General features: G+C 41.3%; 1 protein-coding gene and 1 long non-coding RNA gene across 3 annotated transcripts; both read right to left on the reverse strand.

Annotated features, from left to right (window-relative positions):
- Nucleotides 1-17,501: 17,501 nt before the first annotated feature.
- LOC101163383 (uncharacterized) lies at nucleotides 17,502-30,613 on the reverse strand. 2 transcript variants are annotated; one of them, XM_023959491.2, is made up of 14 exons: nucleotides 30,337-30,613; nucleotides 27,953-28,052; nucleotides 27,714-27,817; nucleotides 27,369-27,644; nucleotides 27,173-27,266; nucleotides 27,026-27,093; nucleotides 26,703-26,921; nucleotides 26,449-26,514; nucleotides 26,248-26,370; nucleotides 26,092-26,157; nucleotides 25,895-25,975; nucleotides 25,733-25,798; nucleotides 25,482-25,533; nucleotides 17,502-19,607 (listed from the first exon to the last, which is right to left on the reverse strand). In XM_023959491.2, the coding sequence occupies exons 2-14, from the start codon at nucleotides 28,050-28,052 to the stop codon at nucleotides 17,626-17,628; spliced, it is 3,297 nt and encodes a 1,098-aa protein (XP_023815259.2). In that variant the 5' UTR covers nucleotides 30,337-30,613; the 3' UTR covers nucleotides 17,502-17,625. The 2 variants fall into 2 exon arrangements, with proteins under 2 accessions (XP_023815259.2, XP_078794684.1); XM_078938558.1 differs by lacking the exon at nucleotides 26,449-26,514.
- Nucleotides 30,614-31,560: 947 nt separating this feature from the next.
- On the reverse strand, nucleotides 31,561-36,925 carry LOC144988292 (uncharacterized). The gene is made up of 10 exons (XR_013652148.1): nucleotides 36,787-36,925; nucleotides 35,874-36,064; nucleotides 35,695-35,798; nucleotides 35,434-35,519; nucleotides 34,942-35,041; nucleotides 34,512-34,635; nucleotides 33,597-33,760; nucleotides 33,338-33,509; nucleotides 31,912-32,126; nucleotides 31,561-31,830 (listed from the first exon to the last, which is right to left on the reverse strand). It is a non-coding gene; the product is annotated as an uncharacterized LOC144988292 (long non-coding RNA).
- Nucleotides 36,926-72,089: the final 35,164 nt, after the last annotated feature.

The following is a 72,089-nucleotide window of genomic DNA, read 5'->3' on the forward strand; positions in this document are numbered from 1 at the left end:
CGAAACTGACGTCAATCTGTTCGTCCTCCAGAGGGGACCAAAACATAAAATGGTTGCTATGGAGATAAAATCAACAGAAAAGCTGCCATTTTGGAAAAAGTGGGTTTTTTATCAACTTATGACATGTAGCTCTCGCCAATGGAGGAATGTGTTTTTCTGAGTCAGTTGATGATGCTAATCGCTATGCTAGCACTTTAAGCTATGTTAGCATAACTAGCATAGTTAGCATAATTAGCATTTAAGGTATTGTGTTTTTCTGAGTCAGTTGATGATGCTGATCGCTATGCTAGCAATTTTAGCGACGTTAGCATAGCTAGCATAGTTAGCATAATTAGCATTTTAGGTAATGGGTTTTTCTGAGTTAGTTGATGATGCTGATTGCAATGCTAGCACTTTTAGCCACATTAGCATAGTTAGCATTGTTAGTATAATTAGCAAATCCAGCCTTGACTAGCTTTTAATTTGCGGGATGTGAGGGCGGTGAGGTCAGCGGTGGTGCGTAGAATTGGGCGTGGAAGGCGGGTTGCGTCTGCGGGCCATACAACGCCGCTTGCGGCTTTAATTATGGCCCGCAGCACTCACAGAGTGCAAGGACCATATTGTAACTGGTACGAGGGTCGAACACTCAAAAAGGTCCAAAACGTCAAAAAAACGCGTCAAAACGCCAAAAAATGGGGTCAAAAGTCGCCCAAAGCACAAAACGACACGACAATTGTGTAACGCAACAAAAATACACACACACACGCACAACGCCAACGCAAAAACGACAAAATTGTAGTCGCAAAAATGACGACAAAAACACGAAAAAGCCCCAAAAAGCCCTCAAAAGACAGGTTTAAAGCCAAAAAGACATGCCCAGCCTATAGTAAAAGACAGGCCGCATTGAAATACATAGGAAATCCTAACCGCAAAAACTTCTATATTGTTTTTCGAATGTTTATTATTATTATTATTATTCCCGTTTCTAACGGATCCGTTGAGCTCAAATTTGACCCCCGCCACATACCCGAAAACTCACCAAAATTGGCACACACCTGGGATAAATTGAAAATGAATTTTCGGCAAAGAGAACGTCACCCCCCCGAAATCGATGACATCACAGCGAGCGTTCCCGTAAAAAAAATGAATGGGCCGAAATCTCTTTATGGGGCCAAAAAAAAATATTTCGAAATAGAGCTATGAAACCAAAACACGCGTGTTGGAAATATCCCAAAGAAGTTTTTAAATCATTATGGGATGGCCACACGACCTACGGCTTGGCGGCCATTTTGTGGCGAACTCAGAGAAATGGCGATTTTCGTGTTTTTTGACAATATGGGAAAACGACACTTTTATTTAAGCGATTTTCACGAAATTGCACACATATTCCAAGACCCTGATTCTACTATAACCAAAGAAGTTTCGTTGACCTTTGACCTTGGGAAGGGGCGGCCATCTTGAATTTTCTTAAAAAAGCACCTTTAGTAACGTATATAAACGAAAACTCGTCCTAGGGATTTTTAGCGATCTTTTTGAAACTTCTCGGGCATCAATGGCAAGCTACTGTGGACAAAATGTTGGAATTAGAAGTTGTAGAATTTGAAAGGCGTGCGCGTGGCGAATTCGCAACCGTCGCCATTTTAGCTAGCTCGCACATATTTTATCGGAATAGCCTGAAACTGAAATATGCGATACCCTGGCCCACACTGAACAAAACGATGTCACATACAACAAAATCGAGAAAGGAATGTGGCCGTGGTAAACAAAAAACGATCGCAAAAAAAAGTGCTGACTCGGCAAAAAAAACTTTTTTCGGATTTTATTTTTAAGAATCGGCTAACGAAACCCAGATAACTTTGTCGGGTATATCCAAAGAAAGTTTTGAAATCATTACGTGATGGCGACACGACCTACGGTTTGGCGGCCATTTTGTGCCAAAATCTGCCATTTTGAGTTTTTCGCGTTTTTACACAATATGGAAAAATGAACTTTTTTTCGAGCCATTTTCACGAAATTTGACGCGCATGTCCCTAGCGTTAGTCTACAATCACCTCTGGAGTTTCGTCGACCTTTGACCTCGGGAAAAGGCGGCCATCTTGAATTTTCTATAAAAAACACCTTTACCACTGGATTCAAACGTAAACTTGTCGTTGGAATTTTCATCGATTGTCTCGAAACCTTTTGGGCATCAATGGCAAGCTACTGTGGAAAAAATGTTGCAATTAGAAGTTGTAGATTTTGAACGGCATGCGTGTGGCAAGCCAGCAAAGTGGCGCAGTGTTATAACTCCCATGCATTTCAATACAATAGAGTGAAAATTGAATGCATGCATTCATACCTGAAACAGATTACATTGAAAAACACTGGATATGGACATATAAGGAATGTGGGCGTGGTTAGCATAAAACCACTGTTGCTAAGGACGACAAAAAGTTTACTTTTACCGATTTGTCCGAAACTGACGTCAATCTGTTCGTCCTCCCGAGGGGACCAAAACATAAAATGGTTGCTATGGAGATAAAATCAACAGAAAAGCCGCCATTTTGGAAAAAGTGGGTTTTTTAGCAACTTATGACATATAACTCTCACCAATGGAGGAATGTGTTTTTCTGAGTCAGTTGATGATGCTGATCGCTATGCTAGCACTTTTAGCTATGTTAGCATAACTAGCATAGTTAGCATAATTAGCATTTTAGGTAATGTTTTTCTGAGTCAGTTGATGATGCTGATCGCTATGCTAGCACTTTTAGCCACATTAGCATAGATAGCATAGTTAGCATAACTAGCATTTTAGGAAATGTGTTTTTCTGAGTCAGTTGATGATGCTGATCGCAATGTTAGTAATTTTAGCAATGTTAGGATAGCTAGCATAGTTAGCATAAATTAGCATTTTAGGTAATGTGTTTTTCTGAGTCAGTTGATGATGCTGATCGCTATGCTAGCACTTTTAGCTATGTTAGCATAACTAGCATAGTTAGCATAATTAGCATTTTAGGTAATGTGTTTTTCTGAGTCAGTTGATGATGCTGATTGTAATGCTAGCACTTTTAGCCACATTAGCATAGCTAGCATAGTTAGCATAACTAGCATTTTAGGAAATGTGTTTTTCTGAGTCAGTTGATGATGCTGATCGCAATGTTAGTAATTTTAGCAATGTTAGGATAGCTAGCATAGTTAGCATAAATTAGCATTTTAGGTAATGTGTTTTTCTGAGAGAGTTGATTATGCTAATCGCTATGCTAGGACTTTTAGTCACATTAGCATAGTTAGCATAGTTAGCATTATTAGCAAATCCAGCCTTGACTAGCTTTTAATTTGTGGGCGGTGAGGGCGGTGAGGGCCGCGGTGTTGCGTAGAATTGGGCGTGGAAGGCGGGATGCGTCTGCGGGCCATACAACGCCGCTTGCGGCTTTAATTATGGCCCGCAGCACTCACAGAGTGCAAGGACCATATTGTAACTGGTACGAGGGTCGAACACTCAAAAAGTCCAAAACGTCAAAAAAACGCGTCAAAACGCCAAAAAATGGGGTCAAAAGTCGCCCAAAGCACACAACGAGACGATAATTGTGTAACGCAACAAAAATACACACACACGCACAACACCCCCACACAAACGACAAATTTGTAGTCGCAAAAATGACGACAAAAACACAAAAAAGCCCCACAAAGCCCTCAAAGAACGGGTTTAAAGCCAAAAAGACATGCCCAGCCTATAGTAAAAGATAGGCCTCATTGAAATACATAGGCCACCTGACTGCAAAAACTTCTATATTGTTTCTGCTTTGTTTCATTATTATTATTATTATTATTATTATTACGTTTCTTCTTTCTTACGGATCCGTTGATCGCAAATTTGACCCCCGCCACATACCCGAAAACTCACCAAAATTGCCACACAGCTGGGATAAATTGAAAATGAATTTTCGGCAAAGAGAACGTCACCCCCCCCACGATGATGACATCACGGCGAGCGTCCCCGTAAAAAAAATGAATGGGCCGAAAATCGTTTATGGGGCCAAAAAAAAATATTTTGAAATACAGTTACGAAACCAAAACACATGTGTTGGAGATATCCCAAAGATGTTATGAAATCATTATGTGATGACCACACAACCTTCGGCTTGGCGGCCATTTTGTGGCGAACTCAGAAAAATGGCGATTTTCGTGTTTTTTCACAATATAGGAAAACGACACTTTTGTTCAAGCGATTTTCACGAAATTGCAGACACATGCCACAAACACGATTCTACAACTACCAAAGAAGTTTTGTTGACCTTTGACCTTGGGAAGGGGCGGCCATCTTGAATTTTCATAAAAAAGCACCTTTAGTAAGGTATTCAAACGAAAACTCGTCCTAGGAATTTTCATCGATCTTTTTGAAACTTCTCGGCCATCAATAGCAAGCTAATGTGGACAAAATGTTGGAATTAGAAGTTGTAGAATTTGAAACGCGTGCGCGTGGCGAATTCGCAACCGTCGCCATTTTAGCTAGCTTGCACATATTTTATCGGAATGTCGTGAAAATGAAATATACGATTCCCTGGCCCACACTGAACAAAACGATGTCACATACGACAAAATCGATAAAGGAATGTGGCCGTGGTAAACAAAAAACGATCGCAAAAAAAAGTGCTGACTCGGCTAAAAAAAAAAATTCGGATTTTTTTTTTATGAATCGGCTAGCGAAACCCAGATAACTTTGTCGGGTATATCCAAAGAAAGTTTTGAAATCATTACGTGATGGCGACACGACCTACGGTTTGGCGGCCATTTTGTGCCAAAATCTGCCATTTTGAGTTTTTCGCGTTTTTACACAATATGGAAAAATGAACTTTTTTTTGAGCGATTTTCACGAAATTTGACTCGCATGTCCGCAGCATAAGTCTACAATTACCTCTGGAGTTTCGTCGTCCTTTGACCTCGGGAAAAGGCGGCCATCTTGAATTTTCTATAAAAAACACCTTTGCCACTGGATTCAAACGTAAACTTGTCGTTGGAATTTTTATCGATCGTCTCAACACTTTTTGGGCATCAATGGCAAGCTACTGTGGAAAAAATGTTGGAATTAGAAGTTGTAGATTTTGAACGGCGTGCGCGTGGCGAGCTAGCAAAGTGGCGCACTGTTATAACTCCCATGCATTTCAATACAATACAGTGAAAATTGAATGCATGCATAAATGCCTGAAACTGAATACATTGAAAAACACTGGATATGGACATATAAGGAATGTGGGCGTGGTTAGCATAAAACCCCTGTTGCTAAGGACAACAAAAAGTTTACTTTTACCGATTTGTCCGAAACTGACGTCAATCTGTTCGTCTTCTCAAGGGGAACAAAACATAAAATGGTTGCTATGGAGATAAAATCAACAAAAAAGCCGCCATTTTGGAAAAAGTGGGTTTTTTATCAACTTATGGCATATAGCTCTCACCAATGGAGGAATGTGTTTTTCTGAGTCAGTTGATGATGCCGATCGCTATGCTAGCACTTTTAGCCACTTTAGCATAGCTAGCATAGTTAGCATAATTAGCATTCTAGGCAATGTGTTTTTCTGAGTCAGTTGATGATGCTGATCGCAATGCTAGCACTTTTAGCCACATTAGCATAGCTAGCATAGTTAGCATAATTAGCATTTTTAGTAATGTGTTTTTCTGAGTAAGTTGATGATGCTGATCGCTATGCTAGCACTTTTAGCCACATTAGCATAGCTAGCATAGTTAGCATTATTAGCATTTTAGGTAATGTGTTTTTCTGAGTCAGTTGATGATGCTGATCGCTATGCTAGCACTTTTAGCCACATTAGCATAGCTAGCATAGTTTCATAATTAGCATTTTAGGTAATGTGTTTTTCTGAGTCAGTTGATGATGCTGATCGCTATGCTAACACTTTTAGCCACATTAGCATAGTTAGCATAGTTAGCATAATTAGCATTTTAGGTAATGTGTTTTTCTGAGTCAGTTGATGATTCTGATCGCTATGCTAGCACTTTTAGCCACATTAGCATAGCTAGCATAGTTAGCATAATTAGCATTTTTAATAATCTGTTTTCCTGAGTCAGTTGATTATGCTGATCGCAATGCTAGCACTTTTGGCCAAATCAGCATAGCTAGCATAGTTAGCATAATTAGCAAAAGCCTTTTTGACTAGCCTTTATCAAAAGTGGGCAGTGAGGGAGGCGGTGGTGCGTAGAGTTGGGCGTGGAAGGCGGGTTGCGTCTGCGGGCCATACAACGCCGCTTGCGGCTTTAATTATTATTCTTCTTGCACACTAACGGCGTCTTTGAGCTTAATTTTGACCCCCGCCACATACCCGAAAACTCACCAAAATTGGCACACACCTGGGATAAATTGAAAATGAATTTTCGGCAAAGAGAACGCCACCCCCCCGAAGTCGATGACATCACGGCGAGCGATCCCGTAAAAAAAATGAATGGGCCGAAAATCGCTTATGGGGCCAAAAAAAAATATTTTGAAATACAGTTACGAAACCAAAACACGCGTGTTGGAGATATCCCAAAGAAGTTATGAAATCATTATGGGATGGCCACACGACCTACGGCTTGGCGGCCATTTTGTGGCGAACTCAGAGAAATGGCGATTTTCGTGTTTTTTCACAATATGGGAAAACGACACTTTTGTTCAAGCGATTTTCACGAAATTTCATACACATGCCACAAACACGATTCTACAACTACCAAAGAAGTTTTGTTGACCTATGACCTTGGGAAGGGGCGGCCATCTTGAATTTTCATAAAAAAGCACCTTTATTGACGGATACAAACGAAAACTCGTCCTAGGGATTTTTATCGATCTTTTTGAAACTTCTCGGGCATCAATGCCAAGCTACTGTGGACAAAATGTTGGAATTAGAAGTTGTAGAATTTGAAACGCGTGCGCGTGGCGAATTCGCAACCGTCGCCATTTTACCTAGCTCGCACATATTTTATCGGAATAGCCTGAAACTGAAATATGCGATACCCTGGCCCACACTGAACAAAACGATGTCACGCACGACAAAATCGATAAAGGAATGTGGCCGTGGTAAACAAAAAACCGTCGCAAAAAAAAGTGCTGACTCGGCTAAAAAAAAAAATTTCGGATTTTATTTTTAAGAATCGGCTAACGAAACTCAGATAACTTTGTCGGGTATATCCAAAGAAAGTTTTGAAATCATTACGTGATGGCGACACGACCTACGGTTTGGCGGCCATTTTGTGCCAAAATCTACCATTTTGCGTTTTTCGCGTTTTTACACAATATGGAAAAATGAACTTTTTTTCGAGCGATTTTGACGAAATTTGACTCGCATGTCCCTAGCGTAAGTGTATAATCACCTCTGGAGTTTCGTCGACCTTTGACCTCGGGAAAAGGCGGCCATCTTGAATTTTCTATAAAAAACACCTTTACCACCGGATTCAAACGTAAACTTGTCGTTGGAATTTTCATCGATCGTCTCGAAACTTTTTGGGCATCAACGGCAAGCTCCTGTGGAAAAAATGTTGGAATTAGAAGTTGTAGATTTTAAACGGCGTGCGCGTGGCGAGCTAGCAAAGTGGCGCACTGTTATAACTCCCATGCATTTCAATACAATACAGTGAAAATTGAATGCATGCATTCATGCCTGAAACAGATTACATTGAAAAACACTGGATATGGACATATAAGGAATGTGGGCGTGGTTAGCATAAAACCACTGTTGCTAAGGACGACAAAAAGTTTACTTTTACCGATTTGTCCGAAACTGAAGTCAATCTGTTCGTCCTTCCGAGGGGACCAAAACATAAAATGGTTGCTATGGAGATAAAATCAACAGAAAAGCCGCCATTTTGGAAAAAGTGGGTTTTTTAGCAACTTATGACATATAACTCTTACCAATGGAGGAATGTGTTTTTCTGAGTCAGTTGATGATGCTGATCGCTATGCTAGCACTTTTAGCTATGTTAGCATAACTAGCATAGTTAGCATAATTAGCATTTTAGGTAATGTGTTTTTCTGAGTCAGTTGATGATGCTGATCGCTATGCTAGCACTTTTAGCCACATTAGCATAGCTAGCATAGTTAGCATAATTAGCATTTTAGGTAATGTGTTTTTCTGAGTCAGTTGATGATGTTGATCGCTATGCTAGCACTTTTAGCCACATTAGCATAGTTAGCATTGTTAGCATAATTAGCAAATCCAGCCTTGACTAGCTTTTAATTTGCAGGGCTGTTAGGGCGGTGAGGTCAGCGGTGGTGCGTAGAGTTGGGCGTGGAAGGCGGGTTGCGTCTGCGGGCCATACAACGCCGCTTGCGGCTTTAATTATTATTATTCTTCTTGCACACTAACGGCGTCTTTGAGCTTAATTTTGACCCCCGCCACATACCCGAAAACTCACCAAAATTGGCACACATCTGGGATAAATTGAAAATGAATTTTCGACAAAGAGAACGTCACCCCCCCGAAGTCGATGACATCACAACGAGCGTTCCCGTAAAAAAAATGAATGGGCCGAAAATCGCTTATGGGGCCAAAAAAAAATATTTCGGAATACAGTTACGAAACCAAAACACGCGTGTTGGAGATATCCCAAAGAAGTTATGAAATCATTATGGGATGGCCACACGACCTACGGCTTGGCGGCCATTTTGTGGCGAACTCAGAGAAATAGCGATTTTCGTGTTTTTTGACAATATGGGAAAATGACACTTTTGTTCAAGCGATTTTCACGAAATTTCATACACATGCCACAAACACGATTCTACAACTACCAAAGAATTTTTGTTGACCTTTGACCTTGGGAAGGGGCGGCCATCTTGAATTTTCAAAAAAAAGCACCTTTAGTAACGGATACAAACGAAAACTCGTCCTCGGGATTTTCATCAATCTTCTTGAAACTTCTCGGGCATCAATGGCAAGCTACTGTGGACAAAATGTTGGAATTAGAAGTTGTAGAATTTGAAACGCGTGCCCGTGGCGAATTCGCAACCGTCGCCATTTTAGCTAGCTCGCACATATTTTGTCGGAATAGCCTGAAACTGAAATATGCGATACCCTGTCCCACACTGAACAAAACGATGTCACATACGACAAAATCCATAAAGGAATGTGGCCGTGGTAAACAAAAAACCGTCGCAAAAAAAAGTGCTGACTCGGCAAAAAAAAATTTTTTTGGATTTTATTTTTAAGAATCGGCTAACGAAACTCAGATAACTTTGTCGGGTATATCCAAAGAAAGTTTTGAAATCATTACGTGATGGCGACTTGACCTACGGTTTGGCGGCCATTTTTTGCCAAAATCTGCCATTTTGCGTTTTTCGCGTTTTTACACAATATGGAAAAATGAACTTTTTTTCGAGCGATTTTCACGAAATTTGACTCGCATGTCCCTAGCGTAAGTCTACAATCACCTTTGGAGTTTCGTCGACCTTTGACCTCGGGAAAAGGCGGCCATCTTGAATTTTCTATAAAAAACACCTTAACCACCAGATTCAAACGTAAACTTGTCGTTGGAATTTTCATCGATTGTCTCGAAACTTTTTGGGCATCAATGGCAAGCTACTGTGGAAAAAATGTTGGAAGTAGAAGTTGTAGATTTTGAGCGGCGTGTGTGTGGCAAGCTAGCAAAGTGGCGCACTGTTATAACTCCCATGCATTTCAATACAATACAGTGAAAATTGAATGCATGCATTCATGCCTGAAACAGAATACATTGAAAAAGACTGGACATGGACATATAAGGAATGTGGGCGTGGTTAGCATAAAACCACTGTTGCTAAGGACGACAAAAAGTTTACTTTTACCGATTTATCCGAAATTGACGTCAATCTGTTCGTCTTCTGAAGTGGACCAAAACATAAAATGGTTGCTATGGAGATAAAATAAACAGAAAAGCCGCCATTTTGGAAAAAGTCGTTTTTTTATCAACTTATGACAAATAGCTTTCACCAATGGAGGAATATGTTTTTCTGAGTCAGTAAATGATGCTTATCGCTATGCTAGCAATTTTAGCCACATTAGCATAGCTAGCATAGTTAGCATAATTAGCATTTTAGGTAATGTGTTTTTCTGAGTCAGTTGATGATGCTGATCGCTATGCTAGCACTTTTAGCCACATTAGCATAGCTAGCATAGTTAGCATAATTAGCATTTTAGGTAATGTGTTTTTCTGAGTCAGTTGATGATGCTGATCGCTATGCTAGCACTTTTAGCCACATTAGCATAGCTAGCATAGTTAGCATAATTAGCATTTTAGGTAATGTGTTTTTCTGAGTCAGTTGATGATGCTGATCGCTATGCTAGCACTTTTAGCCACATTATCGTAGCTAGCATAGTTAGCATAATTAGCATTTTAGATAATGTGTTTTTCTGAGTCAGTTGATGATGCTGATCGCAATGCTAGCACTTTTAGCCACATTAGCATAGTTAGCATTGTTAGCATAATTAGCAAATCCAGCCTTGACTAGCTTTTAATTTGCGGGCTGTGAGGGCGGTGAGGTCAGCGGTGGTGCGTAGAGTTGGGCGTGGAGGCGGGTTGCGTCTGCGGGCCATACAACGCCGCTTGCGGCTTTAATTATTCTTCTTCTTTCTTTCTTCCACTTTGAGCCAAAATTTGACCCCCACCACATACCCGAAAACTCACCAAAATTGGCACACACCTAGGATAAATTGAAAATGAATTTTCGGCAAAGAAAACGTCACCCCCCCCACGATGATGACATCACGGCGAGCAATCCCGTCAAAAAAATGAATGGGCCGAAAATCGCTTATGGGGCCAAAAAAAAATATTTCAAAATACAGTTACGAAACCAAAACAGGCGTGTTGGAGATATCCCAAAGAAGTTATGAAATTATTATGGGATGGCCACACGACCTGCGGCTTGGCGGCCATTTTGTGGCGAACTCAGAGAAATGGCGATTTTCGTGTTTTTTGACAATATGGGAAAATTACACTTTTGTTTAAGCGATTGTCACGAAATTGCATACACATGCCAAGACCCTGATTCTACAATAACCAAAGAAGTTTCGTTGACCTTTGACCTTGGGAAGGGGCGGCCATGTTGAATTTTCTTAAAAAAGCACCTTTAGTAACGTATACAAACGAAAACTCGTCCTAGGGATTTTTATCGATCTTTTTGAAACTTCTCGGGCATCAATGGCAAGCTACTGTGGACAAAATGTTGGAATTAGAAGTTGTAGAATTTGAAACGCGTGCGCGTGGCGAATTCGCAACCGTCGCCATTTTAGCTAGCTCGCACATATTTTATCGGAATAGCCTGAAACTGAAATATGCGATACCCTGGCCCACACTGAACAAAACGATGTCACATACGACAAAATCGATAAAGGAATGTGGCCGTGGTAAACAAAAAACCGTCGCAAAAAAAAGTGCTGACTCGGCAAAAAAAATTTTTTTCGGATTTTATTTTTAAGAATCGGCTAACGAAACCCAGATAACTTTGTCGGGTATATCCAAAGAAAGTTTTGGAATCATTACGTGATGGCGACACGACCTACGGTTTGGCGGCCATTTTGTGCCAAAATATGCCATTTTGCGTTTTTCGCGTTTTTACACGATATGGAAAAATGAACTTTTTTTCGAGCGATTTTCACGAAATTTGACGCACATGTCCCTAGCGTAAGTCTACAATCACCTCTGGAGTTTCGTCGACCTTTGACCTCGGGAAAAGGCGGCCATCTTGAATTTTCTATAAAAAACACCTTAACCACCAGATTCAAACGTAAACTTGTCGTTGGAATTTTCTTCGATCGTCTCAAAACTTTTTGGGCATCAATGGCAAGCTACTGTGTAAAAAATGTTGGAATTAGAAGTTGTAGATTTTGAACGGCGTGCGCGTGGCAAGCTAGCAAAGTGGCGCACTGTTATAACTCCCATGCATTTCAATACAATACAGTGAAAATTGAATGCATGCATTAATGCCTGAAACTGAATACATTGAAAAACACTGGATATGGACATATAAGGAATGTGGGCGTGGTTAGCATAAAACCACTGTTGCTAAGGACAACAAAAAGTTTACTTTTACCGATTTGTCCGAAACTGACGTCAATCTGTTCATCATCCCGAGGGGACCAAAACATAAAATGGTTGCTATGGAGATAAAATCAACAGAAAAGCCGCCATTTTGGAAAAAGTGGGTTTTTTATCAACTTATGACACATAGCTCTCACCAATGGAGGAATGTGTTTTTCTGAGTCAGTTGATGATGCAGATCGCTATGCTAGCACTTTTAGCTATGTTAGCATAACTAACATAGTTAGCATAATTAGCATTTTAGCTAATGTGTTTTTCTGAGTCAATTGATGATAATGATTGCTATGCTAGCACTTTTAGCCACATTAGCATAGCTAGCATAGTTAGCATAATTAGCATTTTAGGTAATGTATTTTCTGAGTCAATTGATGATGCTGATCACAATGTTAGCACTTTCAGCCACATTAGCATAGCTAGCATAGTTAGCATAATTAGCATTTTAGATAATGTGTTTTTCTGAGTCAGTTAATGATGCTGATCGCTATGCTAGCACTTTTAGCCACATTAGCATAGCTAGCATAGATAGCATAATTAGCATTTTAGGTGATGTGTTTTTTTGAGTCAGTTAATGTTGCTGATCGCTATGCTAGCACTTTTAGCCACATTAGCATAGCTAGCATAGTTAGCATAATTAGCATTTTAGGTAATGTGTTTTTCTGAGTCAGTTGATGATGCTGATCGCTATGCTAGCACTTTTAGCCACATTAGCATAGCTAGCATAGTTAGCATTATTAGCATTTTATATAATGTTTTTTTCTGAGTCAGTTAAAGATGCTGATCGCTATGCTAGCACTTTTAGCCACATTAGCATAGCTAGCATAGTTAGCATAATTAGCATTTTAGGTAATGTGTTTTTCTGAGTCAGTTGATGATGCTGATCGCTATGCTAGCACTTTTAGCCACATTAGCATAGCTAGCATAGTTAGCATTATTAGCATTTTATATAATGTTTTTTTCTGAGTCAGTTAAAGATGCTGATCGCAATGCTAGCACTTTTAGCCACATTAGCATAGCTAGCATAGTTAGCATAATTAGCATTTTAGGTAATGTGTTTTTCTGAGTCAGTTGATGATGCTGATCGCTATGCTAGCACTTTTAGCCACATTAGCATAGCTAGCATAGCTAGCATAGTTAGCATAATTAGCATATGCAGTTTTGACTAGCCTTCATCAAAAGTGTGCGGTGAGGGCGGTGAGGGCGGTGGAACGTAGAGTTGGGCGTGGAAGGCGGGTTGCGTCTGCGGGCCATACAACGCCGCTTGCGGCTTTAATTATTATTCTTCTTGCACACTAACGGCGTCTTTGAGCTTAATTTTGACCCCCGCCACATACCCGAAAACTCACCAAAATTGGCACACATCTGGGATAAATTGAAAATGAATTTTCGGCAAAGAGAACGTCACCCCCCCGAAGTCGATGACATCACAGCGAGCGTTCCCGTAAAAAAAATGAATAGGCCGAAAATCGCTTATGGGGCCAAAAATTTTTTTTTTGAATTACAGTTACGAAACCAAAACACGTGTGTTGGAGATATCCCAAAGAAGTTTTGAAATCATTATGGGATGGCCACACGACCTACGGCTTGGCGGCCATTTTGTGGCAAACTCAGAGAAATGGCGATTTTCGTGTTTTTTCACAATATGGGAAAACGACACTTTTGTTCAAGCGATTTTCACGAAATTGCATACACATGCCAAAAACACAATTCTACAACTGCCAAAGAAGTTTCGTTGACCTTTGACCTTGGCAAGGGGCGGCCATCTTGGATTTTCAAAAAAAAGCACCTTTAGTAAGGTATTCAAACGAAAACTCGTCTTAGGAATTTTCATCGATCTTTTTGAAACTTCTTGGGCATCAATGGCAATCAATTGTGGACAAAATGTTGGAATTAGAAGTTGTAGATTTTGAAATGCGTGCGCGTGGCGAATTCGCAACCGTCGCCATTTTAGCTAGCTTGCACATATTTTATCGGAATGTCGTGAAAATGAAATATACGATTCCCTGGCCCACACTGAACAAAACGATGTCAGATACGACAAAATCGATAAAGGAATGTGGCCGTGGTAAACAAAAAACGATCGCAAAAAAAAGTGCTGACTCGGCTAAAAAAAAAAAATTCGGATTTTTTTTTTATGAATCGGTTAGCGAAACCCAGATAACTTTGTCGGGTATATCCAAACAAAGTTTTGAAATCATTACATGATGGCGACACGACCTACGGTTTGGCGGCCATTTTGTGCCAAAATCGGCTATTTTGAGTTTTTCGCGTTTTTACACAATATGGAAAAAGGAACTTTTTTTTGAGCGATTTTCACGAAATTTGACTCGCATGTCCGTAGCATAAGTCTACAATTACCTCTGGAGTTTCGTCGACCTTTGACCTCGGGAAAAGGCGGCCATCTTGAATTTTCTATAAAAAACACCTTTGCCACTGGATTCAAACGTAAACTTGTCGTTGGAATTTTTATCGATCGTCTCGAAACTTTTTGGGCATCAATGGCAAGCTACTGTGGAAAAAATGTTGGAATTAGAAGTTGTAGATTTTGAACGGCGTGCGCGTGGCAAGCTAGCAAAGTGGCGCACTGTTATAACTCCCATGCATTTCAATACAATACAGTGAAAATTGAATGCATGCATTCATGCCTGAAACTGAATACATTGAAAAACACTGGATCTGGACATATAAGGAATGTGGGCGTGGTTAGCATAAAACCACTGTTGCTAAGGACGACAAAAAGTTTACTTTTACCGATTTGTCCGAAACTGACGTCAATCTGTTCGTCTTCTCAAGGGGAACAAAACATAAAAAGGTTGCTAAGGAGATAAAATAAACAAAAAAGCCGCCATTTTGGAAAAAGTGGGTTTTTTATCAACTTATGGCATATAGCTCTCACCAATGGAGGAATGTGTTTTTCTGAGTCAGTTGATGATGCCGATCGCTATGCTAGCACTTTTAGCCACATTAGCATAGCTAGCATATTTAGCATAATTAGCATTTTAGGTAATGTGTTTTTCTGAGTCAGTTGATGATGCTGATCGCAATGCTAGCACTTTTAGCCACATTAGCATAGCTAGCATAGTTAGCATAATTAGCATTTTAGGTAATGTGTTTTTCTGAGTCAGTTGATGATGCTGATCGCTATGCTAGCACTTTTAGCCACATTAGCATAGCTAGCATAGTTAGCATAATTAGCATTTTAGGTAATGTGTTTTTCTGAGTCAGTTGATGATGCTGATCGCTATGCTAGCACTTTTAGCCACATTAGCATAGCTAGCATAGTTAGCATAATTAGCATTTTAGGTAATGTGTTTTTCTGAGTCAGTTGATGATGCTGATCGCTATGCTAACACTTTTAGCCACATTAGCATAGTTAGCATAATTAGCATTTTAGGGAATGTGTTTTTCTGAGTCAGTTGATGATTCTGATCGCTATGCTAGCACTTTTAGCCACATTAGCATAGCTAGCATAGTTAGCATAATTAGCATTTTTAATAATCTGTTTTCCTGAGTCAGTTGATGCTGATCGCTATGCTAGCACTTTTAGCCACATAGCATAGCTAGCATAGTTAGCATAATTAGCATTTTAGGTAATATGTTTTTCTGAGTCAGCTGATGATGCTGATTGCTATGCTAGCACTTTTAGTCACATTAGCATAGCCAGCATAGTTAGCATGTTTAACCTTTTGAGCACTGTCTTTGAGTCAGATGATTATGCTGGTCGCAATGCTAGCACCTTTAGACCTAAGCATCGGTAGCATAATTATAATTTTGAGCAATGTGTTTTTGTGAGAAAGTTGATGATGCTGATCACAATACTAGCACTTTTATGACTTGCAACATCATCATCTGACTTAATGAATGATGAATTAAACCGGCCTCTCTGGAAGAAGCGACGTTCACAACATGCCCGATGATTAATTTGTTATGCAGCATCTCTGGTTCTTAAAAAAAGACACTTGGGCTCCTGCTTTTAAGGCACAAAGTGACAGAGAGACACTCCTACTACGGTTCAGTCGATTGATCTGAATAAATAAATAAAACCCTTTATGGCAAGCAATAAAATGTTCTTTACATTTAATACATTTTATGAAATGTTTTAAAAAGCATCAGAAATCTTTCAGAAGACTTTTTGATGAGTAACTATCGGTGACGGGATAGTCTTCAGCCGCGGGGGGCAGGGGATGATTCTCCATACTGGCAGACTCAGCGTATTGGTTGGAGCCTCTGGTCCCAAATCCCAGCGATTACTGGGAACTTGGATGCCGGACATGTGAAGATTGAAATCATAACGTGGCAGAATAACCTCTAGCTCAAAGCCTAACACGCTGCACTAAACTTAAGGGGCCTTGTTGACACATAAGTACTGTGCTGTTTGCACAGTAACTATGAAGGCCGTCAGCCTGTTTGGTTCAACCTACACCTGTGAATCAGTGTTTTCTGACATGAACTTTATCAAAAAACAAACACAGAATGCGCCTCACTAATGCACATCTGCTAGACTCGCTCACAGATGCAGTACAAGTTTAGTTTCGTACAGATTACAATACACTGGTTAACAGCAATGAGATCCCAGAAGTTGTCAGTGAAACATGGCAGTGCCATGGTAAAGTGGAAATAAAATATAGAATAAATGTGTTCAATTTAAAAGTGTAACCATGACATGTAGCACTCCTAATTTAGTTAATAGCGCTGCACATTTGGCCATTACTTCAAAATGTGACAAGATTTAAACATATACAAGTTGATTTTTCTTTATTGCATAATTGATAAACGTGGTGCAACAGACCGAAAACTTGACATCATCAAACTGGTCATTCAAACTTGTATGACTTGACTAAGTAGCTCTCAGTTTCAAAATAGACTGGTGACCCTGGGATGAAGCACAGTTTAACTGGAGCACAATCCTTGCAATTCCAGGAACAGCTACTGCCTCGTCATATCTGAAACTTAGGGAGAGAAAGTGTCATTTTGATACAATCATAATAAAAACCAATGGAGTAGAAAATAAGACATTCACATGATATAAATTTGATATTGCTCTGTTCAAACCCTAAACAATTCTTTATCAACATGTAATAATATTTAAAACTTTAAATTAATCTATTTAGGAAGTATACTTACTCTGTTTCATGTCATAGTCAAAGAATTTTCAAGGACACTGCAGGGAGTTGAACCCCGTCTGGCTGAAGCCAGAGTACCATCTACCAGTGCCTTTTGCTTTTTTGACTGAACATGGAAGCAAAACCTGTATTCCAACCAGCATGAGACTTCAAATGATCAAATACACTAGAAGTGCATGTTAATCTAATTGCTTTAAAAAGCCATTAGAAATTAAGTGTTTTTGTGTCACATGCTTGTTGAAATACAGTAAAAGAAACCGAACATTTCAAAAATGAACATGAACACATGCATTAAAAGAGAACAAAAAAATCAGAACTTACCTTTTAAAATACAAATGCCATTTAATATCAAAGAAAGCTATAAAAACTGTTTACCAGACAATTTACTACAATAGGTTTAGACCCCCCTCCCTCCAAATTTTCCACCAAATCCAACGACAAATCCCCACCCTACAATAAACACCAGGCTGTCTCCAGCAGAAAACTCCCCCCTCTAGGATGCACTAAATGAACAGAGGATCCCCTCGTGGTCACTGAAGTAAATTTGACTGACCACGGCCTTGACAGTGAATTTGGAAGTTTTTACATAGACATGATCTATGATAGTTTCCCCCCTCTCTGTTGTGGGAGAAGTGACATGCTGCCTGAAGCCTCTGTCCGTCATCAGATTAAAAATGGAAGAGGACTTCAGGATGTCTTCATTAAAATCTCCCATCACTACTACTGATTCACTTTGAGTTTCTAACCAAAGTACTAAATCCTGTAGGTGGGATCTAAACAGCACTACAGGATAGGAGGGGGGCCGATACACTACAGCTAACACTAAATTTAGAGCCAGACTCCTGTAGACAACACACTCCAAATTAAGGTCTGGCTTATCCAGAATTTGGTAGTCTCCTTCGTCCGTACAGTAGATCCCAACCCCACCATGTTGCTGGCTCTTCAGGCCAACTAATGCTGGGTTGGTTCCACTGTAGGAAAGCCCTCTCGGACGGCTGTGGAAACTGAAGCCGTCCATTTGGACAGCTTCTAAGGCAGAGCTAGGGGTCAGCCATGTCTCCGTCACAGCAATGCAGTTAGGCTGCAGCTGCTGTGTACAGTGGGCCAGATAGGAGACATGTCTGCACAATCCCTGAACATTCAGCAGAAAAACACTGAAAGAAGACGGGTCACATCTTCTTTCATCACTCAGGAGGGGGGGCATCTTCTCCAGAGCAGCCTTCGCATGTTTATTGCAGTAAATCGCCTTTTCCTTAAAGTCCCTAATTATCAAACCCTCGATGGTCCTGACCCGACTCAAAGCAACATACACCTGTCCAGCAGCAAAGATCTTATTGAAGGAGACCACAGCCTGGTCCACGGTCAGGCCTTGTACCTTGTGGACGGTACAAGCCCATGCCAGCTTGAGTGGGAACTGTCTCCTCATCCCCCCCTTTTGGCTCACCCGCTCTTCCTCGGGCTCTATAGCAGTGGAACCAGGCAAGTCGGCTTTGGCACATGTTCTCCGAGCTATTTTCCCAATTTCCTCATCATCAAATTTCACATAAACATATTTTGGAAACCCCCCCTCTGTGTAGGATTCAATGTGGGTGACTATGCCGCATGCCCCATTTACCAATCCATCTGTGATGTCTAAATTTTTGCATAGCATCACTCGAGCGTTGACTCCCAATAACAGCCTCTCTTCCAAACAGCTGTTCTTCACTTTTTTGTGATGCCCACTCATCAGTTGCAGTTTACCCGTTTCTTTACTCGGGATAAAGTCTTCTGCAACAATTTCACAGAAATCTTCACAAGTAATTTTGAGCTGCTCCAAGTTGTGTTGAAACACTTGGGCATTGGTGGGGAAAATGTGCAGAGCCGTGCTGTCCTCGCCCGTTTCACACTGCTTCAGCATTTGCACGTCACTGGGTAACAATTTGGTGTCTTTTGTACGCGTCCTAAGCCTGTTTAACATCTGTGCAAATGCTTGGTCTTTCTGTCGGACGATCTCTGTCAGTTCAACCACTTTGAAGCACATGGACCACAAATTTAGCTCAGATTTTTCTGCATAAAGTGGTTTCCCTCTAACGGGAGGCAACTGATAGAAATCTCCAACAGCGATAATTGACACTTTTCCAAATGGGGAAAAGTCACCTGTTTGTTTAATTTGTCGCAGTCTGCCGTGGATGTAGATCAATAGTCTGTGGTCCACCATGGAAATCTCATCAATGATCAAAATCTGCAAATCGTGGTACTTAACGCGCATAGAATTAAGTTTCTCCTCGCCCAAAGGAGAGTACGGCAGACGGAATTCTGTACCGATTCCAAATGTAGTGTGAATGGTTGCTGCCTTCAGACTGTAGGCAGCAATCCCTGTGGGGGCGGTCAGCAGAACCGACACGGCGTCCGGCTGGAGACACAGAGGTGACAGCAACCTCGTAGCCTCGTACTGGATCGCTCTGATCAGGTGGCTCTTTCCAGTCCCTGCACCGCCTGTAACAAACATGTGCAGAGGATCTGGATTCTGACCTGAGACCTTCTGTAAACACCACTCTCTGACATGTAGGAAGGTGGAGAGCTGCAGCTCATTCAGAGAGCTGATGAGCAACAGCCCCTCCTCCCTACTGAGACCGGGACTCTTCTCCAGTCGAGCAGCTTCTCCACGGAGAACATCCAGATCTGGAATGTCCTCCTGATGTTCACCCTCTGTCCCTCTCTCTACCAGCTGCTCTCGCTGCTCCATCTCACTCTCCCGCTGCTCTAACTGGGCCCCGGGGACCAAAATGTCCCATGCAGCCTCCAAAAACTCTGCATCCGACAGCTCAGCCTGGGCCAGCTCTAACGCATCAGCCTCAAGCTCGAACTTCTCCCGGTTCCGATCAACAACACTTTCAACAGTGTGTTCACCGCTACGAAGATGCACTGTACCGTTCTTATAATAATCCTGATAGAATTTGAAATCCTGCGGTTTCAGGTCGTCGTCCGTGCGATACGGGAGGAATAATTGGAGAATACTCAAATGAAACCGCTCCGGATTTTTGTGCTCGGAGAAGCGCGCATAACGGACGACTGCAGGTTTGGTGCGTGTGCGTTTCACGACCAGACCACAATTATTTTGGAGCTCTATCGCATTTTTGGAGCTTTCGTTTTTTGACAATAGCCGATATTCGGACGCGAAAGTAGCGATGCACAGGTCGTCAAATTCCTGATCGTGTGGCCTATTTTTGTACCGGTCCACGATGTTTAGCATCCACTGGGACCCGGACTCGTCTTGCTGCTGCAGAACAGCAAGCGGTTTGCTCATCCTAATGATGTTGTCCCCGGTTGGAATGAACACAACTTTTCTGGAGCATTCTTTTAGGTGCATATTAGCCAATCTATACACTGCTTCTTGAGCCGAGACATGCCGATTATGTAAATACACGGTGCCTAATTTCTTCAGCGTCTCTTTTGCACTGGTGTTTCCCTTTTCCGCTTCTTTTTGGGTGTTTCGCAACAACAGGCCAATTTCGCGCTCTTCTTTTGAAATGTACGAGATGATGTACACGACGCAAGCGAACGCATCAACGATGTACTGAATGTCCATGTTTGCATTCCAACATTTTAACAGGGACTTGTTGTAGGGGTTGATCCAGATTTCATTTTTGTTTCTTTTTAGGACGACCTGGCTTCTCCGATGGCAGGCCCTGAACAGTTTCTCGTATATTTCCTGGTCAATTTGGAAATACTCAAAGATCTGCTCCAGGGTTTCGAATTCTGATTTGTCGTCATTAACAACGCGGTTAATTTCGGTCAAAAAGTCAAATGCCTCCGCAGCAATCTGCTTCTTCATGTCAATCTTCCAGCAGATGCATTCTAATTTGGATACTTCGCCGGCTTTGACGTTCGGGTCAGTACATTTGGGGCATTTCACAATCTTTTCATCTTCGATAACAAATGTGCGGCCGGATGCTGTTTTTGGAAAGTTGAAGCGACATTTGGTCCCCCCCTTCTTACATGACTTGGTGTGGTTCCTAGAGTGCTGCTGGACAGCCAGAACAATTTCTTTCAACACCTCATCATCATCAGGAATCTCGCAGGTGACGTATCTATCAATGAACGCTGCGACCTCCTCTTCCGACTCTTTCCCTATCCGTGGAGCCCCCTCAATCCAAAACAAAACGTGCACGTGAGGGGACCCACGCTGCTGGAACTCAATCCTATAAAAGAAATCCACAATTTTCCCTATAGGATTAGCCGGAGACATCAGGACCACCCTCAGGAAACAGTGCCAGCGGAAGTCAAACATGCGTGCCGCTGTGACGCTGTTCCTGCGCAACAGTTCACATCTTTCAGCCCAATCCAACTGGTCAGCTGTCTGGGTTCTCCCCTCCTGTCTTAACACAGTGTCGAGGAGATTTTTCCAACGCATGTCGGCAGCAGAGAACGAACAGAACCACGTTGGAATACCCAGCTGACGAACACAGGCCAACAGGTCCTTCTGTGTTGCCTGCCAGAATGCCGGAGTGCCTCGAATAGGCCGGAGAAAACAAAAGCCCTGATCTGCTTCCAGCAGCTTCTTCAGGGTTTTCTCAGTACGTGCATCGGCACTTACACCTTCAGATGCACTTCCTGATTTTTCTTTTCTGAGAGCCACAGACACACTAGAAACAACCTTCTCCACCTCCGACATGTACTGTGCAAAAAAGATGTACTCGACGTTCTGTGCAAACCTACCGTCAGCATGGAGGATCCTGTTGTTGAAATAACGCGAGAGAGTTAATTTGAACCTTCTGTTTTCATGGTAAACGTTTTTACCATCGGGAAAGATGACAGGAAAACATTTAGCTTCATTTTCGCGATTAGTCAATAATCGGACCGGATTATTTCCTTCCGCCGGGGCCAAATTCAAAATATCCTCAAAATACTGATCCAGGACTTCTTGGCCGATGTCCACTGGGAACAGAGCAGAATCTTGGAACATGCAGTGATTCTGTCTGTCATGGAGAAGCTCATCTTCATCATCGGCCTCATCCTCTTTTTTGTCCGTCTGCTTTTCTGGTTCGTTTCGATTTTCTTCTTCCAATTCTTCTTTACAAAAGTCATTCAGCCAAGCTTCATTAAAGTCTATGTCTTTGTAATACTTATTGTTGCGTTTCAAATACTGCAAGGCCCGCCTAATGTGCATGGTATCCACAAACTGATACTCATAATGACCTTTGTAAGTCAGTTTACGCTTTAATTTGACGCGCAGCAGAGACCCTTCCATGTCAGACCGAGGCAGCACATTGGTCGTTTGCACCAAGTTGGCAGGAACACACGTGATTGGGCCGTGAACACCATTCTGCCCACCTTTAGGCAGAGCAAGCATCTTCATGAAAGGTATATGCAGTGCAATCAGATGCTGCTCCAAGCTATTTAAACAAGCCAACTCAGGTGGGACAGGACACACCTCCAAGTTGTTTCCGACCCACTCAGGCGGGGTCAGACCCCTCTTTAACTTGGAGTCGCAGCAGTGGCAAATCCACAGAGCGCTCCTCGCTGTCCCTATAAACAAACACGGGCTCTCACAGTCCATGTTGCAGCGGTGCAGGTAGTCTTCACTAATGCACGCATCTGCAATCTCTGCCATCTTCAAAGATTTGCTGTACGTCTCCCTGACACACAGCAAAACCTGGTGATGGAACAGAAGTCTGTTGCACACACAGCAAACAAACTCTGGACCTTTTTCCACCTTTTTTAGGAAGTCCTGCATTACTTCCTGAAAACTCTCCGCTTTCTGTTTATTCAACTGCCTCTTCCGTTGAACATTACTTATAACACTTTCCCTGAACGCAGGGTTTTCTCTATATCGCTTTTTGTTAGTAGTCCTTAATTTAAGTTTTTGCGTTTTATCTTTTTTATATTTGCCAATGCTCTGAGCTTTCACCCTGGTCCTGTGTGCCGAATCTCTCCTATATTTCTGGATGCTCTGAGTTTTCACCATGGTCCTGTGTGCCGAATCTCTCCTATATTTCTGGATGCTCTGAGTTTTCACCATGGTCCTGTGTGCCGAATCTCTCCTATATTTCTGGATGCTCTGAGTTTTCACCATGGTCCTGTGTGCCGAATCTCTCCTATATTTCTGGATGCTCTGAGTTTTCACCATGGTCCTGTGTGCCGAATCTCTCCTATATTTCTGGATGCTCTGAGTTTTCACCATGGTCCTGTGTGCCGAATCTCTCCTATATTTCTGGATGCTCTGAGATTTCACCATGGTCCTGTGTGCTACATCATCTTTATACTTTTGTACACTAAGACTTTTCTTCATGGTCCTGTGAGCGGAATCTTCTCTATATTTTGTTTTCCTTTGGATTTTAATTTTCTCCATTACATCAACATATTTGGTTTTTGATTTAGACTTTAACATTTCTCTATAATCCTCATTTTCTACATATTTTATTTGTCGTTGTGTTCTACTTATCAGGTCAGATTTCCGTCGATAACTTGCATCTGTTAAGTATTTTTTTTGAATGGCATGCTTTAATCGTTCTCTCTCATATTCTGAGTAAATTTTTCCTTTACACTTTTTCTTAGTTTGTTGCCTTTTTTGGGACATAAAGTATTTAGAAGTAAAATTTCTACATTTGCTCTGGTTATCAATTATTGAATTAGTCTTTGTGCATATTGAATTAACGTCACCTTTTTCATGTGAACGCATGCGATATGTTTTTGGTTGTCTGTTGGCAGAGGGACAACAACCAGCACAGCGGTCCTGTTGTGGGTCTTTAATGCAGACAACAGTTTCAAAATGTGTTCCACCACAGTTTTCTATATAAATGGCGTTTTCAGATAATTGTTGACCGCTGCTCTGGTGCCGAAGCCACCTACCATCAAACAAAACAAAAACATTTACTCCTAATAAATCAGCCGTTGCTTGAATTTCGACGTCTGTGGCCCAAACACTAACAAACCGCATCCTAGATTTGGTTATGTACTCAGCCACAGAGGAGTACTCACGCCCAATTACCCAGCTGTACAGATCAGGGTTCGTTTCCAATTGTTTAACGATGGCTAAGCGAATTTTTCTGTGGCTGTTTTGGGATCCGCTCACAGCCTGAGAGATGGCCCTAAAGTAACAATTTCCATCTCCAATAATTTTTTCGTTGGTGCAGGGGGGTCCTAACAAACCAATGGGAGGAGCAGGTGGGGCATTAAAATTTTGGAACTCAATATTTAACATTGAGCACAGAGCCTGGCAGACATGCTGATTTAAAGGGTTAAAATAGAAAATTTCCTGCTCAGGCTCGCTAAAAATTACTTCCTGTTCCTCCACAGCAACATCATCTAATTTCACTTTCTTTAGGTTTTCACTTGAAGGGCCTCCAAAATCAATTTTTGAATCCATTTTTCGTCTTGTTGCTGTCTTTTGGGGTTCTACATTGACATCTAACGAAGTGTCATGGAAGAGGCTCTCTTTGCAGAGGTTCAGGGAGTTACTTTCTGCAGGACTTCCTAAGAAAGGGCTAAATGTATTGGAAGCAGAAAAAACAACAACACCAACTATTTCAAACTCTGTGAGGACAATGCCCTCGACTGACCTCTGCAGGTAGTCGTGAACTTCACCCACAGAGTCAAAAAACAAAACTACGCTGGATCCATCAGGGACCCTCATCCCTTCAGGACTGCGAGAATGGGAGTCTACAATAGCCCAGCGTCCATTCTCAGCAATGACGGCACACGTGTTCTCACACAGTGTCAGCAGACACGTGTTGTACTTTGCCGTCATCCTAGCCAGCCCCTCCCTCAGGGGAACCAACACACCCACATCAACAAATTCACCCGAATTGATTTTAGCATCCCCACTAACAACTTCCCCAAAATCACAGGACAGTTCAACCCCATCTACCACTACTTGATCTGGAAGATCAGTCACTCTCAGAAAACCTGCAGAGTCAGTGATTTTGTTCCGTCTCTGCAGGTCCGAGTAAACCTGATCTCCAGCAAGCAGCACAGAATCTAACTCACAACTGTCCCACTGAAACACACCTTTAACAGTGTGCTTGGCAGCAGCCACCAAAGAGATGGCCATGCACTGCCGCCCACTGTTGCTCCCAAACAGCTCACTGCCCTGGTGAAACGATCCTCTGATGCTGGGGAACTTTAACGTACCAGCAGCAGGACCAGGACCAGGCTCCTGGACCTCAGAGGTTAGCAGCTCATCATCCGAGGAGCCAAACGTTACACCAACCTCCATGTCAACTGAACTAGAGTCTGACACAACCTCAACACTAGAACTGGCAGGAGCAGGAACCACTTCACTCAAGTTTTCAGAGGAACCAAACAGGATTACAGGGTCTGAACTTGGCTGAACCACACAGCAGATGCAGGAAGGAGAACAGCTCTTACCTTTGCTGCTCTTCTTACCTCCTGCAGCAGGCTGTCCACGCTGCTGCTGGTCCTTTAGAAAAAAGGAGAAAAGAAAAACATTACTTTAAAAAGGATACAAGGCTTAGGAAGCATTTTGATCATACTTGCCCAAGAATCATGTCTGCTACTAAAGGAGCACACAAACAAGCATGTCAAGCTTAAAATGACTATAAATAAATAAAGTTTCACTCCTAAAGACAATATTGAGCCTTTTTCTTTTCTTCTCTCACCTGGTCCACAGGCCGCTCCACCGTCACGTCCTTGGTAGGAGACCTAGGTGTCACCCCCACACGGTCCTGCATGCAAACATGAAATGTATTTAATGTCACACTTTTACCATAAACTTAGGTGCTGCAGCATTCTGACTAAATGAAACTACAAAGTCATTATACCTGGGCAGGAACCCTCTCCTTCCTGGCACGCCTGGCAGGTGAAGGCCGGGGTTTCACCTCCACGTGCTCGGGGACCTCCGCCTTAGTGAAAAGAACACAAAAATACACACCATTATATGTGTTTAACAAAGAACATCTCACTATAAAAATCTATTTTGACCTCTACAACACACAACATTAATGTGTCCTCTTCTTACCTGGGGCCTGGGGGCAGCCCTCTGGGATGCAGCCACAGCCCTCCGGCCACGTCTAGCACGAGACGTCTGAGGAATAATGACAAACACCAGAAAAAAGGTATTTAGGAGCAGTTATAAAGCTATTCTGAACTCTGAGCATCAAGACAAAACACTTACCTTGTTCCCAGCGGGAACAGGCGCAGCAGCTCCAGCACAGTCCAGATCTGACGGGTAAAATTTGTCCATCAGATCCAGAATAGCAGGGCTGAAGCGCACGGGCGACACCGGGAGAGGAGCAGCCTGTGGAATAGAAAACACAGAAATGTTATCATGTGGACACAACACACACACTGCAGTTTTATATTTCCTGCAACTCACCTGCTCCAATCCCCGCCCGTGCCAGGATGCCAGAGGAGAGCGGTCTGCACCCGAAGGACTGGCTTTCTGTAGAGAGTGAGAAAGAAAGAGAAAACTATTTAGACACTTGAACTAGCCTCTTCCATGGACCACAGACCTGCTCTGCACACGCCACTTCTGGTCTGGCTTTCAGGAAGCTGGATTCACCTTGAACACATGGACAAGTTTAAAACAGGAAAAATCCTTTCATTTGTATGAAATGAGCTAACGCTTACCTTTGCCTTCCCTACCTTGCAAGCCCACTCAAAAGGGTTGGTTGGAGGAGGGGACACAGGGTGCTCCCTCACAACCACCTTAGGAGTGACTCGCCGCACGGCAGGCCGGGGCGACGCAGGAGGAGGCGCCTGGACCTCTGGCTCCACCAGCTGCAGAGCAGAGTAGTTCCACAGCAGGGAAGCCAGAAGGACCATCCCTCCATCGTCACTCAGGTGGACCTGAGAGACACAAAAAAACAAGAAAACCCCACGAGATTTGATTTGAGACTTATTGTACCGAGAAAAGCTGTCTGCATCAAAAACAACCAGAACCATCAACCTACCCCATCGCGGGCCCACAGCTCCAAGTGGTCCAAGCTGAAGTGCTCAGCAACAGACAGGTACTTAATGCCTGCACAGGAATGAAAGTTAGTGAACTGTTCCCCCAGACAATCATCTACATGACAACCAACAAGGACATGATGTTATACCCATCTGCGCCGCCACTCGGTTGAAGTCCTGGCGGAGGAACGTCTGCAGGTCCGGGGCCACAGTCAGGCGAGGCGGGAAGTCCAGGACGAAGAGCTGGTAAAACAATCCCACACAAACCAGCTTCAGTAATTACACTTTCTGCTGCTGCATCCCCCTCTGCTTCTCTTCAACGTGCAACGTTTAAAACACACTTACCTTGGACCACTTGGACTGGAGCAGAGTCAAGAGCCGCCTGAAGTCCACAGCTGCCTCGGGGAGCGTCCGGCTGGCCGTCAGGTTGTTGCTGGGGGCGAGAAGACACACAAGATCGGGGGTACGTGGAATGTTTGCGTGCCTTACCTCTTTGTACAGCTCGGCTGCACTGGCGCCAGGGGTGGACATGAACCCGAAGGTCATGCCCCCACCCCCAGGCATCCGGACGATCCCGTCCACCAGGGCGCGAAGGTGGGAGTCTCCTACCACCAGGACGAACTGGAACACATGCAGTTGTTGTCATAGCCATAACTTACACTGGGTAACCGTCAGTCACAGGTACGTTACCTTCTCCCCGGGAGACTCTGGCGGCACAAGGCACTTGTGGCTCTTCCCGGTGGCAGAAGACACTGGCCACCTACGTACGGGGTGCCTAAACCCAGTGCCGGAGCCTGGGAAACACAAAACGTTAGGGTGTGTTCTCTTTTTAGCCAACAGCACATGCACATGCATCAATTCATAAAAGATTAGGGAGCAGAATAAAACTGATGCAATAATGGAGAGAGAAAAAAATCTCAGTTACTTACGTGAACTCGGAGCACTCGGGCTTGGATGGCCAGTCGGTCCCAGATCCATGGGCACGAAGTTCCTGGCACGGGCTCTGCGGTGGTCCTTGCCCCGTGGCATCTACACAAAGATCATAAACACACAAAAACACACAAAAAACACTTTTAGCACAACCAGTAATTTTATAATATAAGATCATTTTGTCCAATATACATTAAAACTAATTTTCCTTGACAATATAAATAATAGCAGTACGTTTAAAAAGCATTGTATGTTTCTTTCAGAATAAACTTAAGAAAAAGATTTACAGCAAGCAAAAATAGTTGCCACTGTAGGTGAGCAGTCAATCTTTTATTCAGTATTTCTATTAATCTATTCCAAAACACAGAATGAAATAGTGTGCTATATATCTTTTTTGTTTTAAAAAACAGATATTAAAGAAAATATAACTTTTTGCTGAGCACTGCAGCAGCAGAAGCAGGACATGCTAAAATTCACATGGACAGTCAGCCCAGAAATAAGATAAATCTGGCCAAGCAGCAGGAAATTACCAAAACGACAATAAGAAAATAAAAACAAAAATCAGCCAGGTGCATTAACAGGCCTCTTTCATGTCAGGAAAACTGATTTAGTGCAGCAACCAGCATGTTCAAAATGTTTGCAGCAGAAAAACCCGTCTGACTTCTGACTGTGCAGCTGCAAGTTACATTTATTACAATTAAGATTTTTATCTGAATTATCAATTCATTAAAAAAAAAAAAGTTGAAATACTAGAAAGATTTTTTTTAAATCTTTTTTGTTTTAACAAACAGATCTTAAAGAAAATCTAACTTTTTACCAATATTTTCCTCCAGAGGATACACAGATCACAAACAGGCCTTTAATTTCGCATCAAGTCAGCAGATAAACTTTACAGTTTCAGGAGATCCTCAGCCATAAATCCACAGATCTGACTAAATTCAACTTAATCATTTGGCTGAGGTTACACTATCTCACAAACTTGCATCAAAAACAACATGCAGCTCCATGAGTGATCAGTACTTTCATTTAGAAGAAACCAGCTGCACCAGCAAGCCCAAACCATCCATAGGTGAATTCACACTAAAAATCATAGCATTCAAATTAAATCTACCAAATAGAATCAATCACAACATCCAGGAGTCAACAGTAACAGTCACTGCGAAGACAGTAACTAATACATAATAGCATCTACCTACATGCAAATGTAACCCAATGTGAGTCACATTTCAGGTAAAATGAACAAAAAAAAAAGAATCCTAGCAGGTTCTATTTGTAATGATCTTACAAATCCATGTGAACTTGGAACATTTTAAACACAAAATAACTACCCCAATTTAAAAATGTCATATGTTTTAATAAACTCCTAATGACTTAACAAAAGAACATTTATTTAATAAATGCTTTACCTCTTTGACAAAAGATTTAGAACATAGCTGAAATTTTTTCATGTGCAGTTTTTTTTTTAAAATGCAACTTTTAATGCATTTTAAGACATTTTTAGTTCTAAACTGAATGAAAGCAATACAATCAGCACTGAATTGAATAACAGTAAAATATATATAAAATCACCAAGCAATAACAATAAAATTAGACAATGCCACAGCAATAAAGCAGCAAACCGCATTAACAGATGGGGTGAACACCGACCAACCCCCCCCCCCCCCCCCCCCCACACACACACCATTCCGGCAACATCAAACACACCGACTGTCCTCTGAAGTTAAAGCTAAAGCCCAGTCGAAGCTAAGCCACTAATAAACTACACAAATGCAACACTCACAACAGCAAAAATATGAAACACGAGCATTTTGCTCTCAATACTTTAACTTTGGGTAATTCCATACTGACAAAGCTAACACAAACTAGCTTGCTTCAGAAAAAACGTCCACTTGATGTTAAGATAACTTCAACACGAGGCAAGGTCACTGATAAAAATCACACAAATGCAACACTCATGTTCACAACAGCAGCAAAATAAACCAAGCATTTTACTCTCAAATACTTACAAGTTTGGGTCTGGACTAGCTAGCTAACGCGCTAGCTAGCTAGCTTCAAAATGTTATCCTTGAAGTTAAGCTAACTTCAACACGAGGCAAAGTCACCGATAAAATTACACAAATAATGCAACACTCATCTTAACAACAGCAGCAAAATAATCCAAGCATTTTACTCAAATACTTTTAAATTTGGGTCTTTCAATGTACTGGCTTGCTAACGCTAGTTTAGCTAGCTTAAAACGGGAATGCTTTGAAGTTCGGCTAAACTTCGACACACAGCAAACAAAGTGACTACTAAAAATGCAACACTCTTTTTACAACAGCAGAAATATAAAGCACAAGCATTTTACTCTCAAATACGTCTGAGATATTTATAAAACGCTTACCTTCTCGACCTAAAAAGTGGGCCGGGGCAACAAAATGGAGTCCTACAGAGACAGAGTAGAAAAGAAAAAACGGGGGGATGGGTGGAGAAGTAAAAACTCTTCGTGGAAATAGATGGAGTTAAATCCTCTTTTGGTCGAAGTAACAGGCAGTAGAGATCCTTCTCTGGCGAAAAACAGCCGATCCTCTGGGTGCAGAAACCAAGGAAAACCTTTTCTCACAGAGCTCTGACAGACACGTCCGATCACTCAGAAGTCCCGTGGGAAAAGGGACGAATTCACCACCGTTCCAGAAGCTTCTACCACCTTGGACCAATCACAGACAGCCACACCCCAATTTTTCTACGTGATTGGATAGAAAACGGGCAAAACCATTTGTAGGACTTTTGCAACTACAAAATCATAATACTTTATTATTCACAACGTTTTAAGAACCGACTCAGCATTACTTACTGTTTGCAGAAAAAAAGAGTGAATCTGTGAATTACAACAATGACAATGCTTTTATATAAAATAGTATCAGCATTTATTTAATTCCTTTCAAAATTTGTCTACAGCAGCTTCACAAAATGGTGGCTCCCTGGTGGAACAAAAACGTTTATTATATAATGTATTTTTTATAAATGACTCTTTTGTGACATTTCTAAGCAATACAAACTAATTTGACATAAAATACACCTTTGTGAATGGACAAGATGTGTTTTTTTTTATCATACTTTGTTAGCAGAGAGCAGTTTTTTAATTGACTTATGAGCATGTAGCACAACAGTTAAAATGTATTTACATTTTAACTGTCTGTATCAATGCCCCCCCCCCCCCTTAAAACCTGATTACTATTTTCAATTTAAATAAAAAAATACCTTTGTATTTAAAAATGATTATAGATTTTTTTGGTTACATTTGTTCCCCTAAAATTTGGGAGCCTATTTTTAAGTACAAAGCATCTTTATCTCATCAGAAAAATGAAATACCCACCTGTCCACATTCAATGAGGTTTGAACTGCTCCATTTCTCCTTTAAAGATTGATGGGTTTCTTTAATTCTGGCCTAACATGAATTTTTTTAACATGTTCACACACAGAAAGTTTTTTGATTTCTTACAAAAAGTGAAAATTGTCACCACATCAGTATGTAAGCTAGATGAGCTTTTGTGAGTGTTACATGTCAATCATTGTAGTTTATGGGAAGCATTCAAGCATCTTCACTCAGTGAGAAAATGACAGAATACCACGTTGACTTGATTTATTCATATCACAAAGAACACAGGTGTCAGTGACAGATAACTGCTTTGCCATCCCGACTCTGCTGACGCTCACAGCATCTCCTCATCAGCTCAGTCATCTCCTGCTGCAGCTCCTTCTGAAGACCTTTGACCCGCCTCACTTCAGTTAGCTGTTGGAATCTGATCCTGTTCTTCACTTCACCTCTTCTCTTCTGGATGAGACGGATCATCTCAGTGAAGACCTCCCGACTCTCCTCCACCTGCTGTTGAAGCAGCTGTGAGATGAGACAGTGTTATGTTCTTCCACAGAGCAGAGAGAACAGATTGTGATCAGTGCGACAGAACATCCTCATCACCTCATCATGACTGGAGGAGCAGATATTCTCCTGCAGGTTCTTGGAGGGTCCCACCAGCTTGTGTTTCTTCAATGCAGCTGCTTTCAAATGAGGCTGAAGGTGTTCCTCACAGGAAGGAGCAAAGCAGGTCAGACAGGACTTCAGGGCGAGTCGTATTTTCCAGTGCAGACGTCACAGACCACATCTGCTCCGCATCTCTAAGCAGCTTGAAGTTCCTGTGACAACAGTGGTACATATTATTCAGAAGTTCAAGACCCACGGGACAGTAGCCAACTTCACTGGACGTGGCCGGAAGAGGAACATTGATGACAAACTGAGGAGACGGATAGTTGGAACTGTATCCAAAGAACCTAGAACAACCTCCAAAGACATTAAAGGTGAACTCCTAGATCAAAGTACATCAGTGTCAGATCGCACCATTCATGGTTGTTTGAGCCAGAGTGGACTTCATAGGAGACGACCAAGGAGGACACCACTGTTGAAAGGAAATTATACAAAAGCCAGACTGGAATTAGCAAAAATGCATGTTAACAAGGCACAAAGCTTCTGGGAATATGTCCTTTGGACAGATGAGACAAAACTGGCGCTTTTTGGTAAGGCACATCAGCTCTATGTTGGTAGACTCAAAAATGAAGCATCCAACCAAAAGAACACTGTCCCTACTGTGAAACATGGAGGAGGCTCAGTTCTGCTTTGGGGCTGCTTTGCTGCATCTGGCACAGGGAGTCTGGAAGTTGTGCAAGGAAATGAAATCTCCAGATTATCAAAGCATTCTGGGTAGAAATGTGCTGCCTATTGTCAGAAAGCTTGGTCTCTTGGCCATATTTCATTAGTTGTTTGTTTTTTTTAATTCTGTTAATCAACAACTCAAAATTAATGGCTGATTGTGATTATTTAACTTTCAAAAATGTTTTATTTGTTGTTACTTTTGAACGTTTCAAGTCATTTCAGTGAACATTGGAGACTTTCTTTAACTGAGGAGTACCAACTATTTTGTCCACCACCCTTGGTACCATCTAGTGGACAAAAAAATTGTACTACACTCAGAGTGAACATAGCGAATTATTATTGTGGCTCAAAATAAATTATTTCTATTTCACTTATGAGCGAATAAATATGTAAATCTTTAAATATATCTGTTAATATAAATGTATTTGTAAATACTTGTAAATAAAATTATTAAAATTATTTCTGGAAGATCCTGCTACTTTGTTCTGCTCAGAACAAGGACAGAACTTTAGAAAAGAAAACATCCACAGAGACCTTCATGCAGCAATAAACCACATCAGGTTTCTCACTCCAGGCCACTGAAGAGCAGGAAACCAGCAGGATCAGAATTTATCTGCCCCCAGCTGCTGAGGAACTTTGCAGAGCATCTCTGTGATGTACTCACATGTACACTATAGTACCAAAAGTATACGCTCACCTGCCTTGACTCACATGAACTGAAGTGTCGTCCATCCAGTTCAGACTCTGTGCAGGTCAGTCCAGGTCATCCCACAGACTCTGTCCTCCATGTCTTCATGGACCGTGTTGGAAGAGGAAGGGATGCAGTCCAAAGTGCAGCACCTGGCAGATGGAGCCCCCCCTTGAAGATTCTTAGAGACAGAAACACACATCATGAAAAACAGAAATCTCCTTCAAATATCATTTCCTATCAATGAACAGAGAACAGCAGAGTGTACCTGTCCTCTGGAGCTGGAACAATGTTTGCTGAGGATGGTGCTGACTGTGGGTCCTGGATGGAGCTGAACGTCTGTGTGTAGCGTCTAGACCAATTGTTCAAATCCTGCATCCTCACTCTGGAAAATTCAACCCTGAGAATCCAGCAGCTGCAGGTTCATGATGACTGGAAAAGACAAACAAATTTATCAAATACACACATTTCAGGTGTGTCTAAACATTTTTCTGTCACTGAGTCCTGCTAAAAAAAAAGACAAGAATGTTAGAATTACATTAGGTATTTAAAAGAAGCCCCAAAATGTACTTTGAACCTGAAGTTGGATTTTTTGATTCAGGAAAAAACTTTTTTGTAACATGTTACAAATGTGACATTTATCAACTTTACAAAGGAAGTTTCTTCAGTCTGAATCTTCTGATCAGTCAGCTCAGACTCAGCCGTGTGTTTGATGAGGAGCTCAGCAGACACATCCAGAGATTTCAGGTCAGGGAAATATGAGGAAATGTTCAGATAAAGTCTGAACATGTGAGCAGGATCCAGCTTCATGTCCTGAATAGCAGATAGCAAAGAGCTGCCCTGAGACCGTTCACTGCAGTCAGACCAGCATCCCTCACTGTCACTGACGCCACACACAGCCCCCCCTCTCTGAGAGACCACCAGTCTGCTGGCTTTAACGCTCACATCTGCAGACGTGGAGACCCGCCTTCTCCGTTTCAGAGACCCCAGCTGCCCCGATCCACGCGCTACGAAGTCAAATTCAAATGAAGTGTATTTCTATAGCACCTTTCATGGAAAACACAGCTCAAGGTGCTGTACATAAAAACAAACAAGAATGCAGAAAAGAACAATCCCTATTCATGCAATAAAATAATGAAATAAGCCCTAAAGTACACAAAAACAAACAATTAAACTCATGCACCTTCATCTTCCTCCAAGAGTGACATCATCATCACGTTTCCTTCTCCTCATCAAGCTGAACTGGAGTCTCTGCAGGATTCGTTGTTGATTCTCCTGCAGCTGTCTCTGCTTCTCAGAGCTTTCAGCTGCAGATGAGACATTTTTCAGAAACAAAAACACGTCTCAAACACACACATGAGTGAGATGGAAAAGCCACAGAGTTCTTAGTTGGACAATCAGATAGTTGAGAAATCTATTTTCTAAATCTGGACCCTCCAGAAAAAAACCATCCAACACAACCATCATAGATCCTCAAATGTCACAGTAAAAGAGGAGGATTTCTTTAAGGAAGATCCTGCTCCTTTGTTCTCCTCAGAACAAGGACTGAACTTTAGAAAAGAAAACATCCACAGAGACCTTCATGCAGCAATAAACCAGATCAGGTTTCTCACTCCAGGCCACTGAAGAGCAGGGAAGCAGCTGAGGGCAGATGACATCAGGACTCTGTGCAGGCCAGTCCAGTTCATCCACACCAGACTCTGTCCTCTGACTCTGGTTAGAGAATGTTAGAATGTTAGAATGACATTGGGTATTTTTTAACAAGCTCTAAAAGTACTTTGAACCTTGCTCCTTTTACATCTAGATCCTTTTAAGAAGCCACTTAACAATAAAAACTAATGAAAGTAAAGTTGGATTTATTTATTCAGGAAAAATCTTATTTTTTATATCATGTGTTCTATCAGTCTTAGCTTTATATCAGAAAATTAAACCTAGGAACAAATGTAACATCTATCAACTTTATAAAGGAGATTTCTTCAGTCTGAATCTTCTGATCAGTCAGCTCAGACTCAGCTGTGTGTTTGATGAGGAGCTCAGCAGACACATCCAAAGATTTCAGGTCAGGTAAATATGAGGAAATGTTCAGCTAAACTGCCATTAGTCACCTCTGGTTTTTTAGCAGCTTGCTGGGTCTTCCACCTTTCAAAAGGTCACAGGGAGCATCGATGGCTTCCACATATGAATGAAGGCCCTAAAAGAAAATGCAGCTTGTTATTTTAACAGGAAACTTTTTTATTCCATTCAAATGCAGGCTGTATGTGACTCTAGTGCCACATTTATAGATATTTTTGTTGGAAATCCAGGATCAATCCATGATTCACAGGTTCTACGTAAAAGCCCAATTTATGTAAATAAAACATACCCACCTGAAGGAATCTTTTGGGTGATGGTGGGTATCACTGCATTGCACATCCCATCATGCTGCTGACATGAGGAAAGCCATTGAGGCCCGTTACAACCAGGGCACGCTCTGTGGTGGAGAGAGAGCATTTGGCATGATAAGGAGGAGAGCAATATTTCTGGGGGCGTTGGAAGTAAAACCAACCTTTGCAATGAAAATCATTGCCTGCAGCACCATCCTGCACAATCTGTGCATCTGTGAAGGGGACTGCTGGGAGCCACAGATGTTGAGCCACAAAGGGCAACACCAGGAACCAGCAGGACGAGCAAAGTGGCGTCCATCTGCGAGGACAAATCTCTGCTTTCCTTTCAACTCCAACTGTGTCCGACATGACTCTGGAGGACCACGATGATTGTTAACATGTATACAAATATATGTTAACATATAAAACGAAATTGTAAATATGTACATTTGATATTTGTATGAAAATCCTTTTGGGATTGTTAAAAATAGCTCAGATTTAAATAATACATGTAAATTATTCAATTTTTTGTTCATGCATTTATTAAACAAATAGGAAAAACAACGTCAACATAACATTTTTGAACAATGTTTTCAACTCAAGTAAGCTGAACAGACTATCGTGTTGCTCTTTGTCCTTTCCTCTGGCTCTTTCAACAAAAAACTTTACCCCACTATGACAACGATTAACCGTTTATTAATAAATGAAGACAAATCTAATCATGATCGAACGAGTGTCTCTCTTCCCTCCATCCGGCACGAGCTTGCCTGAAAACAAATAAGCTATCTTTCTCCATCCATAGATGGATTAGATTTTCCTCTTCCTCGTCTGTCCCTTCATATATAAACACATTAAAAAATGTTTTAATAACTTATGACTACGTTTAGAAGTCACTGCTTTTTGATGTAATAACTAGCGTTTGTTTTTAGCCTTCGGGGCTAATTCGCGTTAGCGTTAGCTTTAGCATTACCGAACTTGATGAGCTTCAAAACAATCTAGGTTGTCGATTGAGGAATATAACATATTAAACACATCATCTTGTGCATTTACACATATATTTTACAACAGATACTAGATACTTTTTAATATACTTACATGTTTCGGTTGTTTTCCTTGCCCAACCGGCAGCTATCTTCGAATAATTCAAACGCAATGAATTGTGGTTCACACGCATTGCATTGTGGTCCGAACGCAGTTTGACACGGCGTTTCGGCGTGCGGTTCACCTTGATAAAAAAGAGTGTTTCAGCATCGAGCATCTGGGAAAATAATAGCTCAGCGGGATAAACAGTGGTACGGACATCATGAGGGTCTGAGTTCGACTCCAGTCTTTAACGTTTTTTTTGCGTTTATTTTTTTATTCCATGTGATGTGTATTTTGCTGTGTCAAGCACTTCTCACAGAGAAAACCTCACAAGTTGTGTTGTTTTATGTTTTTTTAATCATCGTCAACAACATTGTGATTGTTCTGTTTTACGTTTTTTCATCATTTCCACAAGGAGCTTTGTTGAAACATACGTCGATATATATCCAGTCTGCCACCAGAAGCCGCTGTTCTGTGTGGTTTCGAAGTCGTGAATGGGTGGTTCATTTTTCCGGCACAATTACATGAACCCCAATGAGCCTTCATGGGGCTTCTATTCGCATCCCTAGGAATCAGCGTCAGTTCATTGCATTTTACCATGTCTCCTAGTAAAAAAACGTTCTTTGGCTTAGGATCATTTCAATTCGGTTCTTCCTAATTAAACAATACACTAAGGACGTTGTATATTGAGAAATCACTGGGATCAACATACACTGGCGTCCCACTTAGGCGTCAGTGACAGTAGCTCAGCGGAATAATCAGAGACATGTGCTTCCAGAGGTTCTAGGATCGAGCCTCGAACCCGACGTTTTTTTTTTTGCGTTTATTTTTTCTTCATGTGATGTGTATTTTGCCGTGTCAAGCACTTGTCACAGAAAAAAAAAGAAGCTGCAGTGATGAAGACGCTGATGGACTCTTCACGCTCCTCCAAGGACCAGCAAGGCAGATGTGTGCACATCCTCAAAATCACACATTCACAATCACAATCACTTACATTCACACTGACGTTTGTGTTTAGAAGGCTTTTTTGTTCATTGTAGTTTCAGATTGTGTCAGTCATGAAAATAAAAATCTTGTCAATAACTGTTTCAGAAATAAAAGTCTCTTAACACTGGAGAAATGAACAGGTGTTTTTCATGTCTGTTTTCACATATTAGCATTATACCTAAAATAACATTGATTCTTATGAGCTATAGTCAAATGAACTACTATCTGAATGGAAGATTCATGCATTCATCTCTTCACTCAAGTTCTGGCCCTTCATTTTAAAAGCTTTGACTCAAAGACACATTCTTGTCAAATATGTGAAAACTTTCGCTGTTGGACAGTAACACATAATGAAAAATGGGTTCATAAATTCAAACAAACTCTTCATACTTTCATACTAAGGAGTTACCACGTTTACAGTCAAAAGAGGCAACAACACAAGAAAAATATGACCTGCTGAAGGCCCGTACACACCGGGACGAATATTCGCCAGGCGTTATTCGCCAGCGTTTTTCGCCACGTTTTTTGTGTTCACACCCAGGCGATTTTCGCTGACGATGAGTGGAGTGAACATGCAATTTCATTCCCTGACATTAGATGGCGCTTAATGTAAACAGAAATACTCCTGTACACAAGGTGGCGCTGCGCAACTTTACGTTTCTTAAAGTCGCTTTTCACTCAGAAGAAGAGAGCAAGTATTTACACGCTTGTCAGAATCAAACAAAGAAAACAAGAATATTTCAAGCATCAGTAGCTCCAACTGGTGCTTGGTTCGGGGATATTTTAGAATGTCCGTCATTATTGCTTCGTGGCAGTGTAGACGCTACTTGGCGTCTATCTTCTTCGCTGGTATGTGTGCTCAGCAAGGCAGTTTTGTGTTTGAGCGCCCCCAAGTTGTGTTTTACTGTAACTTCAGAAGCTCCAGACACGTGAGCAAAAGCGCCATTCTCATTGGTCGAGTAGATTTCGACGCGACGCGTCGAAAAAAAAAAAACGAACCCGAGGCGTTTTTTTTTTTTTGACGCTTCAACGCGTGGCGTTTTTTCGCGTCGGTGTGCACACTCTCGTTCGTGCCCTTTGTTTAGTCACAAGGCGTTAAACGTCGGCGAAAATCGCCGGCGAAATTCGTCCCGGTGTGAACAGGCCTTGAGGATGTTTAACCTAGAAAGTCAGGTTTCTATCCAGCCATCCATTTTTCTTCACCAATTTGATCCTTTTTGGGGACACAGAGCTGCAAGAGTCTGGCTACTGTTGGGCTAAGGCAGAACTTCTCAATTATTTTTTGCAAGGCCCCCCCTAGGAAAAAAAAATATTTCAGGCCCCCCCTAACCCCCTCCCCCCCACACACACACTCGTCACGGAGACAATACATTAGTTTAGTATCTAAAAATTGAGTAAGTATTCATGAAATTGTATCTTTTAACAATAAAAAAGGAAAAAAGAAATATAAATCCACTTCCAACAAATATTAAATTTATTTTGCCACACAGAAACCCTGTTCTAGTCTAAAACAGAATAAAACCTTAAAATAAAAAGTCTGTCAGTCCTTACTTAACTAGAAACATTTTGACATAATGAACCATTTGATGCTGAGAAAAATAATTCAGTCAATAAATACAATTTAATGTAAATTGATTAAAAACATTAACACAGCAGCACCAATATATTTAATGTTTTTAGTCTGAAGAAATAGGTCAAAAACATTGTGCTGACTTTTTTTCTAAACGATGGATTGTTTATTTTTGATCTCATAAAGTGCAGCTGTTTTCATGCATTACCTGCTGTCTTTATGTCAAATACTGACACCAACTAAACCACAGGCAGACAAAGAATACATGTATGAAAAATAAAGACACGTCATCAAAATGTCTTCAATAGTTCATAAAGAATGACATTATTAGAATGAGCTGAGGAATCTAAAGGCACAAGATGATCCTAATCTGGGCAACTCTCCAAGTGCGCGTTCCAAACATCAGCTGGAGCCCACCACCCCTCTCCTTTCATGCTCTTAGACATGCCAGCCGCATGTGACAGGAGAGAGGAACGCGCAGCTGCTGGGACGGCAGTTCACAGCTTTCAGGCTGTTACAAACTCTGTCATATAAGAGATAACAAGAAAACAAAAGTGAGGCAGATTTTTTTCCAAGCACTGAGCCGTTGTCACCGCCAACCCCCGTTAAATTTGCGCACCTGTGCCTAAGACCGCTGCTACTGCGCGCCCCCCTTGACATCGCCCCGCCACACTATTTGAGAAGCACTGGGCTAAGGCTACATCCTGGTCATCACTCACATCACATGCATCTATGATCAGCCTTACAGGAAGAGAAGGGGGGGTCAGGAGTATGAAGTGGCTGCTTAGCAAATTGGGTCTGGTTAATGGTGGGTGGTGTGAGCACCGGTGGTACCTACACCAGGGCAGCAAGGACGGGTGGGGCGTAGAGGCGGGGAGCGAGTGCGGGTGGTGCGTAGACGTGGGAAGCGAGGATGGGTGAGGCCTATAGGCGGGGGTGAGAGCGGTTGGTGGGTAGAGGTGGGCGGTGAGGGAAGGGGCGCGTAGCGCCTGCGGGCCATACAACGCCGCTTGCGGCTTTAATTATTATTATTATTATTCTTCTTGTCCTATAACGGCGTCTTTGAGCTTAATTTTGACCCCCGCCACATACCCGAAAACTCACCAAAATTGGCACACACCTGGGATAAATTGAAAATGAATTTTTGGCAAAGAGAACGCCACCCCCCCGAAGTCCATGACATCACGGCGAGCGATCCCGTAAAAAAAATGAATGGGCCGAAAATCGCTTATGGGGCCAAAAAAAAATATTTTGAAATACAGTTACGAAACCAAAACACGCGTGTTGGAGATATCCCAAAGAAGTTATGAAATCATTATGGGATGCCCACACGACCTACGGCTTGGCGGCCATTTTGTGGCGAACTCAGAGAAATGGCGATTTTCGTGTTTTTTGACAATATGGGAAAACTACACTTTTGTTAAAGCGATTTTCACGAAATTTCATACACATGCCACAAACACGATTCTACAACTACCAAAGAAGTTTTGTTGACCTTTGACCTTGGGAAGGGGCGGCCATCTTGAATTTTCATAAAAAAGCACCTTTAGTAACGTATACAAACGAAAACTCGTCCTAGGGATTTTTATCGATCTTTTTGAAACTTCTCAGGCATCAATGGCAAGCTACTGTGGACAAAATGTTGGAATTAGAAGTTGTAGAATTTGAAACGCGTGCGCGTGGCGAATTCGCAACCGTCGCCATTTTAGCTAGCTCGCACATATTTTATCGGAATAGCCTGAAACTGAAATATGCGATACCCTGGCCCACACTGAACAAAACGATGTCACATACGACAAAATCGATAAAGGAATGTGGCCGTGGTAAACAAAAAACCGTCGCAAAAAAAAGTGCTGACTCGGCAAAAAAAAAAAATTTCGGATTTTATTTTTAAGAATCGGCTAACAAAACCCAGATAATTTTGTCGGGCATATCCAAAGAAAGTTTTGAAATCATTACGTGATGGCCACACGACCTACGGTTTGGCGGCCATTTTATGCCAAAATCTGCCATTTTGAGTTTTTCGCGTTTTTACACGATATGGAAAAATGAACTTTTTTTCGAGCGATTTTCACGAAATTTGACTCGCATGTCCCTAGCGTAAGTCTACAATCACCTTTGGAGTTTCGTCGACCTTTGACCTCGGGAAAAGGCGGCCATCTTGAATTTTCTATAAAAAACACCTTAACCACCAGATTCAAACGTAAACTTGTCGTTGGAATTTTCTTCGATCGTCTCAAAACTTTTTGGGCATCAATGGCAAGCTACTGTGTAAAAAATGTTGGAATTAGAAGTTGTAGATTTTGAACGGCGTGCGCGTGGCAAGCTAGCAAAGTGGCGCACTGTTATAACTCCCATGCATTTCAATACAATACAGTGAAAATTGAATGCATGCATTCATGCCTGAAACTGAATACATTGAAAAACACTGGATATGGACATATAAGGAATGTGGGCGTGGTTAGCATAAAACCACTGTTGCTAAGGACGACAAAAAGTTTACTTTTACCGATTTGTCCGAAACTGACGTCAATCTGTTCGTCCTCCCGAGGGGACCAAAACATAAAATGGTTGCTATGGAGATAAAATCAACAGAAAAGCCGCCATTTTGGAAAAAGTGGGCTTTTTAGCAACTTATGACATATAACTCTCACCAATGGAGGAATGTGTTTTTCTGAGTCAGTTGATGATGCTGATCGCTATGCTAGCAATTTTAGCCACATTAACATAGCTAGCATAGTTAGCATAATTAGCATTTTAGGAAATGTGTTTTTTTGAGTCAGTTGATGATGCTGATCGCTATGCTAGCACTTTTAGCTATGTTAGCATAGCTAGCATAGTTAGCATAATTAGCATTTTAGGTAATGTGTTTTTCTGAGTCAGTTGAAGATGCTGATTGCTATGCTAGCACTTTTAGCCACATTTGCATAGTTAGCATAGTTAGCATAATTAGCATTTAAGGTAATGTGTTTTTCTGAGTCAGTTGATGATGCTGATCGCTATGCTAGCACTTTTAGCCACATTAGCATAGCTAGCATAGTTAGCATAATTAGCATTTTAGGAAATTTGTTTTTTTGAGTCAGTTGATGATGCTAATCGCAATGCTAGCTCATTTAGGCACATTAGCATAGCTAGCAAGGTTAGCATAATTAGCATTTTAGGAAATGTGTTTTTCTGAAAGAGTTGATTATGCTGATCGCTATGCTAGGACTTTTAGTCACATTAGCATAGTTAGCATAGTTAGCATTATGAGCAAATCCAGCCTTGATTAGCTTTTAATTTGTGGGCGGTGAGGGCGGAGAGGGCCGCGGTAGTGCGTAGAGTTGGGCGTGGAAGGCGGGTTGCGTCTGCGGGCCATACAACGCCGCTTGCGGCTTTAATTATTATTCTTGTTTCTAACGGATCCGTTGAGCTCAAATTTGACCCCCGCCACATACCCGAAAACTCACCAAAATTGGCACACACCTGGGATAAATTGAAAATGAATTTTCGGCAAATAGAACGTCACCCCCCCCGAAGTCGATGACATCACAGCGAGCGTTCCCGTAAAAAAAATGAATGGGCCGAAAATCGCTTATGGGGCCAAAAAATTTTTTTTTGAAATACAGTTACGAAACCAAAACACTTGTGTTGGAGATATCCCAAAGAAGTTCTGAAATTATTATGGGATGGCCACACGACTTACGGCTTGGCGGCCATTTTGTGGCAAACTCAGAGAAATGGCGATATTCGTGTTTTTTCACAATATGGGAAAACGACACTTTTGTTCAAGCGATTTTCACGAAATTGCACACACATGCCACAAACACGATTCTACAACTACCAAAGAAGTTTTGTTGACCTTTGACCTTGGCAAGGGGCGGCCATCTTGGATTTTCAAAAAAAAATACCTTTAGTAACGGATACAAACGAAAACTCGTCCTAGGGATTTTTATCGATCTTTATGAAATTTCTCGGGCATCAATGGCAAGCTACTGTGGACAAAATGTTGGAATTAGAAGTTGTAGAATTTGAAAGGCGTGCGCGTGGCGAATTCGCAACCGTCGCCATTTTAGCTAGCTCGCACATATTTTATCGGAATAGCCTGAAACTGAAATATGCGATACCCTGGCCCACACTGAACAAAACGATGTCACATACGACAAAATCGATAAAGGAATGTGGCCGTGGTAAGCAAAAAACCGTCGCAAAAAAAAGTGCTGACTCGGCAAAAAAAATTTTTTTCGGATTTTATTTTTAAGAATCGGCTAACAAAACCCAGATAACTTTGTCGGGTATATCCAAAGAAAGTTTTGAAATCATTACGTGATGGCCACAAGACCTACGGTTTGGCGGCCATTTTGTGCCAAAATCTGCCATTTTGAGTTTTTCGCGTTTTTACACGATATGGAAAAATGAACTTTTTTTTGAGCGATTTTCACGAAATTTGACTCGCATGTCCCTAGCGTAAGTCTACAATCACCTTTGGAGTTTCGTCGACCTTTGACCTCGGGAAAAGGCGGCCATCTTGAATTTTCTATAAAAAACACCTTAACCACCAGATTCAAACGTAAACTTGTCGTTGGAATTTTCTTCGATCGTCTCAAAACTTTTTGGGCATCAATGGCAAGCTACTGTGTAAAAAATGTTGGAATTAGAAGTTGTAGATTTTGAACGGCGTGCGCGTGGCAAGCTAGCAAAGTGGCGCACTGTTATAACTCCCATGCATTTCAATACAATACAGTGAAAATTGAATGCATGCATTCATGCCTGAAACTGAATACATTGAAAAACACCGGATATGGACATATAAGGAATGTGGGCGTGGTTAGCATAAAACCACTGTTGCTAAGGACGACAAAAAGTTTACTTTTACCGATTTGTCCGAAACTGACGTCAATCTGTTCGTCCTCCCGAGGGGACCAAAACATAAAATGGTTGCTATGGAGATAAAATCAACAGAAAAGCCGCCATTTTGGAAAAAGTGGGCTTTTTAGCAACTTATGACATATAACTCTCACCAATGGAGGAATGTGTTTTTCTGAGTCAGTTGATGATGCTGATCGCTATGCTAGCAATTTTAGCCACATTAGCATAGCTAGCATAGTTAGCATAATTAGCATTTTAGGAAATGTGTTTTTTTGAGTCAGTTGATGATGCTGATCGCTATGCTAGCACTTTTAGCTATGTTAGCATAGCTAGCATAGTTAGCATAATTAGCATTTTAGGTAATGTGTTTTTCTGAGTCAGTTGAAGATGCTGATTGCTATGCTAGCACTTTTAGCCACATTAGCATAGTTAGCATAGTTAGCATAATTAGCATTTTAGGTAATGTGTTTTTCTGAGTCAGTTGATGATGCTGATCGCTATGCTAGCACTTTTAGCCACATTAGCAAAGCTAGCATAGTTAGCATAATTAGCATTTTAGGAAATGTGTTTTTTTGAGTCAGTTGATGATGCTAATCGCAATGCTAGCTCATTTAGGCACATTAGCATAGCTAGCATGGTTAGCATAATTAGCATTTTAGGAAATGTGTTTTTCTGAGAGAGTTGATTATGCTGATCGCTATGCTAGGACTTTTAGTCACATTAGCATAGTTAGCATAGTTAGCATTATGAGCAAATCCAGCCTTGATTAGCTTTTAATTTGTGGGCGGTGAGGGCGGAGAGGGCCGCGGTAGTGCGTAGAGTTGGGCGTGGAAGGCGGGTTGCGTCTGCGGGCCATACAACGCCGCTTGCGGCTTTAATTATTATTATTCTTTCTAACGGATACTTTGAGCTCAAATTTGACCCCCGCCACATACCCGAAAACTCACCAAAATTGGCACACACCTGGGATAAATTAAAAATGAATTTTCGGCAAAGAGAACATCACTCCCCCCATGATGATGACATCACGGCGAGCGTTCCCGTCAAAAAAATGAATGGGCCGAAAATCGCTTATGGGGCCAAAAAAAAATATTTTGAAATACAGTTTCGAAACCAAGACACGCGTGTTGGATATATCCCAAAGAAGTTATGAAATCATTATGGGATGGCCACACGACCTACGGCTTGGCGGCCATTTTGTGGCGAACTCAGAGAAATGGCGATTTTCGTGTTTTTTGACAATATGGGAAAACTACACTTTTGTTCAAGCGATTTTCACGAAATTTCATACACATGCCACAAACACGATTCTACAACTACCTAAGAAGTTTTGTTGACCTTTGACCTTGGGAAGGGGCGGCCACCTTGAATATAAAAAAAAAGCACCTTTATTGACGGATACAAACGAAAACTCGTCCTAGGGATTTTTATCGATCTTTTTGAAACTTCTCGGGCATCAATGGCAAGCTACTGTGGATAAAATGTTGGAATTAGAAGTTGTAGAATTTGAAACGCGTGCGCGTGGCGAATTCGCAACCGTCGCCATTTTAGCTAGCTCGCACATATTTTATCGGAATAGCCTGAAACTGAAATATGCGATACCCTGGCCCACACTGAACAAAACAATGTCACATACGACAAAATCGATAAAGGAATGTGGCCGTGGTAAACAAAAAACGATCGCAAAAAAAAGTGCTGACTCGGCAAAAAATTTTTTTTTCGGATTTTATTTTTAAGAATCGGCTAACGAAACCCAGATATCTTTGTCGGGTATATCCAAACAAAGTTTTGAAATCATTACGTGATGGCGACACGACCTACGGTTTGGCGGCCATTTTGTGCCAAAATCTGCCATTTTGTGTTTTTCGCGATTTTACACAATATGGAAAAATGAACTTTTTTTCGAGCGATTTTGACGAAATTTGACGCACATGTCCCTAGCGTAAGTGTACAATCACCTTTGGAGTTTCGTTGACCTTTGACCTCGGGAAAAGGCGGCCATCTTGAATTTTCTATAAAAAACACCTTTGCCACTGGATTCAAACGTAAACTTGTCGTTGGAATTTTTATCGATCGTTGCGAAACTTTTTGGGCATCAATGGCAAGCTACTGTGGAAAAAATGTTGGAATTAGAAGTTGTAGATTTTGAACGGCGTGCGCGTGGCAAGCTAGCAAAGTGGCGCACTGTTATAACTTCCATGCTTTTCAATACAATACAGTGAAAATTGAATGCATGCATCCATAGCAGGAACTGAACACAATTAAAAACACTGGATATGGACATATAAGGAATGTGGGCGTGGTTAGCATAAAACCACTGTTGCTAAGGACGACAAAAAGTTTACTTTTACCGATTTGTCCGAAACTGACGTCAATCTGTTCGTCCTCCCGAGGGGACCAAAACATAAAATGGTTGCTATGGAGATAAAATCAACAGAAAAGCCGCCATTTTGGAAAAAGTGTCTTTTTTATCAATTTATGGCATATAACTCTCACCAATGGAGGAATGTGTTTTTCTGAGTCAGTTGATGACGCTGATCGCTATACTAGCACTTTTAGCTATGTTAGCATAACTAGCATAGTTAGCATAATTAGCATTTTAGGTAATGTGTTTTTCTGAGTCAGTTGATGATGCTGATCGCTATGCTAGCACTTTTAGCCAAATTAGCGTAGCTAGCATAGTTAGCATAATTAGCATTTTAGATAATGTGTTTTTCTGAGTCAGTTGATGATGCTGATCGCTATGCTAGCACTTTTAGCCACATTAGCATAGTTAGCATTGTTAGCATAATTAGCAAATCCAGCCTTGACTAGCTTTTAATTTGCGGGCTGTGAGGGCGGTGAGGTCAGCGGTGGTGCGTAGAGTTGGGCGTGGAGGCGGGTTACGTCTGCGGGCCATACAACGCCGCTTGCGGCTTTAATTATTTTTACGTTTCTTCTTTCTTACGGATCCGTTGATCGCAAATTTGACCCCCGCCACATACCCGAAAACTCACCAAAATTGCCACACAGCTGGGATAAATTGAAAATGAATTTTCGGCAAAGAGAACGTCACCCCCCCCACGATGATGACATCACAGCGAGCGTTCCCGTAAAAAAAATGAATGGGCCGAAAATCGCTTATGGGGCCAAAAAAAAATATTTTGAAATACAGTTACGAAACCAAAACACGCGTATTGGATATATCCCAGAGAAGTTATGAAATCATTATGGGATGGCCACACGACCTACGGCTTGGCGGCCATTTTGTGGCGAACACAGAGAAATGGCGATTTTCGTGTTTTTTGACAAAATGGGAAAACGACACTTTTGTTTAAGCGATTTTCACGAAATTGCACAAACATGCCAAGACCATGATTTTACAACTACCAATGAAGTTTCGTTGACCTTTGACCTTGGGAAGGGGCAGCCATCTTGAATTTTCATAAAAAAGCACCTTTAGTAACGGATACAAACGAAAACTCGTCCTAGGGATTTTTATCGATCTTTTTGAAACTTCTCGGGCATCAATGGCAAGCTACTGTGGACAAAATGTTGGAATTAGAAGTTGTAGAATTTGAAACGCGTGCGCGTGGCGAATTCGCAACCGTCGCCATTTTAGCTAGCTCGCACATATTTTATCGGAATAACCTGAAACTGAAATATGCGATACCCTGGTCCACACTGAACAAAACGATGTCACATACGACAAAATCGATAAAGGAATGTGGCCGTGGTAAACAAAAAACGATCGCAAAAAAAAGTGCTGACTCGGCAAAAAAATTTTTTTTCGGATTTTATTTTTAAGAATCGGCTAACGAAACCCAGATAACTTTGTCGGGTATATCCAAAGAAAGTTTTGAAATCATTACGTGATGGCGACACGACCTACGGTTTGGCGGCCATTTTGTGCCAAAATCTGCCATTTTGAGTTTTTCGCGTTTTTACACAATACGGAAAAATGAACTTTTTTTCGAGCGATTTTCACGAAATTTGACTCGCATGTCCCTAGCGTAAGTTTACATTCACCTCTGGAGTTTCGTCGACCTTTGACCTCGGGAAAAGGCGGCCATCTTGAATTTTCTATAAAAAACACCTTTACCACCGGATTCAAACGTAAACTTGTCGTTGGAATTTTCATCAATCGTCTCAAAATTTTTTGGGCATCAATGGCAAGCTACTGTGGAAAAAATGTTGGAATTAGAAGTTGTAGATTTTGAACGGCGTGCGCGTGGCAAGCTAACAAAGTGGCGCAGTGTTATAACTCCTATGCATTTCAATACAATACAGTGAAAATTGAATGCATGCATTAATGCCTGAAACAGAATACATTGAAAAACACTGGATATGGACATATAAGGAATGTGGGCGTGGTTAGCATAAAACCCCTGTTGCTAAGGACAACAAAAAGTTTACTTTTACCGATTTGTCCGAAACTGACGTCAATCTGTTCGTCCTCCCGAGGGGACCAAAACATAAAATGGTTGCTATGGAGATAAAATCAACAGAAAAGCGGCATTTTGGAAAAAGTGGTTTTTTTATCAACTTATGACATGTAGCTCTCACCAATGGAGGAATGTGTTTTTCTGAGTCAGTTGATGATGCAGATCGCTATGCTAGCAATTTTAGCTATGTTAGCATTACTAGCATAGTTAGCATAATTAGCATTTTAGGTAATGTGTTTTTCTGAGTCAGTTGATGATGCAGATCGCTATGCTAGCAATTTTAGCTATGTTAGCATTACTAGCAAAGTTAGCATAATTAGCATTTTAGGTAATGTGTTTTTCTGAGTCAGTTGATGATGCTGATCGCTATGCTAGCACTTTTAGCCACATTAGCATAGCTAGCATAGTTAGCATAATTAGCATTTTAGGTAATGTGTTTTTCTGAGTCAGTTAATGATGCTGATCGCTATGCTAGCACTTTTAGCCACATTAGCATAGCTAGCATAGTTAGCATAATTAGCATTTTAGGTAATCTGTTTTTCTGAGTCAGTTGATGATGCTGATCGCTATGCTAGCACTTTTAGCTATGTTAGCATAACTAGCATAGTTAGCATAATTAGCATTTTAGGTAATGTGTTTTTCTGAGTCAGTTGATGATGCTGATCGCTATGCTAGCACTTTTAGCCACATTAGCATAGCTAGCATAGTTAGCATAATTAGCATTTTAGGTAATGTGTTTTTCTGAGTCAGTTGATGATGCTGATCGCTATGCTAGCACTTTTAGCTATGTTAGCATAGCTAGCATAGTTAGCATAATTAGCATTTTAGGTAATGAGTTTTTCTGAGTCAGTTAATGATGCTGATCGCTATGCTAGCACTTTTAGCCACATAAGCATAGCTAGCATAGTTAGCATAATTAGCATTTTAGGTAATGTGTTTTTCTGAGTCAGTTGATGATGCTGATCGCTATGCTAGCACTTTTAGCCACATTAGCATAGCTAGCATAGTTAGCATAATTAGCATATGCAGTTTTGACTAGCCTTCATCAAAAGTGGGCGGTGAGGGCGGTGAGGGCGGTGGTGTGTAGAGTTGGGCGTGGACGGCGGGTTGCGTCTGCGGGCCATACAACGCCGCTTGCGGCTTTAATTATTATTATTATTTTTCTTCTACTTTCTTTCTTCCACTTTGAGCTCAAATTTGACCCCTGCCACATACCCGAAAACTCACCAAAATTGGCACAGACCTAGGATAAATTGAAAATGAATTTTCGGCAAAGAGAACGTCACCCCCCCCACGATGATGACATCACTGCGAGCGTTCCCGTCAAAAAAATGAATGGGCCGAAAATCGCTTATGGGGCCAAAAAAAAATATTTCGGAATACAGTTACGAAACCAAAACACGCGTGTTGGAGATATCCCCAAGAAGTTTTGAAATCATTATGGGATGGCCACACGACCTACGGCTTGGCAGCCATTTTGTGGCGAACTCTGAGAAATGGCGATTTTTGTGTTTTTTGACAATATGGGAAAACAACACTTTTGTTCAAGCGATTTTCACGAATTCGGACATACATGCCACTAGCACGATTCTACAATAACCAAAGAAGTTTCGTTGACCTTTGACCTTGGGAAGTGGCGGCCATCTTGAATTTTCAAAAAAAAGCACCTTTAGTAAGGTATTCAAACGAAAACTCGTCCTAGGAATTTTCATCGATCTTTTTGAAACTTCTTGGGCATCAATGGCAATCAATTGTGGACAAAATGTTGGAATTAGAAGTTGTAGATTTTGAAACGCGTGCGCATGGCGAATTCGCAACCGTCGCCATTTTAGCTAGCTTGCACATATTTTATCGGAATGTCGTGAAAATGAAATATACGATTCCCTGGCCCACACTGAACAAAACGATGTCACATACGACAAAATCGATAAAGGAATGTGGCCGTGGCAAACAAAAAACGATCGCAAAAAAAAGTGCTGACTCGGCTAAAAAAAAAAAATTCAGATTTTTTTTTTATGAATCGGCTAGCGAAACCCAGATAACTTTGTCGGGTATATCCAAACAAATTTTTGAAATCATTACGTGATGGCGACACGACCTACGGTTTGGCGGCCATTTTGTGCCAAAATCGGCCATTTTGAGTTTTTCGCGTTTTTACACAATATGGAAAAAGGAACTTTTTTTTGAGCGATTTTCACGAAATTTGACTCGCATGTCCGTAGCATAAGTCTACAATTACCTCTGGCGTTTCGTCGACCTTTGACCTCGGGAAAAGGTGGCCATCTTGAATTTTCTATAAAAAACACCTTTGCCACTGGATTCAAACGTAAACTTGTCTATGGAATTTTTATCGATCGTCTCGAAACTTTTTGGGCATCAATGGCAAGCTACTGTGGAAAAAATGTTGGAATTAGAAGTTGTAGATTTTGAACGGCGTGCGCGTGGCAAGCTAGCAAAGTGGCGCACTGTTATAACTCCCATGCATTTCAATACAATACAGTGAAAATTGAATGCATGCATTCATGCCTGAAACTGAATACATTGAAAAACACTGGTTCTGGACATATAAGGAATATGGGCGTGGTTAGCATAAAACCACTGTTGCTAAGGACGATAAAAAGTTTACTTTTAACGATTTGTCCGAAACTGACGTCAATCTGTTCGTCTTCTCAAGGGGAACATAACATAAAATGGTTGCTATGGAGATAAAATAAACCAAAAAGCCGCCATTTTGGAAAAAGTGGGTTTTTTATCAACTTATGGCATATAGCTCTCACCAATGGAGGAATGTGTTTTTCTGAGTCAGTTGATGATGCTGATCGCTATGCTAGCACTTTTAGCCACATTAGCATAGCTAGCATAGTTAGCATAATTAGCATATGCAGTTTTGACTAGCCTTCATCAAAAGTGGGCAGTGAGGGCGGTGAGGGCGGTGAGGGCGGTGGTGCGTAGAGTTGGGCGTGGAAGGCGTGGAAGGCGGGTAGCGCCTGCGGGCCATACAACGCCGCTTGCGGCTTTAATTATGGCCCGCAGCACTCACAGAGTGCAAGGACCATATTGTAACTGCTACGAGGGTCGAACACTCAAAAAGTCCAAAACGTCAAAAAAACGCGTCAAAACGCCAAAAAATTGGGTCAAAAGTCACCCAAAGCACACAACGACATGACAATTGTGTAACGCAACAAAAATATACACACACACGCACAACACACCCGCACAAACGTCAAAATTGTAGTCGCAAAAATGACGACAAAAACACAAAAAAGCCCCAAAAAGCCCTCAAAAGACAGGTTTAAAGCCAAAAAGACATGCCCAGCCTATAGTAAAAGACAGGCCGCATTGAAATACATAGGCCACCTGACTGCAAAAACTTCTATATTGTTTCTGCTTTGTTTCATTATTATTATTTTTTTTATTACGTTTCTTCTTTCTTACGGATCCGTTGAGCTCAAATTTGACCCCCGCCACATACCCGAAAACTCACCAAAATTGGCACACATCTGGGATAAATTGAAAATGAATTTTCGACAAAGAGAACGTCACCCCCCCGAAGTCGATGACATCACAGCGAGCGTTCCCGTAAAAAAAATGAATGGGCCGAAAATCGCTTATGGGGCCAAAAAAAAATATTTCGGAATACAGTTACGAAACCAAAACACGCGTGTTGGAGATATCCCAAAGAAGTTATGAAATAATTATGGGATGGCCACACGACCTACGGCTTGGCGGCCATTTTGTGGCGAACTCAGAGAAATAGCGATTTTCGTGTTTTTTGACAATATGGGAAAATGACACTTTTGTTCAAGCGATTTTCACGAAATTTCATACACATGCCACAAACACGATTCTACAACTACCAAAGAAGTTTTGTTGACTTTTGACCTTGGCAAGGGGCGGCCATCTTGAATTTTCATAAAAAAGCACCTTTAGTAACGGATACAAACGAAAACTCGTCCTAGGAATTTTTATCAATCTTTTTGAAACTTCTCGGGCATCAATGGCAAGCTACTGTGGACAAAATGTTGGAATTAGAAGTTGTAGAATTTGAAACGCGTGCGCGTGGCGAATTCGCAACCGTCGCCATTTTAGCTAGCTCGCACATATTTTATCGGAATAGCCTGAAACTGAAATATGCGATACCCTGGCCCACACTGAACAAAACGATGTCACATACGACAAAATCGATAAAGGAATGTGGCCGTGGTAAACAAAAAACCGTCGCAAAAAAAAGTGCTGACTCTGCAAAAAAAAATTTTTTCGGATTTTATTTTTAAGAATCGGCTAACGAAACCCAGATAACTTTGTCGGGTATATCCAAAGAAAGTTTTGAAATCATTACGTGATGGCCACACGACCTACGGTTTGGCGGCCATTTTGTGCCAAAATCTGCCATTTTGCGTTTTTCGCGTTTTTACACAATATGGAAAAATGAACTTTTTTTCGAGCGATTTTGACGAAATTTGACTCGCATGTCCCTAGCATAAGTCTTCAATCACCTCTGGAGTTTCGTCGACCTTTGACCTCGGGAAAAGGCGGCCATCTTGAATTTTCTATAAAAAACACCTTAACCACCAGATTCAAACGTAAACTTGTCGTTGGAATTTTCTTCGATCGTCTCAAATCTTTTTGGGCATCAATGGCAAGCTACTGTGTAAAAAATGTTGGAATTAGAAGTTGTAGATTTTGAACGGCGTGCGCGTGGCAAGCTAGCAAAGTGGCGCACTGTTATAACTCCCATGCATTTCAATACAATACAGTGAAAATTGAATGCATGCATTAATGCCTGAAACTGAATACATTGAAAAACACTGGATATGGACATATAAGGAATGTGGGCGTGGTTAGCATAAAACCACTGTTGCTAAGGACAACAAAAAGTTTACTTTTACCGATTTGTCCGAAACTGACGTCAATCTGTTTGTCATCCCGAGGGGACCAAAACATAAAATGGTTGCTATGGAGATAAAATCAACAGAAAAGCCGCCATTTTGGAAAAAGTGGGTTTTTTATCAACTTATGACACATAGCTCTCACCAATGGAGGAATGTGTTTTTCTGAGTCAATTGATGATGCTGATCACAATGCTAGCACTTTCAGCCACATTAGCATAGCTAGCATAGTTAGCATAATTAGCATTTTAGATAATGTGTTTTTCTCAGTCAGTTGATGATGCTGATTGCTATGGTAGGTAGCACTTTTAGCCACATTAGCATAGCTAGCATAGTTAGCATAATTAGCATTTTAGGTAATGTGTTTTTCTGAGTCAGTTGATGATGCTCATCGCAATGCTAGCACTTTTAGCCACTTTAGCATAGTTAGCATTGTTAGCATAATTAGCAAATCCAGCTTTGACTAGCTTTTAATTTGCGGGCTGTAAGGGCAACGGTGGTGCGTAGAGTTGGGCGTGGAAGGCGGGTTGCGTCTGCGGGCCATACAACGCCGCTTGCGGCTTTAATTACGTTTCTTCTTTCTTACTGCGTCTTTGAGCTCAAATTTGACCCCCGCCACATACTCGAAAACTCACCAAAATTGGCACACACCTAGGATAAATTCAAAATGAATTTTCGGCGAAGTGAACGCCCCCCCCCCCAAACCCGATGACCTCACAGTCGGCAAAACCGTAAAAAAAATGAATGGGGCCGAAATCTCAAATGGAGCCGATTTTTTTTTTTTCAAGATACAGTTACGAAACCAAAACACAGGTGTTGGAGATATCCTAAAGAAGTTTTGAAATCATTATGGGATGGCCACACGACCTACGGCTTGGCGGCCATTTTGTGGCGAACTCAGAGAAATGGCGATTTTCATGTTTTTTGACAATATAGGAAAACGAAACTATTGTTTAAGGGATTTTCACGAAATTGCATACACGTGCCACTAACACGATTCTACAACTGCCAAAGAAGTTTCGTTGACCTTTGACCTTGGGAACGGGCGGCCATCTTGAAATTTCAAAAAAAGCACCTTTAGTAACGGATACAAACGAAAACTCGTCCTAGGGATTTTGTTCGATCTTTTTGAAACTTCTTGGGCATCAATGGCAAGTTACTGTGGACAAAATGTTGGAATTAAAAGTTGTAGAATTTGAAACGCGTGCGCGTGGCGAATTCGCAACCGTCGCCGTTTTAGCTAGCTCGCACATATTTTATCCGAATAGCCTGAAACTGAAATATGCGATTCCCTAGCCCATACTGAAAAAAATGATGTCACATACGACAAAATCGATAAAGGAATGTGGCCGTGGTAAACAAAAAACGATCGCAAAAAAAAGTGCTGACTCGGCTAAAAAAAAAAAATTTCAGATTTTTTTTTAAGAATCGGCTAGCGAAACACAGATAACTTTGTCCGGTTTATCCAAACAAAGTTTTGAAATCATTACGTGATGGCGACACGACCTACGGTTTGGCGGCCATTTTGTGCCAAAATCGGCCATTTTGAGTTTTTCGCGTTTTTACACAATATGGAAAAAGGAACTTTTTTTTGAGCGATTTTCACGAAATTTGACTCGCATGTCCGTAGCATAAGTCTACAATTACCTCTGGAGTTTCGTCGACCTTTGACCTCGGGAAAAGGCGGCCATCTTGAATTTTCTATAAAAAACACCTTTGACATTGGATTCAAACGTAAACTTGTCGTTGGAATTTTTATCGATCGTCTCGAAACTTTTTGGGCATCAATGGCAAGCTACTGTTAAAAAAATGTTGGAATTAGAAGTTGTAGATTTTGAACGGCGTGCGCGTGGCGAGCTAGCAAAGTGGCGCACTGTTATAACTCCTATGTTTTTTAATGGACCACTGTGAAATTTGAATGCATGCATTAATGCCTGAAACTGAATACATTGAAAAACACTGGATATGGACATATAAGGAATGTGGGCGTGGCTAGCATGAAACCACTGTTGCTAAGGACGACAAGAAGTTTACTTTTACCGATTTGTCCGAAACTGACGTCAATCTGTTCGTCCTCCAGAGGGGACCAAAACATAAAATGGTTGCTATGGAGATAAAATAAACCATAAAGCCGCCATTTTGGAAAAAGTGGGTTTTTTATACACTTATGGCATATAGCTCTCACCAATGGAGGAATGTGTTTTTCTGAGTCAGTTGACGATGCTGCTCGCTATGCTAGCAATTTTAGCCACATTAGCATAGCTAGCATAGTTAGCATAATTAGCATTTTAGGTAATGTGTTTTTCCGAGTGAGTTGATGATGCTGATCGCTATGCTAGCACTTTTAGCTATGTTAGCATAACTAGCATAGTTAGCATAATTAGCATTTTAGGTAATGTGTTTTTCTGAGTCAGTTAATGATGCTGATCGCTATGCTAGCACTTTTAGCCACATTAGCATAGCTACCATTGTTAGCATAATTAGCATTTTAGGTAATGTGTTTTTGTGAGTCAGTTGATGATGCTGATCGCAATGCTAGCACTTTTAGCTGCATTAGCATAGCTAGCATAGTTAACATAATTAGCATTTTAGTTAATGTGTTTTTCTGAGTCAGTTGATGATGCTGATCGCAATGCTAGAACTTTTAGCCACAATAGCATAGCTAGCATAGTTAGCATATTTAGCATATGCAGTTTTGACTAGCTATTATTAAAAGTTGGCGGTGAGGGCGGTGGTGCGTAGAGTTGGGCGTGGAAGGCGGGTTGCGTCTGCGGGCCATACAACGCCGCTTGCGGCTTTAATTATTATTCCGCTTTCTTATCGCGCCTTTGAGCTCAAATTTGACCCCCGCCACATACCCGAAAACTCACCAAAATTGGAACACACCTGGGATAAATTGAAAATGAATTTTCGGCAAAGAGAACGTCACCCCCCCCACGACGATGACATCACGGCGAGCGTTCCCGTAAAAAAAATGAATGGGCCGAAAATCGCTTATGGGGCCAAAAAAAAATATTTTGAAATACAGTTACAAAACCAAAACACTTGTGTTGGAGATATCCCAAAGAAGTTATAAAATCATTATGGGATGGCCACACGGCCTACGGCTTGGCGGCCATTTTGTGGCGAACTCAGAGAAATGGCGATTTTCGTGTTTTTTCACAACATGGGAAAACGACACTTTTGTTCAAGCGATTTTCACGAAATCGGACACACATGCCACGACCTTGATTCTACAATAACCAAAGAAGTTTCGTTGACCTTTGACCTTGGGAAGGGGCGGCCATCTTGAATTTTCATAAAAAAGCACATTTAGTAACGGATACAAACGAAAACTCGTCCTAGGGATTTTTATCGATCTTTTTGAAACTTCTCGGGCATCAATGGCAAGCTACTGTGGACAAAATGTTGGAATAAGAAGTTGTAGAATTTGAAACGCGTGCGCGTGGCTAATTCGCAACCGTCGCCATTTTAGCTAGCTCGCACATATTTTATCGGAATAGCCTGAAACTGAAATATGCGATACCCTGGCCCACACTGAACAAAACGATGTCACATACGACAAAATCGATAAAGGAATGTGGCCGTGGTAAACAAAAAACGATCGCAAAAAAAAGTGCTGACTCGGCAAAAAAAAAAAAATTCGGATTTTATTTTTAAGAATCGGCTAACGAAACCCAGATAACTTTGTCGGGTATATCCAAAGAAAGTTTTGAAATAATTACGTGATGGCGACACGATCTACACTTTGGCGGCCATTTTGTGCCAAAATCTGCCATTTTGCGTTTTTTGCGATTTTACACAATATAGAAAAATGAACTTTTTTTCGAGCGATTTTCACGAAATTTGACGTGCATGTCCCTAGCGTAAGTCTACAATCACCTTTGGAGTTTCGTCGACCTTTGACCTCGCGAAAAGGCGGCCATCTTGAATTTTCTATAAAAAACACCTTTACCACCAGATTCAAACGTAAACTTGTCGTTGGAATTTTCATCGATTGTCTCGAAACTTTTTGGGCATCAATGGCAAGCTACTGTGGAAAAAATGTTGGAATTAGAAGTTGTAGATTTTAAACGGCGTGCGCGTGGCGAGCTAGCAAAGTGGCGCAATGTTATAACTCCCATGCATTTCAATACAATACAGTGAAAATTGAATGCATGCATTAATGCCTGAAACAGAATACATTGAAAAACACTGGATATGGACAAATAAGGAATGTGGGCGTGGTTAGCATAAAACCACTGTTGCTAAGGACAACAAAAAGTTTACTTTTACCGATTTGTCCGAAACTGACGTCAATCTGTTCGTCCTCCAGAGGGGACCAAAACATAAAATGGTTGCTATGGAGATAAAATCAACAGAAAAGCCGCCATTTTGGAAAAAGTGGGTTTTTTATCAACTTATGACATGTAGCTCTCGCCAATGGAGGAATGTGTTTTTCTGAGTCAGTTGATGATGCTAATCGCTATGCTAGCACTTTAAGCTATGTTAGCATAACTAGCATAGTTAGCATAATTAGCATTTAAGGTATTGTGTTTTTCTGAGTCAGTTGATGATGCTGATCGCTATGCTAGCAATTTTAGCGACGTTAGCATAGCTAGCATAGTTAGCATAATTAGCATTTTAGGTAATGGGTTTTTCTGAGTCAGTTGATGATGCTGATCGCTATGCTAGCACTTTTAGCCACATTAGCATAGCTAGCATAGTTAGCATAATTAGCATTTTAGGTAATGTGTTTTTCTGAGTTAGTTGATGATGCTGATTGCAATGCTAGCACTTTTAGCCACATTAGCATAGTTAGCATTGTTAGTATAATTAGCAAATCCAGCCTTGACTAGCTTTTAATTTGCGGGCTGTGAGGGCGGTGAGGTCAGCGGTGGTGCGTAGAATTGGGCGTGGAAGGCGGGTTGCGTCTGCGGGCCATACAACGCCGCTTGCGGCTTTAATTATTATTCTTCTTGCACACTAACGGCGTCTTTGAGCTTAATTTTGACCCCCGCCACATACCCGAAAACTCACCAAAATTGGCACACATCTGGGATAAATTGAAAATGAATTTTCGGCAAAGAAAACGTCAACCCCCCCACGACGATGACATCACGGCGAGCGTTCTCGTAAAAAAAATGAATGGGCCGAAAATCGCTTATGGGGCCAAAAAAAAATATTTTGGAATACAGTTACGAACCCAAAACACGCGTGTTGGAGATATCCCAAAGAAGATTTGAAATCATTATGGGATGGCCACACGACCTACAGCTTGGCGGCCATTTTGTGGCGAACTCAGAGAAATGGCGATTTTCGTGTTTTTTGACAATATGGGAAAACGACACTTTTGTTTATGCGATTGTCACGAAATTGCACACACATGCCAAGACCCTGATTCTACAATAACCAAAGAAGTTTCGTTGACCTTTGACCTTGGGAAGGGGCGGCCATCTTGAATTTTCATAAAAAAGCACCTTTAGTAACGTATACAAACGAAAACTCGTCCTAGGGATTTTTATCGATCTTTTTGAAACTTCTCAGGCATCAATGGCAAGCTACTGTGGACAAAATGTTGGAATTAGAAGTTGTAGAATTTGAAACGCGTGCGCGTGGCGAATTCGCAACCGTCGCCATTTTAGCTAGCTCGCACATATTTTATCGGAATAGCCTGAAACTGAAATATGCGATACCCTGGCCCACACTGAACAAAACGATGTCAGATACGACAAAATCGATAAAGGAATGTGGCCGTGGTAAACAAAAAACCGTCGCAAAAAAAAGTGCTGACTCGGCAAAAAAAATTTTTTTTTCGGATTTTATTTTTAAGAATCGGCTAACGAAACCCAGATAACTTTGTCGGGTATATCCAAAGAAAGTTTTGAAATCATTACGTGATGGCGACACGACCTACGGTTTGGCGGCCATTTTGTGCCAAAATCTGCCATTTTGAGTTTTTCGCGTTTTTACACGATATGGAAAAATGAACTTTTTTTCGAGCGATTTTCACGAAATTTGACTCACATGTCGCTAGCGTAAGTCTACAATCACCTTTGGAGTTTCGTCGACCTTTGACCTCGGGAAAAGGCGGCCATCTTGAATTTTCTATAAAAAACACCTTAACCACCAGATTCAAACGTAAACTTGTCGTTGGAATTTTCTTCGATCGTCTCAAAAGTTTTTGGGGATCAATGGCAAGCTACTGTGTAAAAAATGTTGGAATTAGAAGTTGTAGATTTTGAACGGCGTGCGCGTGGCAAGCTAGCAAAGTGGCGCACTGTTATAACTCCCATGCATTTCAATACAATACAGTGAAAATTGAATGCATGCATTAATGCCTGAAACTGAATACATTGAAAAACACTGGATATGGACATATAAGGAATGTGGGCGTGGTTAGCATAAAACCACTGTTGCTAAGGACGACAAAAAGTTTACTTTTACCGATTTGTCCGAAACTGACGTCAATCTGTTCGTCCTCCCGAGGGGACCAAAACATAAAATGGTTGCTATGGAGATAAAATCAACAGAAAAGCCGCCATTTTGGAAAAAGTGGGCTTTTTAGCAACTTATGACATATAACTCTCACCAATGGAGGAATGTGTTTTTCTGAGTCAGTTGATGATGCTGATCGCTATGCTAGCAATTTTAGCCACATTAGCATAGCTAGCATAGTTAGCATAATTAGCATTTTAGGAAATGTGTTTTTTTGAGTCAGTTGATGATGCTGATCGCTATGCTAGCACTTTTAGCTATGTTAGCATAGCTAGCATAGTTAGCATAATTAGCATTTTAGGTAATGTGTTTTTCTGAGTCAGTTGAAGATGCTGATTGCTATGCTAGCACTTTTAGCCACATTAGCATAGTTAGCATAGTTAGCATAATTAGCATTTTAGGTAATGTGTTTTTCTGAGTCAGTTGATGATGCTGATCGCTATGCTAGCACTTTTAGCCACATTAGCATAGCTAGCATAGTTAGCATAATTAGCATTTTAGGAAATGTGTTATTTTGAGTCAGTTGATGATGCTAATCGCAATGCTAGCTCATTTAGGCACATTAGCATAGCTAGCATAGTTAGCATAATTAGCATTTTAGGAAATGTGTTTTTCTGAGAGAGTTGATTATGCTGATCGCTATGCTAGGACTTTTAGTCACATTAGCATAGTTAGCATAGTAAGCATTATGAGCAAATCCAGCCTTGATTAGCTTTTAATTTGTGGGCGGAGAGGGCCGCGGTAGTGCGTAGAGTTGGGCGTGGAAGGCGGGTTGCGTCTGCGGGCCATACAACGCCGCTTGCGGCTTTAATTATGGCCCGCAGCAGTCATAGACTGCAAGGACCATATTGTAACTGGTACGAGGGTCGAACACTCAAAAAGTCCAAAACGTCAAAAAAACGCGTCAAAACGCCAAAAAATGGGGTCAAAAGTCGCCCAAAGCACACAACGACACGACAATTGTGTAACGCAACAAAAATACACACACACACGCACAACACCAACGCACAAACGTCAAAATTGTAGTCGCAAAAATGACGACAAAAACCCAAAAAAGCCCCAAAAAGCCCTCAAAAGACGGGTTTAAAGCCAAAAACACATGCCCAGCCTATAGTAAAAGACAGGCCGCATTGAAATACATAGGCCACCTGACTGCAAAAACTTCTATATTGTTTCTGCTTCGTTTCATTATTATGGCCCGCAGCACTCACAGAGTGCAAGGACCATATTGTAACTGGTACGAGGGTCGAACACTCAAAAAGGTCCAAAACGTCAAAAAAACGCGTCAAAACGCCAAAAAATGGGATCAAAAGTCGCCCAAAGCACAAAACAACACGACAATTGTGTAACGCAACAAAAATACACACACACACGCACAACACCAACGCAAAAACATACAAATTGTAGTCGCAAAAATGACGACAAAAACACAAAAAAGCCCCAAAAAGCCCTCAAAAGACAGGTTTAAAGCCAAAAAGACATGCCCAGCCTATAGTAAAAGACAGGCCGCATTGAAATACATAGGAAATCCTAACCGCAAAAACTTCTATATTGTTTTTCGAATGTTTATTATTATTATTATTATTCCCGTTTCTAACGGATCCGTTGAGCTCAAATTTGACCCCCGCCACATACCCGAAAACTCACCAAAATTGGCACACACCTGGGATAAATTGAAAATGAATTTTCGGCAAAGAGAACGTCACCCCCCCGAAATCGATGACATCACAGCGAGCGTTCCCGTAAAAAAAATGAATGGGCCGAAATCTCTTTATGGGGCCAAAAAAAAATATTTCGAAATAGAGCTATGAAACCAAAACACGCGTGTTGGAGATATCCCAAAGAAGTTTTTAAATCATTATGGGATGGCCACACGACCTACGGCTTGGCGGCCATTTTGTGGCGAACTCAGAGAAATGGCGATTTTCGTGTTTTTTGACAATATGGGAAAACGACACTTTTGTTTAAGCGATTTTCACGAAATTGCACACATATGCCAAGACCCTGATTCTACAATAACCAAAGAAGTTTCGTTGACCTTTGACCTTGGGAAGGGGCGGCCATCTTGAATTTTCTTAAAAAAGCACCTTTAGTAACGTATACAAACGAAAACTCGTCCTAGGGATTTTTATCGATCTTTTTGAAACTTCTCGGGCATCAATGGCAAGCTACTGTGGACAAAATGTTGGAATTAGAAGTTGTAGAATTTGAAAGGCGTGCGCGTGGCGAATTCGCAACCGTCGCCATTTTAGCTAGCTCGCACATATTTTATCGGAATAGCCTGAAACTGAAATATGCGATACCCTGGCCCAGACTGAACAAAACGATGTCACATATGACAAAATCGAGAAAGGAATGTGGCCGTGGTAAACAAAAAACGATCGCAAAAAAAAGTGCTGACTCGGCAAAAAAAAAAAAATTCGGATTTTATTTTTAAGAATCGGCTAACGAAACCCAGATAACTCTGTCGGGTATATCCAAATAAAGTTTTGAAATCATTACGTGATGGCGACCCGACCTACGGTTTGGCGGCCATTTTGTGCCAAAATCTGCCGTTTTGAGTTTTTCGCGTTTTTACACAATATGGAAAAATGAACTTTTTTTCGAGCGATTTTCACGAAATTTGACGCGCATGTCCGTAGCGTAAGTCTACAATCACCTCTGGAGTTTTGTCGACCTTTGACCTCGGGAAAAGGCGGCCATCTTGAATTTTCTATAAAAAACACCTTTACCACCAGATTCAAACGTAAACTTGTCGTTGGAATTTTCATCGATTGTCTCGAAACTTTTTGGGCATCAATGGCAAGCTACTGTGGAAAAAATGTTGGAATTAGAAGTTGTAGATTTTGAACGGCGTGTACGTGGCATGCTAGCAAAGTGGCGCACTGTTATAACTACCATGCATTTCAATACAATACAGTGAAAATTGAATGCATGCATAAATGCCTGAAACTGAATACATTGAAAAACACTGGATATGGACATATAAGGAATATGGGCGTGGTTAGCATAAAACCCCTGTTGCTAAGGACAACAAAAATTTTACTTTTACCGATTTGTCCGAAACTGACGTCAATCTGTTCGTCCTCTCAAGGGAACCAAAACACAAAATGGTTGCTATGGAGATAAAATCAACAGAAAAGCCGCCATTTTGGAAAAAGTGGTTTTTTTTTTTTATCAACTTATGACATATAGCTCTCAGCAATGGAGGAATGTGTTTTTCTGAGTCAGTTGATGATGCTGATCGCTATGCTAGCACTTTCAGCCACATTAGCATAGCTAGCATAGTTAGCATAATTAGCATTTTAGGAAATGTGTTTTTCTGAGTCAGTTGATGATGCTGATCGCTATGCTAGCAATTTTAGCCACGTTAGCATAGCTAGCATTGTTAGCATAAATTAGCATTTTAGGTAATGTGTTTTTCTGAGTCAGTTGATTATGCTAATCGCTATGCTAGGACTTTTAGTCACATTAGCATAGTTAGCATAGTTAGCAGTATTAGCAAATCCAGCCTTAACTAGCTTTTAATTTGTGGGCGGTGAGGGCGGTTAGGGCGGTGGTGCGTAGAGTTGGGCGTGAAAGGCGGGTTGCGTCTGCGGGCCATACAACGCCGCTTGCGGCTTTAATTATTATTATTATTATTATTATTATGGCCCGCAGCAGTCATAGACTGCAAGGACCATATTGTAACTGGTACGAGGGTCGAACACTCAAAAAGTCCAAAACGTCAAAAAAACGCGTCAAAACGCCAAAAAATGGGGTCAAAAGTCGCCCAAAGCACACAATGAGACGACAATTGTGTAACGCAACAAAAATACACACACACACTCACAACACCCCCACACAAACGACAAATTTGTAGTCGCAAAAATGACGACAAAAACACAAAAAAGCCCAAAAAAGCCCTCAAAGAACGGGTTTAAAGCCAAAAAGACATGCCCAGCCTATAGTAAAAGACAGGCCGCATTGAAATACATAGGCCACCTGACTGCAAAAACTTCTATATTGTTTCTGCTTTGTTTCATTATTTTTTTTTTTTTTTTTACGTTTCTTCTTTCTTACGGATCCGTTGAGCTCAAATTTGACCCCCGCCACATACCCGAAAACTCACCAAAATTGGCACACACCTGGGATAAATTGAAAATGAATTTTCGGCAAAGAGAACGTCACCCCCCCGAAGTCGATGACATCACAGCGAGCGTTCCCGTAAAAAAAATGAATGGGCCGAAAATCGCTTATGGGGCCAAAAAATTTTTTTTTGAAATACAGTTACAAAACCAAAACACGTGTGTTGGAGATATCCCAAAGAAGTTTTGAAATCATTATGGGATGGCCACACGACCTACGGCTTGGCGGCCATTTTGTGGCGAACTCAGAGAAATGGCGATTTTCGTGTTTTTTCACGATATGGGAAAACGACACTTTTGTTCAAGCGATTTTCACGAAATTGCATACACATGCCAAAAACACGATTCTACAACTGCCAAAGAAGTTTCGTTGACCTTTGACCTTGGCAAGGGGCGGCCATCTTGGATTTTCAAAAAAAAGCACCTTTAGTAACAGATACAAACGAAAACTCGTCCTAGGGATTTTTATCGATCTTTTTGAAACTTCTCAGGCATCAATGGCAAGCTACTGTGGACAAAATGTTGGAATTAGAAGTTGTAGAATTTGAAACGCGTGCGCGTGGCGAATTCGCAACCGTCGCCATTTTAGCTAGCTCGCACATATTTTATCGGAATAGCCTGAAACTGAAATATGCGATACCCTGGCCCACACTGAACAAAACGATGTCACATACGACAAAATCGATAAAGGAATGTGGCCGTGGTAAACAAAAAACCGTCGCAAAAAAAAGTGCTGACTCGGCAAAAAAAAAAATTTTCGGATTTTATTTTTAAGAATCGGCTAACGAAACCCAGATAACTTTGTCGGGTATATCCAAAGAAAGTTTTGAAATCATTACGTGATGGCCACACGACCTACGGTTTGGCGGCCATTTTGTGCCAAAATCTGCCATTTTGAGTTTTTCGCGTTTTTACACGATATGGAAAAATGAACTTTTTTTCGAGCGATTTTCACGAAATTTGACTCGCATGTCCCTAGCGTAAGTCTACAATCACCTCTGGAGTTTCATCGACCTTTGACCTCGGGAAAAGGCGGCCATCTTGAATTTTCTATAAAAAACACCTTTGCCACTGGATTCAAACGTAAACTTGTCGTTGGAATTTTTAGCGATCGTTGCGAATGTTTTTGGGCATCAATGGCAAGCTACTGTGGAAAAAATGTTGGAATTAGAAGTTGTAGATTTTGAACGGCGTACGCGTAGCAAGCTAGCAAAGTGGCGCACTGTTATAACTCCCATGCATTTCAATACTAAACAGTGAAAATTGAATGCATGCAATAATGCCTGAAACTGCATACATTGAAAAAGACTGGATATGGACATATAAGGAATGTGGGCGTGGTTAGCATAAAACCACTGTTGCTAAGGACGACAAAAAGTTTACTTTTACCGATTTGTCCGAAACTGACGTCAATCTGTTCGTCCTCCCGAGGGGACCAAAACATAAAATGGTTGCTATGGAGATAAAATCAACAAAAAAGCCGCCATTTTGGAAAAAGTGGGTTTTTTATCAACTCATGACATATAGCTCTCACCAATGGAGGAATGTGTTTTTCTGAGTCAGTTGATGATGCTGCTCGCTATGCTAGCACTTTTAGCTATGTTAGCATAACTAGCATAGTTAGCATAATTAGCATTTTAGATAATGTGTTTTTCTGAGTCAGTTGATGATGCTGATCGCTATGCTAGCACTTTTAGCCACATTAGCATAGCTAGCATAGTTAGCATAACTAGCATTTTAGGAAATGTGTTTTTCTGAGTCAGTTGATGATGCTGATCGCAATGTTAGCAATTTTGGCTATGTTAGGATAGCTAGCATAGTTAGCATAAATTAGCATTTTAGGTAATGTGTTTTTCTGAGTCAGTTGATGATGCTGATCGCTATGCTAGCACTTTTAGCTATGTTAGCATAACTAGCATAGTTAGCAAAATTAGCATTTTAGGTAATGTTTTTTTCTGAGTAAGTTGAAGATGCTTATTGTAATGCTAGCACTTTTAGCCACATTAGCATAGCTAGCATAGTTAGCATAATTAGCATTTTAGGTAATGTGTTTTTCTGAGAGAGTTGATTATGCTAATCGCTATGCTAGGACTTTTAGTCACATTAGCATAGTTAGCATAGTTAGCATTATTAGCAAATCCAGCCTTGACTAGCTTTTAATTTGTGGGCGGTGAGGGCGGAGAGGGCCGCGGTGTTGCGTAGAATTGGGCGTGGAAGGCGGGTTGCGTCTGCGGGCCATACAACGCCGCTTGCGGCTTTAATTCTTCTTGTCCTCTAACGGCGTCTTTGAGCTTAATTTTGACCCCCGCCACATACCCGAAAACTCACCAAAATTGGCACACACCTGGGATAAATTGAAAATGAATTTTCGGCAAAGAGAACGTCACCCCCCCGAAATCGATGACATCACAGCGAGCGTTCCCGTAAAAAAAATGAATGGGCCGAAATCTCTTTATGGGGCCAAAAAAAAATATTTCGAATTAGAGCTATGAAACCAAAACACGCGTGTTGGAGATATCCCAAAGAAGTTTTGAAATCATTATGGGATGGCCACACGACCTACAGCTTGGCGGCCATTTTGTGGCGAACTCAGAGAAATGGCGATTTTCGTGTTTTTTGACAATATGGGAAAACGACACTTTTGTTTATGCGATTGTCACGAAATTGCACACACATGCCAAGACCCTGATTCTACAATAACCAAAGAAGTTTCGTTGACCTTTGACCTTGGGAAGGGGCGGCCATCTTGAATTTTCATAAAAAAGCACCTTTAGTAACGTATACAAACGAAAACTCGTCCTAGGGATTTTTATCGATCTTTTTGAAACTTCTCAGGCATCAATGGCAAGCTACTGTGGACAAAATGTTGGAATTAGAAGTTGTAGAATTTGAAACGCGTGCGCGTGGCGAATTCGCAACCGTCGCCATTTTAGCTAGCTCGCACATATTTTATCGGAATAGCCGGAAACTGAAATATGCGATACCCTGGCCCACACTGAACAAAACGATGTCACATACGACAAAATCGATAAAGGAATGTGGCCGTGGTAAACAAAAAACCGTCGCAAAAAAAAGTGCTGACTCGGCAAAAAAATTTTTTTTCGGATTTTATTTTTAAGAATCGGCTAACGAAACCCAGAAAACTTTGTCGGGTATATCCAAAGAAAGTTTTGAAATCATTACGTGATGGCCACACGACCTACGGTTTGGCGGCCATTTTGTGCCAAAATCTGCCATTTTGAGTTTTTCGCGTTTTTACACGATATGGAAAATTGAGTTTTTTTTCGAGCGATTTTCACGAAATTTGACTCGCATGTCCCTAGCGTAAGTCTACAATCACCTTTGGAGTTTCGTCGACCTTTGACCTCGGGAAAAGGCGGCCATCTTGAATTTTCTATAAAAAACACCTTAACCACCAGATTCAAACGTAAACTTGTCGTTGGAATTTTCTTCGATCGTCTCAAAACTTTTTGGGCATCAATGGCAAGCTACTGTGGAAAAAATGTTGGAATTAGAAGTTGTAGATTTTGAACGGCGTGCGCGTGGCAAGCTAGCAAAGTGGCGCACTGTTATAACTCCCATGCATTTCAATACAATACAGTGAAAATTTAATGCATGGATTAATGCCTGAAACTGAATACATTGAAAAACACTGGATATGGACATATAAGGAATGTGGGCGTGGTTAGCATAAAACCACTGTTGCTAAGGACGACAAAAAGTTTACTTTTACCGATTTGTCCGAAACGGACGTCAATCTGTTCGTCCTCCCGAGGGGACCAAAACATAAAATGGTTGCTATGGAGATAAAATCAACAGAAAAGCCGCCATTTTGGAAAACTGGTTTTATTTTATCAACTTATGGCATATAGCTCTCACCAATGGAGGAATGTGTTTTTCTGAGTCAGTTGATGATGCTGATCGCTATGCTAGCACTTTTAGCCACATTAGCATAGCTAGCATAGTTAGCATAATTAGCATTTTAGGTAATGTGTTTTTCTGAGTCAGTTGATGATGCTGATCGCTATGCTAGCACTTTTAGCTGTGTTAGCATAACTAGCATAGTTAGCATAATTAGCATTTTTGGTAATGTGTTTTTCTGAGTCAGTTAATGATGCTGATCGCTATGCTAGCACTTTTAGCCAAATCAGCATAGCTAGCATAGTTAGCATAATTAGCAAATGCCGTTTTGATTAGCCTTTATCAAAAGTGGGCAGTGAGGGCGGTGAGGGAGGCGGTGGTGCGTAGATTTGGGCATGGAGGCGGTGGTGCGTAGAGTTGGGCGTGGAAGGCGGGTTGCGTCTGCGGGCCATACAACGCCGCTTGCGGCTTTAATTACGTTTCTTCTTTCTTACGGATCCGTTGATCGCAAATTTGACCCCCGCCACATACCCGAAAACTCACCAAAATTGGCACACATCTGGGATAAATTGAAAATGAATTTTCGGCAAAGAGAACGTCACCCCCCCCATGACGATGACATCACGGCGAGCGTTCCCGTAAAAAAAATGAATGGGCCGAAAATCGCTTATGGGGCCAAAAAAAAATATTTCAAATTAGAGCAACGAAACCAAAACACGCGTGTTGGAGATATCCCAAAGAAGTTATGAAATCATTATGGGATGGCCACACGACCTACGGCTTGGCGGCCATTTTGTGGCGAACTCAGAGAAATGGCGATTTTCGTGTTTTTTCACAATATGGGAAAACGACACTTTTGTTCAAGCGATTTTCACGAAATTGCACACACATGCAACAAACACGATTCTCCAACTTCCAAAGAAGTTTTGTTGACCTTTGACCTTGGCAAGGGGCGGCCATCTTGAATTTTCATAAAAAAGGACCTTTAGTAACGGATACAAACGAAAACTCGTCCTAGGGATTTTTATCAATCTTTTTGAAACTTCTCGGGCATCAATGGCAAGCTACTGTGGACAAAATGTTGGAATTAGAAGTTGTAGAATTTGAAACGCGTGCGCGTGGCGAATTCGCAACCGTCGCCATTTTAGCTAGCTCGCACATATTTTATCGGAATAGCCTGAAACTGAAATATGCGATACCCTGGCCCGCACTGTACAAAACGATGTCACATACGACTAAATCGATAAAGGAATGTGGCCGTGGTAAACAAAAAACCATCGCAAAAAAAAAGTGCTGACTCGGCAAAAAAAAATTTTTTCGGATTTTATTTTTAAGAATCGGCTAACGAAACCCAGATAACTTTGTCAGGTATATCCAAAGAAAGTTTTGAAATCATTACGTGATGGCGACACGACCTACGGTTTGGCGGCCATTTTGTGCCAAAATCTACCATTTTGAGTTTTTCGCGTTTTTACACAATATGGAAAAATGAACTTTTTTTCGAGCGATTTTCACGAAATTTGACGCACATGTCTCTAACGTAAGTCCACAATCACCTCTGGAGTTTCGTCGATCTTTGACCTCGGGAAAAGGCGGCCATCTTGAATTTTCTATAAAAAACACCTTTACCACCAGATTCAAACGTAAACTTGTCGTTGGAATTTTCAGCGATCGTCTCGAAACTTTTTGGGCATCAATGGCAAGCTACTGTGGAAAAAATGTTGGAATTAGAAGTTGTAGATTTTAAACGGCGTGCGCATGGCGAGCTAGCAAAGTGGCGCACTGTTATAACTCCTATATTTTTCAATGGACTACTGTGAAATTTGAATGCATGCAATAATGCCTGAAACTGCATACATTGAAAAACACTGGATATGGACATATAAGGAATGTGGGCGTGGTTAGCATTAAACCACTGTTGCTAAGGACGACAAAAAGTTTACTTTTACCGATTTGTCCGAAACTGACGTCAATCTGTTCGTCCTCCCGAGGGGACCAAAACATAAAATGGTTGCTATGGAGATAAAATCAACAAAAAAGCCGCCATTTTGGAAAAAGTGGGTTTTTTATCAACTCATGACATATAGCTCTCACCAATGGAGGAATGTGTTTTTCTGAGTCAGTTGATGATGCTGCTCGCTATGCTAGCACTTTTAGCTATGTTAGCATAACTAGCATAGTTAGCATAATTAGCATTTTAGGTAATGTGTTTTTCTGAGTCAGTTGATGATGCTGATCGCTATGCTAGCACTTTTAGCCACATTAGCATAGCTAGCATAATTAGCATATTGAGCAATTTATACTAGCCTTTATCAACTTGTGCGGTGAGGACGGTGGTGCGGAGAGTTGGGCGTCGAAGGCGGGTTGTGTCTGCGGGCCATACAACGCCGCTTGCGGCTTTAATTATGGCCCGCAGCAGTCATAGACTGCAAGGACCATATTGTAACTGGTACGAGGGTCGAACACTCAAAAAGTCCAAAATGTCAAAAAAACGCGTCAAAACGCCAAAAAATGGGGTCAAAAGTCGCCCAAAGCACACAACGACACGACAATTGTGTAACGCAACAAAAATACACACACACACGCACAACACCAACGCACAAATGTCAAAATTGTAGTCGCAAAAATGACGACAAAAAACCAAAAAAGCCCCAAAAAGCCCTCAAAAGACGGGTTTAAAGCCAAAAAGACATGCCCAGCCTATAGTAAAAGACAGGCCGCATTGAAATACATAGGCCACCTGACTGCAAAAACTTCTATATTGTTTCTGCTTTGTTTCATTATTATTATTATGGCCCGCAGCACTCACAGAGTGCAAGGACCATATTGTAACTGCTACGAGGGTCGAACACTCAAAAAGGTCCAAAACGTCAAAAAAACGCGTCAAAACGCCAAAAAATGGGGTCAAAAGTCGCCCAAAGCACACAACGACACGACAATTGTGTAACGCAACAAAAATACACACACACACGCACAACACCAACGCAATAACGTAAAAATTGTAGTCGCAAAAATGACGACAAAAACACAAAAATGCCCAAAATAGCCCTCAAAAGACGGGTTTAAAGCCAAAAAGACATGCCCAGCCTATAGTAAAAGACAGGCCGCATTGAAATACATAGGCCACCTGACTGCAAAAACTTCTATATTGTTTCTGCTTTGTTTCATTATGGCCCGCAGCACTCACAGAGTGCAAGGACCATATTGTAACTGGTACGAGGGTCGAACACTCAAAAAGTCCAAAACGTCAAAAAAACGCGTCAAAACGCCAAAAAATGGGGTCAAAAGTCGCCCAAAGCACACAACGACACGACAATTGTGTAACGCAACAAAAATACACACACACGCACAACACCAACGCAAAAACGTCAAATTTGTAATTGCAAAAATGACGACAAAAACACGAAAAAGCCCCAAAAAGCCCTCAAAAGAAGGGTTTAAAGCCAAACAGACATGCCCAGCCTATAGTAAAAGACAGGCCGCATTGAAATACATAGGAAATCCTAACCGCAAAAACTTCTATATTGTTTCTGCTTTGTTTCATTTTTATTATTATGGCCCGCAGCACTCACAGAGTGCAAGGACCATATTGTAACTGGTACGAGGGTCGAACACTCAAAAAGTCCAAAACGTCAAAAAAACGCGTCAAAACGCCAAAAAATGGGGTCAAAAGTCGCCCAAAGCACAAAACGACACGACAATTGTGTAACACAACAAAAATACACACACACACGCACAACACCAACGCACAAACGTCAAAATTGTAGTCGCAAAAATGACGACAAAAAACCAAAAAAGCCCCAAAAAGCCCTCAAAGAACGGGTTTAAAGCCAAAAAGACATGCCCAGCCTATAGTAAAAGACAGGCCGCATTGAAATACATAGGCCACCTGACTGCAAAAACTTCTATATTGTTTCTGCTTCGTTTCATTATTATTATTATGGCCCGCAGCAGCAGTCACTGACTGCAAGGACCATATTGTTTTCGCAGTTGGAACGACGACTTCGCCGCCTTTCAGCGAGAATTTGACCCCCGCCGCATGCTCGAAAAGTCACCAAAATGTGCACACACCTGGGATAAATTGCAAATGAATTTTCCACAAAGTCAACGTCACCCCCCCGAAGACGATGAC

This window comes from Oryzias latipes, chromosome 20, assembly GCF_053564925.1.
Source record: "Oryzias latipes strain Hd-rR chromosome 20, Olatipes_Hd-rR_3.1".
Lineage (NCBI taxonomy): Eukaryota > Metazoa > Chordata > Actinopteri > Beloniformes > Adrianichthyidae > Oryzias > Oryzias latipes.

What these genes read in the sequence shown, in the direction of transcription:
- LOC101163383 (XM_023959491.2), bottom strand. Translation starts at nt 28,052, where the DNA reads ATGCCACGGGGCAAGGACCACCGCAGAGCCCGTGCCAGGAACTTCGTG. An exon ending in CTGTTCCCGCTGGGAACAAG is followed by an intron (nt 26,158 to 26,247) that starts GTAAGTGTTTTG and finishes ATTATTCCTCAG; the next exon opens with ACGTCTCGTGCTAGACGTGG. An exon ending in AGGTAAGAAGAGCAGCAAAG is followed by an intron (nt 19,608 to 25,481) that starts GTAAGAGCTGTT and finishes TGTTTGTTACAG; the next exon opens with GCGGTGCAGGGACTGGAAAG.